At 44.9% G+C, this 60,948-nt stretch overlaps 1 protein-coding gene across 1 annotated transcript; it reads left to right on the top strand.

Moving 5' to 3' along the window:
* The first annotated feature begins 556 nt into the window (after positions 1-556).
* On the top strand, positions 557-27,680 carry QDPR (quinoid dihydropteridine reductase). The gene is made up of 7 exons (XM_033213840.1): positions 557-833; positions 3,426-3,518; positions 8,575-8,671; positions 11,153-11,293; positions 21,091-21,199; positions 22,705-22,788; positions 26,833-27,680. Exons 1-7 carry the CDS (start codon positions 732-734, stop codon positions 26,936-26,938), a joined length of 732 nt encoding a protein of 243 aa, XP_033069731.1. The 5' UTR covers positions 557-731; the 3' UTR covers positions 26,939-27,680.
* The last annotated feature ends 33,268 nt before the right edge of the window (positions 27,681-60,948 follow it).

Here is a 60,948-nt window from a genome sequence, read left to right as displayed (position 1 = left end):
CCACAATGCCCAGGGCAGCACCTGTCACAAATAATTATCTGGCCCAAAATGTCAGTAGTGTTGTAGTTCGGAGGCTCTGTGTTAGAGATACAGGCCATGGGCAGAAATAACGAATAAACATGGGAGAAAATGCCAGGATCTGTGTCTGACGATGAGTTTCATGTGGTAAAAGGGCCATTTGGATTAATGGGTATAAATGTACGGTCAGATAGAAGAAATAAGACAGTGTGGTTTGTCTCGTCTCCGCAGTGAACTTTCAGCTCCTTGAGCGTAGCGACCTCTTCCGTGTTTTTGGCAGGTGGGGATATTTAAATCTCTATTTTGATGCACAATTAAAAATAAAAAATTGCCAAAACAGTGGTCGAAAATTGTACTATACTATATTTCACGTGCTTACACTTCACAAATTAATGCTCGTAAAACACTCGCTCTCCATCCTCCTGGCCCTGAGCCCCACTTGCTGCACGCCCCGGGGCTCAGCACTTGCCCGCGGGTGGGAGGCGGGGCTTCGCCAAATCTCCGTCCCCGGGGGCAGGGCCTGACCGAGGTTACAGTCACTCCGGGTGGCGGGGCGCCCCGAGCGTGGCAGCGCGCTAGGCGGCAGCAGCGGGCGCGGAGCGGGACGCGGCCGCCGCGCGTTCCCTCTTGGCGGGGTTGGCCGGCCGGGGCGGGGCGCGGCGCTCGGGCTCGAGGCAGTCGGAGCTGTGGTAGCCAGGCCCGCCAGGAGCAGGATGGCTGCGGCGGCTGCAGGCGAGGCGCACCGGGTGCTGGTATACGGCGGCAGGGGCGCGCTGGGTTCTCGATGCGTGGAGGCGTTTCGGGCCCGCAACTGGGTAATGGCTGCGGGCTGGGAGCTGCTGGGTCTCCGCGGGGGTGGCCGGGGCTTTCGTGTGGAGCCCGACGGGGGGCAGTTTAGAGGAAGCTGGGTGGCCCCGTGCACCGCTTGACGCGTGTTTCTTGCACGTGCGCGCACAGGTCTCGCGTCTATTCCTGTTTCTGAGTGCGTGCACACGCCAGTCCCAGGGCGCTGGGCCTTTGCTCTCCAAGGAGGTGCTCCGTGGGCCTCCACCAGACCCAAAAAGTCCGGCGTGACTCGGAAGAGAATTCCGAAGGAGAGGAACGGGAGCGGGGGTGAGAGGACAGAGAGAGAGAGTAAAAGGGAGGCTTTGGAATGAGACAGCCCAGTCCCGGTTACTAGTCGTGAGACTGCGTATTGATTGCTTAACGCCCTAGGACCTCAGTTGCCCCATTTGTAAAATGGAGATTCTGATAGAGTTGTGAGGACTAGATGAGATAATTGGTGTCGTTGCACATAAATTACCTGACGCCTGGTAAAAACTGTTTAAATGCTGGTTATTAATGTTACTGTTACTACCCACCCCTGTTCTTTTAGCCCCCTTGGATCTGACAGTTTGAAGTCTCAGCACGGAAAAACGCTGACGGCTTCTTTGCTTTGCAAAGACTATTTCAACTACTTTGCATAGTCAGGTATCAGTTTCCAGGAGGCAGCAAGTCCGAGCAGAGCTGATCCATGGCCAAAGACCCTTGACGTCAGCCACTCAGCGGGCCTCAGCACTTTCCCGGTGGAGATCCTGCCAGGGGCAGCGTTCTGGGAGCTTAGCAGCAGCAGCAGCCTGGGCAAGAGTTCCCCTGGGACCAGAAAAAGGATCTCAGGATTTTCTTCAAAAAGAACAAACAAACAAAAACAAAAACCTATTTATCTATCTGATTTTTATAGATTTAGGGGCACAAGTACAATTTAGTTACATGGATATGTTGTGTAGTGGTGAAGTCTGGGCTTTTAGTGTAATCATCACCCAAATAGTGTACATTTATCAAGGCTTTCTCCTTGCTCAGAATCTGGTACAGGAATATGCTTCTAAATAATTCAGTCACACCACTCCCTTCCTGCCACCCATGTGCTCAGAGCCTGGGGACACTGATGAGGGCACTTTCCCAGGTCTTCAAGAGATGTATGGTGGTGACAGAGGCAGCACTTCTGCCAAGGGCCAGGCACTGTGCTCCCAGTACCGGAGTTCCCATAGACTCTTAATGCTCCCAATAACTTTAAGGTAGTAGATTCTGTTAGCGTCATGTGTTAGAGGGTGAAGGCTGTGCTTTCTCCTGTTGGTGGCACTTGGTCTTGGCAGAATCTGGAGAGCTGGTTTACCTCTGGCTCTTGGTCTTTCTACTCCAAATTCTTCCTGTCATCTTAGGGAGGGCTAGGATGATGGAGACTTTTCATTGTTTCAGAATCCCCCGTGGGATAACAAGTTAGTTAATAATATAACAAATGTCGATGAATAGATGCTATGTTTACAGCTTATGGTAGAGATAATTATCTCTGCGGACTTCAGACCAAGAGACCCTGAGTAAGGACTGAGCATCACCTGTGCCAGGACCTTTATCTTCTTCCATTTCATTTAATTCTTACACTGCCCCTGTTAATCATCAACAAACAACCTCTTTTGTTGGGAACCTCTGGCCAGCATCGGAGTGAGAAAGCCACTCTGGCAGAGCTGGGATTCAAACCTGATCTGTCTGATTTCCAATCCTAAAACCCATCCTTTTCTGCTCTAGGGCAGGGCTCCTCTGTGGGCTGAATCTGGTCTGCCACCTATTTTTGTACAGCCCAAGAGTTAAGAATGGTTTTACGTTTTCAGGTGGTTGAAAGTAAAATCAAATGAAGAAAGATATTTTGTTGTATGTGAAAATTATATGAAATTTACATTTCAGCTCTGAAGATTTATTGGAACACAGCTGCACTTATTTCTTCCCCCTATTTATTGCTGTGTTCTGTTACAATTGCAGACTTGGGTAACAACAGGGTTTGTGTTTTAGAGGTGAATGTGGAGGAGGAGGGGAATGTTTGGAGGTAGGAGGGGCTGGGATGGAGCCCAATATGGCGTAGGCTGGCGAAAGACAGGTGACCCTGGAACGTGTGAGAGAGGTTGGTTGCTAGTTTCTTTCTCTGGTGAGCTTTCATTTAACTTCTGACCTGTCTCCACTCTCCTCCTTTCTTTTTCTTTCTTTTTTTTTTTTTAAATGGAGATAAGGCCTCCTTTTGTCGCCCAGCCCGCAGTACGATCCTACTCCGGGCTGGAGTAGTGGTACATCTAGTGGTACGATCATAGCTTACTGCACTCTCCAACTCTCGCCTCAACCTCCTGGGTAGCTGGGACTACAGGCATGTGCCACCACACCTGGCTAATTTTAACATTTTTTGTAGAGACCGGGTCTTGCTGTGTTGCCCAGGCTGGTCTCAAACTCTTGGCCTCAAGAGATCCTCCCACTTCGGCTCCCAAAGTGCTGGCATTAACAGACGTGAACCACTACACCTGGCCAACTCCCCTCATTTCTGTGTGTGACCCTTTCATGGAATAACAACTCACTGCCTCTTAACCAAAGCTGTTTTCTCCTTCCAGTGGGTTGCCAGCATTGATGTGGTGGAGAATGAAGAGGCCAGCGCTAGCATCGTTGTTAAAATGACAGACTCGTTCACTGAGCAGGCTGACCAGGTAATTTCAAAAAGGCCCCTAAACATTGTGAGGGGAACCCTGGGGAGAGGTGATCACTGGCTATATGTTCTTCCTTTTTTTTTTTTCCCCCGAGACGGAGTCTTGCTCTGTCACCCAAGCTCTAGCGCAGTGGCGCAATCTCCGTTCACTGCAACCTCTGCTTCCCGGGTTGAAGCAATTCTCCTGCCTCAGCCTCCCGAGTAGCTGGGATTGCAGGTGCCCGCCGCCGTGCCCACCTTCACATCCGGCTAATTTTTTGTATTTTTAGTAGAGACAGTGTTTTACCATGTTGGCCAGGCTGGTCTTGAACTCCTGACCTTGTGATCAGCCTGCCTCGGCCTCCCGAAGTGCTCAGTTTACAGACATGAGCCGCTGTGCCTGGCCTGTTCTTCCTTTTTTTTAAAGCTGTTGTGTCTCTAATTAGGAAAGCCATTTGTGCTCATTGGAAAATTTGGAAAAAGTGAGAAATGATACAAAGATAAATTATATAATCATTTTGAATTAGTTCACTGTTAATGTTTTGGCCTATTTTCTTGTCTTTTTCTACGCATATTTTATGTTACTCCTTTTACAAGTTTAGGTAATTTTGTATTTTATAGTTTATGGTCAGCTTTGTGTTTTAGTTTTCTATACTTAAATACTTCCCCAGATTACTGAAAAAACCTCTTTGTAGATGTGTGATATTCCATTTTATGGAATGGCCACAGTTTACTTAGTTTCTGTTTATTGTACATTTGAGTTTTTTGCAGGATTTTTGGTTTACTATTATTAAGAATGTTGTGATGAACATCTTTGTCTACATATCTGATTATTATAATTATAATTATTTATTTATTTATTTATTTTTTGAGACGGAGTCTCGCTCTGTTGCCCAGGCTGAAGTGCAGTGGCACAATCTCGGCTCACTGCAAACTCCGCCTCCCGGGTTCATGCCATTCTCCTGCCTCAGCCTCCCGAGTAGCTGGGACTACAGGCGCCCGCCACCATGCCCGGCTAATTTTTTATATTTTTAGTAGAGACGTGGTTTCGCTGTGTTAGCCAGGATGGTCTTGATCTCCTGACGTCGTGATCTGCCTGCCTCGGCCTCCCGAAGTGCTGGGATTACAGGTGTGAGCCACCACGCCCAGCCTGTTTTTTTGTTTTAAGAGTCTTGCTCTGTTGTTGACACTGGAGTGTAGTGGCACAGTCTCAGCTCACTGCGACCTCTGCCTCCTGGGTTCAAATGATTCTTATGCCTCAGCCTCTTAAGTAGCTGGGATTACAGGCATGCACCCCAATGCCTGCCTAACGTTTTTGTATTTTTAGTAGAGACAGAGTTTTGCCATGCTGGCCAGGCTGGTCTTGAACTTCTGACCTCAAAGTTATCCACCTTCCTAGGCCTCCCAAAGTAATGTACGTGGCCCACATATCTGATTATTTAGGATACATTCTAAAAAGTGGAGTTACCCAGTTCACAGCATGAATGCTAACAAAACAGGCTATTTTTAATCATAAAATTATATGCATATTATAAAACAAAAGTCCAACAAAACTATGTAAATAGTTTTATAGAAATAAACTGTGAAACTGTCCCTTTTCTCCCCATCATAGTATCATTTCCCAGAAGGATGCACTATTAACAGTTTGATGGATATCCTGGTATAAATATTTTAGATGCTCTAGGCTGGGCGTGGTGGCTCACACCTGTAATCCTAGCACTTTGGAAGGCTGAGATGGGCAGATCATGAGGTCAGGAGATTGAGACCATCCTGGCCAACATGGTGAAACCACGTCTCTACTAAAAATACAAAAATTAGCTGGGCGTGGTGGCGCGCGCCTGTAGTCCTAGCTACTCAGGAGGCTGAGGCAGGAGAATCGCTTGAACCCGGGAGGTGGAGGTTGCAGTGAGCTGAGATTGTGCCACTGCACTCCAGCCTGGGTGACAGAGTGAGACTCTGTCTCAAAAAAAAAAAAAAATCTTAGATGCTCTTAAGCCATGCTTAGCTTATTTGAGAAGCCCTCCTGGTGAGCCGCCTGGATGACTTTTGAGTCAGGTTCTCACTGTGTTGCCCAGGCTGGACTGGAACTCCTGGGCTCAAAGGATCTTTCTGCTTCGCTCTCCCCAATAGCTGGGACCTCCTGAGTAGCCACTGTGCCAGACTGACTCTGTGTTTCATGGTTTTTAGTGCTGCAGCCCACATTCCCAAGGATAACTTCACATCACTGTGTGAGGTGCCATATTTTCCCAACCTCTCAGTGTGGCAGGCAGGCAGGCAAGCCATTTTACAGCTATGAAGATAAGTTTGCAGTGACTAAGTGACAAGGCCAACGAGCCGCTCGGTGTGGGGGTCAGGATCATAGGTCTCCAGATACGAACTTTAGTAAGTTCAGGTGCCGCTTGGTCTGCACGTGGGTCTGCTTTTCATTTATTTGCCCTCTCCCTGGTAATCTCAATACTGACGTTTTATGATGCTTATCTGTTTTTTATAACAAATTTTTAACATTTTAGAAGTGATGCATGCATGATATAGAAAATACAAATAAGCAAAAAGAAAAGGGAAATCATTGATAGTTCTAACATATAGTTAATCATTTATTTATATTTCCTTCCAATCTGTCTCTCCAAAATATACATGTATAAATCTACAAATTTTGAACATAAAACTGTGAGCACAACTGTGCTTCTCATTTGCTCTTTCTGAAGTGTCAGTTTGACATAGATTGGAATGTAAAAGCCAGATGACTTAGTTTAGCACTTCATTTTTGTTGTTCTTATATTTCTTAGTGTAGTCTCAATGTTCCCATACCTAAGTGATACAGATTGGCCTTAGTGAATTTAATAGTGAAAGTTAACATGGCATTGTTAGTTGCCAGGCAGCATTCTCAGTGCTTTATTTTCATTGACACATGTTGTCTTCATTACATCCCAAAACAAAGCTTCTAATTTTATCCCCCTTTTAAAAGGGGGTAACTGAGGCACAGAAAGGCCCTGGTATTTGTCCAAGGTCAAACAGATAAAAGGTTGCATAGCCAGTATTTGGACATGGGCAGTGGGGGTCTGACAGCTGTTCTCTTAACTGCTATGCTAAGATGCCTTAAAGCAAAATCGTTTCATGTGAATAAAGTAATAAAGCCTAAAATGGCTGGGTGCAGGGGCTCACACCTGTAATCCTAGCTCTTTAGGAATCCGAGGCAGGAGGATCACTTGAGCCCAGGAGTTTGAGACCAGCCTGTGCAACGTGACAAAACCCCATCTCTACAAAAAAATACAAAAATTAACTGAATGTGGTGGCACTGTAGTCCCAGCTACTCGGGAGGCTGAGGTGGGAGGGTGGCTTGAGCTTGGAAGGCAGAGGTTGCAGTGAGCCGAGATCATGCCACTGCCTTCCAGTCTGGGCAACATTGCCTAACCTTCTCTACAAAACAAACAAAAAATAAAGTAATAAAAGCCAAAACGAAATGGAAGGGCTGTGCCTGGGTTTGGAGAGCAGCAGCCCTGCCAGGTGCGGGTCTCTGTAATTGGTGTCTGTTCAGTGTCTCTTCTGCTCTAATTAACTACAGGTTTCTAATGTCCCTGTAGATTGAATGTGGAGGTTGTCCCCACCCAAGGCTTGACAGTAGAGTGCATCTCTAAGACAAAGATTGAGAGATGCTTTTGTGCTTATAAACTTAGCTTTGAAAGTCTTCCCTCTTCTGCTACTCCACCAAAGGAAGAGGAGTACCTTCTCCACCATACCCCCAACCTTAAGAATTTCTGAACAAACAGCATAACATTCAGTTTTGTCATGAAACTGGGGAAAGAGGTAATCAACTGAAATGTTCCTGCTGGGAGAGACACACGGTGTTGATTTAAGTCTTTTTTCTTTTTTTTTTTTAATTAAATGTAGGGATGAGATCTTGTTATGTTGCCCGGGCTGGTCTTGAACTCCTGGGCTCAAGTGATCCTTCTGCCTCTGCCTCCCAAAGTGCTGGGACTACAGGCATGAGCCATGTGCCCAGACTGACTTAAATCTTTAGAAGATTGGGCCAGGCGTGGTAGCTCAATTCTGTAATCCCAGCACTTTGAGAGGTCGAGGCAGGCGAATCATCTGAGGTTAGGAGTTTGAGACTAGCCTGGCCAACATGGTGAAACCCCATCTTTGCTAAAATACGAAAATTAGCTGGGCGTGGTGGCAGGCACCTGTAATCCCAGCTACTCAGGAAGCTGAGGCAGGAGAATCGCTTGAACCCAGGAGGTGGAGGTTGCAGTGAGCCGAGATTGCGCCATCGCATTCTGGCCTGGGAGACGAGCGAAACTCCATCTCAAAAAAGAAAAAAAAAAGAACTCTTAAGAAGATTGATCTTAATGAAGCAATTGGGATGTGTCGTCTCAGCCGTTCCAGAGAAATATGGAAGGGTCATGGTGGATGGCCAGAATTGCCTGTCCTGACAGACTGTTCTTTTAATAAATTATAACAAGAGGGCATCTATATTTTCAATGCTTTAAAATCTCAAACAAACAGAAGCAGAGAGATCATTAAAGTGAACCCCCATGTACTTAATATTACCAACATATTGCTATTGACTGTATTTTTTCTTTCTCTTGATTTTTCTTACAATTTTTCATTGGCATTTTTTTCAGAGTTGCAGTTAAAGGGATTTTTGGATGGGGGTGGGGAAAATAGGGTTGATCTTCTTTTTGGATTGTAATTCTGTGATTTGTGAAGAAAGTCTGGAAAGAAATATACCAGGATGTTAACTATGGGCAGTGAAGCTCTAGGTGCTTTTTTTTTTTTAACCTTTCCCTACTTTTATTTATTTATTGTTTTATTTCAAGGGATGCTTATGTCTCTACCTTTCAGAATGTATACAGAGAGACTCTAGATTGTTTTTTAAAAATTACACCGAAGTGTACTTGGGCTTCAAAGTCTGAAATGCTCATCAGAGCTTAGTCTTCCACCTAATTTTCAAAGTGTTAATTGCCAGGTACTGTAAACTGGCTTAAAAAGAAGACAAAAAGAAACAGAGTATCTGTAAAGATGCTAGCCTGTGTTGGCTTACCTTACAGTTTATACATTTTTTTGTTCCTGTGTTGAAGGTGACTGCTGAGGTTGGAAAGCTCTTGGGTGAAGAGAAGGTGGATGCAATTCTTTGCGTTGCTGGAGGATGGGCCGGGGGCAATGCCAAATCCAAGTGTGAGTCCTGTCCTGAGTCACTCATTCGTTCTGCTCTGTTCTTTGTCCAGCTGACAAGGATTGTGTATGGACTAGGTGACAGGCCAGCTGTGTTTCTGTATATATCCCAGAATCTTTACAGTTGCTCGGGGAGAGAGTGATTAATGCTCTTAATCCATTTTATGGATAAAAAAGAAACTCTCCCTGGAGGACGTGAGGGGACGGGGGCATTGAGTTTGAGTTTAAAGTCAAGGCAGAATGAAATCAGCGTGGCCTGTGCCCCAGTCATGTGCTATTCAGGCATTGGAGGATGTGTAGGAAGTGCAGGGATCATTTAGAAAGTCAGAATAAGTCAAACTTAAGTTTTTACTAAAGCTGATTCCTTTTTTCATCTTTCTTTTCTTTTCTTTTCTTTAAGACAGATTCTTGCTCTGTCGCCAGGCTGGAGTGCAATGGTGCAATCTCAGCTCACTGCAACCTCCGCCTCCCAGGTTCAAGCGATTCTCCTACCTCAGCCTCCCCAGTAGCTGAGATTACAGGTGCCCACCACCACGCCCAGCTGATTTTTTGTATTTTTGGTAGAGACGGGGTTTCACCATGTTGGCCAGGCTGGTCTTGAATTCTTGACCTCAGGTGATCCACCCCTGTCAGCCTCCCAAAGTGCTGGGGTTACAGGCGTGAGCCATTGCGCCTGGCCCATTTTTCCACTTTTCATTATGAACATTTCTAAACATACCAGAAAAGTTGAAAGAACAGTTCAGTGAACACCTTTATATGCTCCATGTAGATTCAGTAACTCTTAACATTTGCTGTACTTGAGTTGAGCTTGTTTTCTTGTGCCGTGTACTTTGTGCATTTTTTTTTTAACTGTTTGAAAGTAAGTTTATGCCTCACTATATTTCAGCGTGTTTCTCCAAAGAATAAGCCCGTCCTACATTATTATGGTATCATTGTACCTAAGAAAATTAACAGTAATTATCTAAGATTAATGATATTGAGCCCACATTAAAATTACCCCAGTTTATTCCATGTCTGTTATAATTCTTTTTCCCTAAACATATTCCACTCAAGGTTTATGTACTGCATTATGTTGTTTTTAGTCTCTTAATCTAGAAAATGTAGAATTAAAAAAAAATTCCCTGTGATAAGACTTTGTGTCAAGTCCTTGGGAGTTTTCATATAGCATGTCTCACATTCTGAACTTGTCTGAACTTTTCTTTAAGGTGCTGTTTGACTTGTTCCTCTATCCTTGGTATTCCCCATGAACTGGAATTTGCGTCTAGAAACTCAGTTAGATTTAGCATAAACATTCTTGAGGTGCGACTTCTTCCTGAGTGATGGTGTGTACCGTATATGCCATCACCTGGGAAGCTCAGCATGGCAGCTTGCCCTACCCTTAGGGATGCCAAATTTGATGCTTGGTTGAGATGGCAACTGCCAGACTTCCATTATGAAGGTACTTTTTTTCTGTTTGCAGAAGTAATTCATATGTGGGATGTATGGTACTGTAATATTGTGTGTCAATGTCGTGTTTCCCAAATATTATACTTTTCACCCAGTGGTTTTAGGCATTCGTTGATAATCTCTGCCTGAAGCACTTACTCTATCAGGGGTCAGAAAATGGTAGTTTTCTGATTCTGTCCTCCCTTCTACATTTATTAGCCAAAGCCATTTAAAAATACATTGACATTCTGCGACCCACATGTCAACGTGAGAGTAGTGCTTTGTGAGGTGATCAGGTTAGCAAAACAGCTTGATAACCTTTTTGTGTGTTTCGGGAGCAAGAAATGATACATGTGGATCCATCAGGTTTTTTCCTAGTCTTTTTTAGTGGGGAAATGCAATTCCTTGTTTATCACCTACCGACCCCTCCTATAGCAGGAGGACATTCTTTTTTGATCACCAGGTACCACATGTCCTTTGAGTTGCCCAGTTGGTGGTGTGACATATGTTACCATTTGTTCTTCCTTATGTCTCTGCCAAGGCCGGGGAGTTAAAACAAGTGTGAAATGGTTGTTATTTTAGCTTTCTTTTAAAGAGTCTTTAAAGCTAACATTAAACTTTCAGCCATAAAATATGTAGCTCAGTGAAAGCCCTCTTTATAGCTGTATAGTAACAGGCCCTTGGATTTTTATCACAGAGAAAACCTGACGTAGACATACAGGTTCTTATTACAAATCTGATACCATTCATAAAATAAAACAATCTTTGAATTAAAGCCAGTCCAGCAAATGAGTGAACTCCAGGTTTATTTGCTAAAATTTATTGGCCAACATTTTGCCAGTGTATAGGTAAGGAAGCTGAACCTTGGGCGATCTCATGGCCTGGGTTTGAACCCGTGTCTCTGACCACTGATCCCTGTGCTGTTTGTATTAGACCTTGCTGTAGACAGGGACCTGGGGACCAGGAGAGAGGGCTTCCCTGAGTGTGGGGCTGTGTGAGTTGAGCTCACCTTTTGGTTTCTTTTCTGGGAATGCTGAGCCCACATGTTTTTTCACTCAGCTCTCTTTAAGAACTGTGACCTGATGTGGAAGCAGAGCATATGGACCTCGACCATCGCCAGCCATCTGGCTACCAAGCATCTCAAGGAAGGAGGCCTCCTGACCTTGGCTGGTGCAAAAGCTGCCCTGGATGGGACTCCTGGTAAGCCTTTATTTCCCCATCTGTGAAGTGGGGGTGCTTACCTTGCTTGCTGGGGCTGCTGGGCACTTCATGGGATGAGGATTGTTAAAGCCTTTACCCTCTAAGGTGCTTCACAGATGGATGGATTTTGCCTTCTTTTGGGCCTGAATCATTTTAGGGAGAAGAGTTCCGATCTTTTGTTTGCCTGTCCTCATGTTTATGGTGGTAAGGAACACGGTGATCTGGCACCCCCCATTTAGTGTATATATCTGTGATCTACACTGGAATGAATGGTGTAGTGGAAATTAATCAACATGGATTATTAGTATCACATTGTATCCATGTGTTCCAGGGGAGCAGCTTAGCAGCTGGAAATAGCATAGGTTTTAGAATGAGAGAGATTCGTTTGACCAGTAAGGTGGCTCACACCTGTGATTCCAGCACTTTTGGGAGGCCAAAGCAGGAGGATTGCTTGAGCCCAGGAGTGCAAGACCAGCCTGGGCAACATAGTGAGCCCCTGTCTCTACATTAAAAAAAAAAAAGGGAATGAGAGGGTTGAGGGTGGATTCTTTACCCTAGATGTGTGACCCTGAACCAGTTCTTCGGTCTCTGACCAGATGTCTACTGTAGTTTCCTTAATTGTAAAATAGTGACAATGACATCTAACTTGAAGAGTGCTATAAAACTGTAGAGGTCTTATAAGTACCTCGCGCTAACCAATCGCGGTGGCTCAAGCCTGTAATCCCAGCACTTTGGGAGGCCGAGACGGGCGGATCACGAGGTCAGGAGATCAAGACCATCCTGGCTAACACGGTGAAACCCCATCTCTACTAAAAAATACAAAAAAAAAAAACTAGCCGGGCAAGGTGGCGGACGCCTGTAGTCCCAGCTACTCGGGAGGCTGAGGCAGGAGAATGGTGTAAACCCGGGAGACAGAGCCTGCAGTGAGCTGAGATCCGGTCACTGCACTCCAGCCTGGGAGACAGAGCCAGACTCCGTCTCAAAAAAAAAAAAAAAACTGTAGAGGTGTTGCTATGTAGAAAGTCCACATGGTAGGCACCCATAAATGGTAAGTCTTACTGTTATTCGCAATAAATGGTAGATCTTCACTCTTTTCACTTCACGTGTATTCTCACTTTAATCTCATCAATATTATCTTTTTCAGTTTACAGATTAGAAAACTAAAACTTGGAGAGTTAAGTAACTTGTCTGGGTTTGTGCAGTAAGTAAGTTGCAGACTTACTCGAACCAAAACCCTAATAATTTACCAACTGTGTGCTTTTTCCATTATGTCATTTCTTTTGCATTTTTTATGACTGGTATTAATTTGCTTGGGTGGCTTAAACAACAGAGATTTATTTTCTCGTAACTCTGGAGGCTGAAAGTCTGGAGATCAAGGTATCTGCACGGCTGGCTCCTTCTGAATCCCCTTATAGATGGCTGCCTTCTCCTTTTGTCTGCACGTGGTCTTCCCTCTGTGTGTCTGTGTTCTCGTTTCCTCCTCTTTTAAGGACACCAGACATGTTGGACTAGGGCCCACCTTAATGAGCTCATTTTAACTTTGTTGCCTTTTAAAGACCTTCGAATACAGTCACATTCTGAGGTACCGGGAATTAGGACTTCAATATATTAATGTTGAGGGGATGCATTTCAGCCCATAACACTCCCTGTGGGATAGGGCTAAAGGAATTTAAGCGGGCGTAGAAAGCAGCAGCATAGGGAGGCAGGAAGTGTCTACCTCAACTATCTAAGTTGAACTTTTTTTTTTTTTTTTTGAGACGGAGTCTCGCCCTGTCGTCCAGGCTGGAGTGCAGTGGCCAGATCTCAGCTCACTGCAAGCTCCGCCTCCCAGGTTTACGCCATTGTCCTGCCTCAGCCTCCCGAGTAGCTGGGACTACAGGCGCCCGCCACCTCGCCCGGCTAGTTTTTTGTATTTTTTAGTAGAGACGGGGTTTCACCGGGTTAGCCAGGATAGTCTCGATCTCCTGACCTCGTGATCCGCCCGTCTCGGCCTCCCAAAGTGCTGGGATTACAGGCTTGAGCCACCGCGCCCGGCTCTCTAAGTTGAACTCTTTAAGAAAAATGGGAGTTTTCTTTGACTCTCTAGTAAGTGGCAGAGACCTTGGGACCCTTCTCAGTTACTTATTTTCTTAGAGACAGGGTCTCGCACCCAGGCAGGAATGTAGTGGTACGATCCTAGCTCACTGCAGCTTGGAATGCCTGGGCTCAAGCAATGCTTTGCCTTGGCCTCCTGAGTGGCTGGGACTGCAGGCACACACTGCCATGCCTGGCTAATTTTTCTATTTTTGGTAGAAACAGGGTCTTGCTATGGTGCCCAGGCTGGTCTCAAATTCCTGGCTTCAGGTGATGCTCTTGCCTCGTCCTCCCAGAGCACTGAGTGTTACTGGCACGAGCCACTACACCAGGCCCCTTCTCAATTTTAATGTAACTCACCGAACTGTGAGGCCGTGACTACTAGCAATACCTTGCCTCTCATTTTCTTCTTCCGTTTCTTAGAGCGTGTGATGTTACAAGTCCGTGGCTATAGCAATCATTAAAGCTGTGTAAATGTTAGCTGTCTGGTTGGTTGAGATCTGATTTTTATTTAAGATGACATGGGCAGAGGCACTAGAAAGTAAACAGAGAAATGAGTCATAGTTTGACATTTAAAAAAAACAAAACCCTAGGATGGAAAGACTGGTTTTTCTTTTTTTCTTTTTTTCGATGAGGAGGAAGAGAGTTTTATTTTCTGCGGGGAGAAGGCCTGGAAATTATCACCAGACCAACTCAAAATTACAAAGTTTTCCAGAGCTTATCTAGCTTCTAAGCTATATGGAAAGACTGATTTTTCTAAATGACAGAAGAGTCTCCTACTTTCCTTTGGTTTGCAAGTATCCTTTGATTACATTTTGGGTAGTGGTTAAGACTGTAGGCCCTGGAACCATGCACATTGGTCTTCTGGTAAGGCTCTGCCACTTACTGACACATTTGGTGAGTTACTTCGCCTTTCTGAGCCTCCGTTGTGTTAATAAAATAAGGTTAAATAATGTCTCCTTTATATATGTGGTGGTTGTGCCTTGTAAATGTCTTAATGGATCTAAACGGATGAGAAAGGTATTACAGAGAGTCAACAGTAAGTGTGAGCCATTATTATTATTTACTCCAGGCTTATTTCTGCCCAGCTATTCCTGCCTCAGCATGTTAATGAATTTGTTCATCTTTAAGCTCTTCAGTTAGATTTTGTTAAGCTATTAATAATTTGAGTCATGAGATCTTTTAAGTATGCTGCAGACCTCAGAAAAATCAGGGGAAATTGATCAACAATTTGAAAGTAAATGATGAATCAGGATTAATAGTCCCTCAAACTCAAGAAGATTTGTTCACACATGAGAAGTTTTTCACTTGGAAGGATACAGAGAAAACCTCACCCTCCTATTTCCAGAGTTGTATTTCTAGACTGTCTAATGTAGGATAAATTGTATTAAAATGGTGGTCACTTTTGTTTACCATTAAAGGATCTGTGCTGTGATTGGAAATCACTTTTGGGGGACCTCATCAATTATTTAATAATTTGGAAGTGTTGACCTTCTTAGTGAAATGCCTTTTTTCCGTATCTTGCAAATAACTCCTTTTGTGTGCCCAAGGAAAGGTCATTCTGTAGAATTAGGCCATTATGGTTGCTTGTTTCTTTCCTTCGTCAGAGTCCCTGCTCTTGTGTTGTATTGTTTGAATGGAGTGAAGAGACAGCTCTGGGACTTTGAGGACCAGGACTGGATTAACGAGCGCTTATGCCCTGGTTTATTTTAATCACTGAAGAGTTTGTTATGTTTTTATACTGCCCCCTGATTAAACAGAGAAGCTAGGGATGGTGAACTATTCTTCTTGTGCTTCCAAATAGCTCTTTGAGACCTTGACCCTCTTTTGCAATTTGAGGTTGTTGTTGAAGCAGTTTTGTGATTGGTTCCTTGGCTGGGCTGTGATCCTCCCGCCTCCTGCTGGACCTGTGATGGCTCCACAGCGATTACATTTTAAACAGTGTGTGTGCTGAGGATTTTAGGGAGGCCTATGACCTCTAGAAGAAATAGTAGTTTTCAGAAGGTGGAGAGGTTTACAGTGATTCACCCTGCCTTCTGGTTGCTGTCATAGCAGCATTTAGCGAGCAGCTACAGTTGGGTGCAGTGGGGAAACATCAAGAGGAAAGAGACATCATTCCTGCCACATGCCTGCAGGGCAGAGGGAAACCTACCCTAATAAAAGGCAACCCTTGATTCAGTCAGCAAATAGTCACCAAATAGTGGGAGGAAAGGAAGACCAATCGGTAGCAGGTATACACCATGTCAAAATTTGCTCAAATGGTACACCCTAAACATGTTTAAGTTTGTTGTATTTCAGTTATACCTCCATAGACTTGGAGAAAAAGGAAGAAATCTTTTTAGGTATCTGTCTTCTGGGTGCTTGGCTTGTTGGGCTAAGCTTGATCTTATTTCATCACCATAGGTGTCTGTAAAGTAGGTGCTATTATTTTCCCTTGATTACAGAGGGAAAAAACCAACGTTCAGTGATTTTAGGTGCTTTCTGTAAGACAGCCTGGCTAGTTAGTAGCAGATGGGTCTGAGTAATAAATTGATCAGTAATTAATATATAATTATAATCAGTAATTATAACAATTACTGATAATATAATTATATTGAGATAATTTTATAGTTATATTGAGATGATATAATTATATTGAGAGCCTTCTCTGGGCAGCAGGCGTGCGGGGGGTGTGAGTGTGAGACTGGGCTCAATTACGGTCTAAGCAGAGTGCTTTTGGCGGGGTGATTCTACCTCTGAAAAGGTTTTGTTGAGGGAGCTGATTCAAATAGGGTCTTGGAAAAGGACTTGCTTTGACAAGTAGAGCTTATGGGAAAAGCTAGAAGGCACTGTCTTAGTTTTTATTTAAGTAATTTAATTAATCAATTTTTAAATTGGAAAACTAACCAATGCATGTAGTAAAAATTCACTTGGCACTAAAAGAAACACAATGAATAGGAAGACGCCCTCCTACTCACACCCCTGATCTCTATGGCACTCCCTCCCAGACCCAACTACAGTGGTGGCTCCTTGGGTGTCCTTCTGGAAGCATTCTGTGCCATTCTAGTGTGCGCCCATGCCACACTCATATACTTTTTAAAAAGCACCATAATTTGGCAGAGTGCGATGACTCATGCCTGTAATCGCAGCACTTTGGGAGGCCACGGTGGGCGGTTCACCTGAGTTCGAGACCAGCCTGGCCAACATGGTGAAACCCCGTCTCTACTAAGAAATACAAAAATAATCAGGCATCGTGGCAGGCACCTGTAATCCCAGCTACTCAGGAGGCTGAGGCAGGAGAATCGCTTGAACCTGGGAGGTGGTGCTTGCAGTGAGCCAAGATCGTACCACTGCACTCCAACCTGGGTGACAGAGTGAAACTCTGTCTCCAAACAAACAAAAAAAGAGGCTGAGGTGGAAGGATTGCTTGAGCCCTGGAGGTCAAGGATGCAGTGAGCTGAGATCGCACCATTGCACTCCAGCCTGGGCAACAGAGTAAGATTGTCTCAAAAAAAAAAAAAAAAAAGAAAAGCACCAAAATTTGATGACTCAGTAGAGGCTATTCTGTGCCTTATTCTTTTCACTTCATCATAGATTAAATAATTTAAAAGTTAGTTTGTCTGGAATATTGAGAAACTCATGAGTTACTGAGAATCACCTACCATAGTTTTAATGAACAGAGCTACTAGTTTGTTCGTTTTTTTGTTTGTTTGCTTTTTTGTGAGATGGAGTTTTGCCCTCGTTGCCCAGCTGGAGTGCAATGGCGCAATCTTGGCTCACCACAACCCCTGCCTCCTGGGTTCAAGCAATTCTGCTCCCTCAGCCTCCAGAGCAGCTGGGATTACAGGCACGCATTACCACCCCCAGCTAATTTTGTATTTTTAGTAGAGACGGGGTTTCCCCATGTTGGTCAGGCTGGTGTTGAGCTCCCAACCTGAGGTGATCCACCTGCCTTGGCCTCCCAAAGTGCTGGGATTCCAGGCGTGAGCCACCGTGCCCGGTCCCAGTTTGTTTTTCCATTCCCACCGTTTTGGAGTGCCCACCATTGATTAAGCCCCCTTATCCTCCTTTGAGAAACCCACCTATTGCTCTTTTCTGAAAGCAATGAATACAATATTTATTTATTTATTTTACCTTTTTTTTTTTTTGGAGACATGGTCTGGTTCTCTCACCCAGGCTGGAGTGCAGTGGCATGATCTTGGCTCACTGCAGCCTCGACCTCCTGGACTCCCGCTATCCTTCCACCTCAGCCTGCTGGGTAGCCGAGACTACAGGTGCGCGCCATCACACCTGGCTAATTTTTGTATTTTTTGTGGAGACAGGGTTTCGCCATGTTGCCCAGGCTGGTCTCAAACTCCTGGGCTCAAGAGATCCACTTGCCTCAGCCTCCTAAACTGCTGGGATTACAAGCCTGAACTGCCTCACCTGGCCAAATAAAGTATTTATTGAATGCCACCTTTTGATTTGGTAAACAAAACAATTAAAATCCCTGCCTCTGTGGAACTTACTTTCTTCTGGGAATGAAAGAGCCCTTTCGAGTTTATGAGGTGTGTCACGTTTCACATCATCTTCAGGAAAGCCTATGACCTGGGCATTAGATCCCACTTAGCAGGGAAGAACCAGAGGCTGAAAGAGCTGCTCGCCCAAGTCGCAGTGGTGAGGAATCACCTGGGTTCCAAGCCCTGGGCTTGAAGTCCAGATTCTGGGTTCTTTCTGGTGTGCCGTGCCTTTCCTGGGAGCCAGAGAGCTGCCTTATGCTTCTTAGTCTTTCTAACACTGAGCCTAGGGATTCCCACATGGAAGAGGCTCCATGACATGGGGTGTGGTAAGTGGGTTTTGATGCCCGGGAGCAGATGGTCCATGGCTGCCCCTTTCCAGGCTCTGGCTTTACAGGCAGCAGAGTGATGGCAGGTTGGTTTGATGGTGTTAAGGCCAGAGTTGTCACCTTCCCAATCATGTCACAGTCCTTCCATCGCTGATAAGGAAGGAAAGGCCCCTGATGGGCCGCAGATGACTGCTTGATCTGGAGAGGAATCATGTATTGTAATATGAATAATGATGAGCTGGGAGAGTGGGAGAAGCATCACCCCTCCCTGCTGCAGTCACTGGGAGAACATCTCCCTGGCAAGGTGCTGAGCAAAGCCATTCCTACACCAGGCTGGGCTCCCTCCGCACTGATCGGGTTCTGTGCATGCCCTCCATGGTTTCCAATGCCCTTCTTGGATGCAGTCTCCCTCCATCCTCAGCATGGCCTTGTGAATAAATTGTGATCTGAGTTACCGCTCCCATTTACAGATGGAAAAGCAGGCCTACAGAACCTGTGATTTTTTTTGGTGGCTGGAAAAGCAGGAGTTAGGGCTGCACTTTTTGAATTCCAAGTTGATGACCCTTTTTGCAACTCCTTATTGCTGTCCGTGGAAAAAGAGTTGCCAGTGACCTGCTGAGAGTCGTGAATGACAATAATGGCCAGGACTGAGTGTTCCTCTGTGCTCAGTACTGTACAAAGGGGATTTGTTAACCTGGAAAAAAAACAATCAGTGGAGCTTTATTACTTGACATAATTAAGGAGGCTGGAAGTATTCTCCAAAGCAGCGTCTCTCCCAGGAGGGTTTCCTGGGGTGATGGAGAGGGGAGAGGGTGTGTCACGGCATGTGGAGGAGGGGTCCCAGGGGCACAGAGGCAGTGAGTCATCACGCCAGCACATAGTCACATGTTCTGGTGATGAAGCTGTAGCATGGTAATGAGGAAAGTCCACTTGGGATCTTCTCTAAGTTGCTGGTTTCACCTGACTAGTTGACTGCATTCCATGCAAGTTGTGGGAAAAACCAGGCTGTGAAACAGGCTGATTGTTCAAGCTGTTGAAACTCCTATAGTCCCTGGAGACGCTCCCTGTCTGCTACATGGTATTTTATTTGATTGTTGTTAGGATTTGGGATTGTCATTCTCATTTCATGGAGTGGGAAACCGAGGATTCCAAGGTTTAGTAGCCTCTCCCAGTGTCAGTCACTAGCAAGCAGTGGAGCCTGGACACGAAGCCAGGTAGTCAGGTTCCAGCGGACATTACTTCTATTGATTTGATGGGAAACATTCATTGAGTGCCTGACCTGTGTGCTAAGGGTATGCTCGGAATTAAGTACTTGATTCCTGTGTGTCGTAATGAGCCCCCCTGGATCACACCTGAGTTTATACTGATAAGGTGATTAGTAGGTTGAGGCCCCTAGACAGCCTCAGGATGGAGCTACTTCCTAGAATGATCAAGCGATTAGGCGGTTAGAAATTTCAGCTCCACTTACCAACGTCCTGGAAGGGAGTGGGGCTGGAGATTAAGCTGTACAAAAACTTCCAGATGTGATGAGTGTCTGGGTTGAACACATGGAGGTGCTGGGAGGGTGACGTGGTTGGAGCAGGCATGGAAGTTCCATGCCCACCCCCTCTCCTACTCTGCCTCTGTGTCATTCCACCTGGCTGTTCCTGAGTTGTATCCTTTATAATAAACCGGTAACTATTAAAAAAAAAAAAAGTGTTTGCCTGAGTTCTTCCAGCCATTCTAGCAAATTATTGCACCTGAAGAGGTTGTTGTGCAAACCCCCGATTTAGCCTGTTGGTCAGAAGTCTAAGTGGTCCAGGACTTGTGACTGGCATCTGAAGTAGGGTAGGTCTTGTGAGACTGCGCCCTTAAATCAGACTGGAGTACAGTGACGTGATCATAGCTAATTGCAGCCTTGACCTCCCCCAGGCTCAAGTGAACCTCCCACCTCAGTTTCCCGAGTAGCTGGGACCACAGGCATGTACCACCAGGCATGGCTAATTTTTGTAGAGATGGGGTCCCACTATGTTGCCCAGGCTGGTCTTGAACTCTTGGGCCCAAAGGATTCTCTTGCCTCAGCTTCCCAAAATGCTGAGATTAAAGGCATGAGGTACCGCACCTAGCCGAGAGTTCTAAGTGAATTATCAGACACCCAGTTGGTGTCTGGAGACTTAGAGAATTGATTGTGTTGGTAAACACCTCCAACCCATTTTACAGATGCAGCAACTGAGGATTAGAGAGGTTTTGGGAACTTGCCCAGAATTTCTTTAGTGGTAAGTGGAGGAACTGGGACTTGAATATATCTGATTTGACTTCAAGGCCTGTGTTACAAATAACTGCTTGATTTTGCTGTCCCATTAAGTGCCTCTGTGTGCCAGGTGCTCACCAGCATTTAGTGATCAAAGGGTTCAGAACCCAGTTCTTGCCTGGGCTTTAACCTCTCCATCAGCTTTGGCACACGTTTGTGTGTGAGCCTGGCATGTACTCAACCTGTCTGAGTCTTGGTTTCCTAAGAATAAAAATAAGATCAACCTTTTGGCTTTTGTAATAAATGTTAAGTGTGAGATGCATAGTAGGTACACTTGAAATGTCATGTCCCCTTCACTTTCTCCCCATAAATGTTCATTTATCTTTTCTTCCTGGCCTCTTCCGGACCCTGGAATGCTGCACCTTGGATGTACCGGTGGCCTGTGTGAAGCCTGTGTTCTTGGAAACTGGCCAGAGGCCATAACTCCCAACCCACCTATTCCCATCCCCTCTTTCTCATGGCTCTTTGCCATTTTTTGGTGGGGGATGGTGAGGACGTCCGGCCTGGAGGAGGCCAGACACAGCTATTTATAAAGTTTTCAGGGACGAGAGATCTCAAGAGAAGATTGCATGTCCTTGCTGTCCCCCTGGCCGCTAGTGGTCACTGAGCCATCTTCTCCCCATTTCCCAGGTATGATCGGGTACGGCATGGCCAAGGGTGCTGTTCACCAGCTCTGCCAGAGCCTGGCTGGGAAGAACAGCGGCATGCCGCCCAGGGCAGCCGCCATCGCTGTGCTCCCGTAAGTGCTTGGGGTTCCCTGGCCGCTGCCCACCTCTGCCCCACTGCTGCAGGTGACTGTTTGTCTGACTGTAGCTTTCCACAAGTGACCTGTGTGTGTTCTCACCTCAGGCTCTGAAATGCACCAAAGTCTCTTAGGATACTTATTATCTTAATCTGTTTGAATTGCTCTAACAAAATACCTTAGACTGGGTGATGTATAAACAGCAGAAATGGATTGCTCACAGTTCTGGAGGCTGGGAGGTCCAAGATGAAGGCGCCAGCAGATTTGGTGCCTGGTGAGGGCTCATTCCTCACAGATGGCGACTTCTGAATGTGCTCACATGGTGGAAGGGGCAAGTGGGCTTCCTCCAGCTTCCTTTATAAGCACGCTAATCCCCTCCTAAAGGCCCCCAATTGTCTCCTGCAGACCCCACCTCTCAACACGATTATGTTGCAGATTGCATTTTGTATGTGAGTTTGAGGGGGATACATTCAGACCATAGCAATACTTCAAGTTTTGGGTTCTCCTGGGCTGTCCAGAATGTTTGATTGGCTGGTTGGATGGGTCTGTCTTTTTTGCCTCCTTTTTTCCTCTCTCTTTCTTTTCTTCCTTCATTATTTCGTCCTTTAAAATTAGACTACACATGTTTTTTTTTTATATGTAGCTCTGTCTTTCAAGTCATTACATGGCATATGGGTGTGTGTGTGAGAGAGAGAATACGGGAAACTGTTGGAGGTGTTTCTGTTGGCCATCAGGGGACAGTCCCCCATCAGCCGTCCCAGGCAGAGGCAGCTGCTTTGGAGGGAGGCTGTTTCTTCTCACTGGAAGGCTTCTAGCACTAGCAGGCTTGCCTCTTGCCTGTGGTCCTATTATAAAGGGATGCTGAGACTATAGGGACTGTACTGATTGACTTTCTGGTTCCCTTTTAGTTGTGAGGTTCTGTGATTCTGTGACATGATTCCCGCAGCTGTTGTGAATGATTCGAATGATTCCTGAGGCCCGAATGTTCTTGGGAGATTAATGCATATCTGAATTCTGTATTCTCTTGCCAAAAATCTTAAGGTTTTGTGGAAAATAGCCACATATTTAAAATTTTAGTATTTAAGTATTCTCATATTGAAAGGCATATTACTACCTTAAATCCTTAGAAATGAGTGTGCTACATGTTAGGCAGTGAATAAAGACACAGCAACAAAGCAGTTTAATTCAGTGAAGACTCTTTTTGAAAAAGACAAAATGTGGCTTCTTCTGTTTTGTTCTTGTCTGCCTAAGTGGTGAGCCACAGAGCACCTTATTGAATTATGCTCAGATCTGGCCTTTGCTAGCGGGGACAGCTTCCTGTTCTCTCTCTGCTTATCTTCCTGTCTGATCTTTCCATGTAAATAGCACCCTCGGTGCCAGAGGCTCTAGGTTGTCATGCTGTATGTTTGCGTTATGTTTGCGTTTTCCTGGCCAAGGAGGACTGGGCACCTGTTGTTATAAAGGGGCGACATGAGTGACGTGCTTATCTGTGTCCATTGCAGGGTTACCCTGGATACCCCGATGAACAGGAAATCAATGCCTGAGGCTGACTTCAGCTCCTGGACACCCTTAGAATTCCTAGTTGAGTGAGTATTACAGTCATGTCCATGACTGAGCAGCTTCCAGCCCCTATTCTCTGCCTTGCTGTGGTCCAGAGGACAAGTCTGTGTTCCCTGAGGTCATCAGGGTGGTCTTGGGAGGTCTCCGGGACTCATTGTCTGTCAGACGGAATCTCAGGGTAGCTGGACTTGGAGACAGGCAGCAGAGTAGTGGAATGGGTAGTGCCGATGTGAATCCTGGCTCCCTCCCTCCGCAACGGCCACGCTGAGCACATTATTGACCTGCTGAGGCCTCAGTTTCCCCACCTGGATCATGAGGTCCATCGTGCTTGTTAGGAGGATTAAATGTGATAGTGTGTGCCAAGCACTCGGCACAGTGTCTGGCCATAGCAAGTGTTCAGTGATCCCCAGCTGCAGTTTGTGTCGATACTGCTGTGACGAGGAGCCTCCATGGGGGAGGGGGACACCAGGTGGATGGCCTGGGGCACATGTCTGAATCAGTGTAGAGCCACAGACCCACAGAAAGAGCCCTTTATTTCCCAAATCCTTTTCGCCCATTTGTGAATATGGGTAGCATTTGAACGCTCATGAAACAGAGCTGAATTCCTCTTTTGTGTTTGTTTAGGTGTCAGTTCCCCAAGCCCCTCTAGTTAGTAAGCATGGGTTCATCGAGCACCCGCGATGGGCCAGGTGCTGCCCTTGGCTCTGGGGTCAGGACGAAGATGGGATCCCTGCCCTCATGGAGCAGGGGGGCCGCGAGGGTCACGGTGACAGCCTGACCCACCCGTGTCTCTGTGTAAACTGCTTTGACAACTGTTTGTCAGAGATGTTTGTGAATATACCAGTGTGCTTCTGGCCTGATGTTACAATCTCATTTAAATTCAATCGGGAGAAATTTGGGACTTGCATTTTGTGTTTGAAACATGTACTTACAGAGCACTTTTTATGTCCTGGCCACCATTCTAAGCACTTCATAACTCTGATTTAATGCTCATAGCAAACTCTGAGGGAGGAGCTGTCATTTTTGTTTAAGGCTTAGAGACTTGGAGGGATGGCAGGGGCTAAGTCACTTGCCTAATGTCACACAGCACTGCCAGGATCTGATGCAAGTGGTGTGGCTGTAGAGCCGATGGTCTTAACTGGTCTGCTGACAGTTATTTCTCTCTATGCCAGGAATCATGCTAATGCTTGATTTGCAGGAAAAAAATTGAAGTTGTAGAGGAAATCAAGCTTTGAATCGTGTTTGTGTTTGAATTTCTTTTTAAAGGCTGACACACCCAAGCACGCTTGAGGTATTGGTCTAAGACCTAGACTCTAGATGGAACATCTGGGGTCTTGTGTCTGAACTCGTGCTGAGCCACAGACCCACAGAGGACGGGCTGTCACAGGCCCCCTTGTTCTAGAGATCACATCCACCCATTTGTGGTATTTGAAAACTCTCAGAAAAGTTGGCATGAAGTTTGCTTTGAGATGTCGGCGAGCACATCCTTCTTCTACCATCCCTGGTTAGAATGGCGTTCTCTCTCACCTATCCACGCTGCAGATGAGGGTGAAGGAGAAGTAAGACCATTTAAAACATGCATTGCAGCAAACCAGCGTGGCACATGTATACCTGTGTAGCTAACCTGCATGCTGTGCACATGTACCCTAGAACTTAAAGAATAAAAAAAACAAACAACAAAAAAACATGCTTAACCAACAGACAAAACCCTACACATCAAAACAGCACTGGTCTCTGTCAGAGCCTTCCCTCACCAAGCCCTGCCCTGTCCCCAGAGATGAGACCGTGACACATGACAGTACTTTAGAGAGTTTTAGCAACGCTTTGTTTTTTGAGCCCATGTGTTCAAATGAGCTCATTCAAACCCCAGAGTGGGGGCCTGAATGACTGGACCTTCAGACATCAGCACTGGCCCAGAAGGTTCCAGATCGGCGCTGGGAGTTTCCCGGGAAGGAACTGCTGAGCACTTTCCAGTTAATGAAGGTCCAAAGTCTCAGCTGGTGCATTGTCAAAATGGATGATGTACTCAAATGTAAATATTTTATGTTAAAGAATTATCATGTACTTCTTGTTTCTTGTGAATTTCTTTTGCCCTTTTTCATTCCTGTCTTCTTACAGGGTGTTTTGACTGCCGCAAGTGGGGTCCGTCGCTCCTCTCCTCAGATTTGCGAAATGCCCCTGTTACTGTATTTAACATTTTATTGTAATAGTCTGTTTTTTTGTATCTCTTTTTCCATTGTTTGGTGCAGCGGTGGGTACTCTATAAATATTTGATTTAAAAATGCCAAATAAATGAATTCTGTCTGTTTCTCTCATAAATTTCTGAGAAGGTAATATGGCGAAGTATTGTGCATATGTCTCTCTCTTTGAATGAACTAATTAAAATCTTTAAAAATAATTTTTTTTTTTTTTGAGACAGGGTCTCACTCTGTCACCCAGGCTAGAGTGCAGTGTCATGATCACGACTCACCCCAGCCTTGATCTTTGGGGCTTAAGCAATTGTCCCACCACAGCCTCCTGAGTAGCTGGGACTACAGGCATGTGCCACCATGCCCAGCTATTTTTTGTATTTTTTTAGAGGTGGGGTTTCACCCGGTTGCCCAGGCTGGTCTCAAACTCCTGGGCTCAAGTGATCTACCTGCCTCAGCCTCCCAAATTGCTGCAATTACAAGTGTGAGCCACCACGCCTGGCCAAATTAAAATCTTTTAAAATCACAAAAGAATTCCAACAATGTAGAAAAATACCAAAATGAAAGTTAAACTCGGCCGGGCGCGGTGGCTCAAGCCTGTAATCCCAGCACTTTGGGAGGCCGAGACGGGCGGATCACGAGGTCAGGAGATCGAGACCATCCTGGCTAACACGGTGAAACCCCGTCTCTACTAAAAATACAAAAACTAGCCGGGCGAGATGGCGGGCGCCTGTAGTCCCAGCTACTGGGGAGGCTGAGGCAGGAGAATGGCGTGAACCCGGGAGGCGGAGCTTGCAGTGAGCTGAGATCCGGCCACTGCACTCCAGCCTGGGCGACAGAGCGAGACTCCGCCTCAAAAAAAAAAAAAAGTTAAACTCATGCCAGATCCTGCCACTCAGAGATTAGAATGAGTATACCACTGAACTCACTGGAGGCCTCAGTATGTGTCCATCATGCCTACTAGCTTTTTTTTTTTTTTTTTTTTTGAGATGGAGTCTCACTCTGTCACCCAGGCTGGAGTGCAGTGATGCAATCTCGGCTCACTGCAAGCTCTGCCTCCAGGGTTCACGCCATTCTCCTGCCTCAGCCTCCCGAGTAGCTGGGACTACAGGCGCCCGCCACTTTGCCCGGCTAGTTTTTTTTTTTTTTTTTGTATTTTTTAGTAGAGACGGGGTTTCACCTTGTCTGCCAGGATGGTCTCGATCTCCTGACCTCGTGATCCGCCCGTCTCGGCCTCCCAAAGTGCTGGGATTACAGGCTTGAGCCACCGCGCCCGGCCCCTACTAGCTTTTATTTATTTTTTATTATTTTTTTGGAGACAGGGTCTTGCCATTGTGTCCTGGCTGGTCTCAAACACTTGAGCTCAAGCGATCCTCCTGCCTTGGCCTCCCAAAGTGCTGGGATCACAGGTGTGAGCCATAATGCCTGACCTTTAGTGGCATTTATTTATTTATTTATTTATTATGTTTTGTGAGATGGAGTCTCACTGCGATGCCCAGGCTGGAGTGCGATGGTGCAATCTCAGCTCACTGCAACCTCTGCTTCCCAGGTTCAAGTGATTCTCCTTCCTTAGCCTCCCAGGTAGCTAGGATTACAGGCACATGCTGCCACGGCTAATGTTTCTATTTTTAGTAGAGATGGAGTTTCATCATATTGGCCAGGCTGGTCTCAAACTCCTGACCTCAAGCGATCTGCCCACCGCAGCCTCCCAAAGTGTTGGGATCACAGGTGTGAGCCATGGCGCCCAGCCCTTAGTGGCTTTTAAACAGTTGCCGCTGTGCCACCCCTTTCCCCCACCCCACAAGCTGTCGTTGTGAATGTCAGCATGTACCCAGATTTTTGCTTTGAGAATGTAAAAAAAAATTTTCTTTTTTGTTCCAGAACCTTCCATGACTGGATCACAGGGAAAAACCGACCAAGCTCAGGAAGCCTAATCCAGGTGGTAACTACGGAAGGAAGGACGGAACTCACCCCAGCGTATTTTTAGGCCTCATCTCAGTGCCTGTGAGGGGCCTGCCAGAAAAGTCACTAACCCATTTCAGGGTGGCCTTGTCCAGCCTTGTGTTTTCTGTAACCCCTGTTTGTGGAACGAGATAATGAGTCCTATTTTTCTCTCACGTAACGTGCATTTGCTCTCCTAGGACAGTGTAATAATACATTTATGTGAAGTGAAAACATGCAAGACTGGCGGCCTGCAAATAGCATCCGTCAATCTGTGTTAACTGCATAGGGAGGGCTCTGCATAGTCCCTGCTATAGCGGTGTCATGTTGGATCACTTTTGAGACTGTTTATCTGTCCTTGACAGTGGCTGTCATCTTGACTACTTTGTTGATTTGTTGGTATTGGGGACGTTTGAAAGGCTGAGTTATTTTTGAATGTCATGTTTATGTCATAGACGTAGTTTTCGCAGCCTTGAATTAAACTGCCTTAAAACTCCTTTTGTGGTATAAGCAAAACTCCATGGACCCTGTCCTGGTATCCTTTTCCTGTGTGGTTGCCCCGTGTCCTCTGGCCTAGGGTTAAGTGTGCAAGATAACTACTTGTGAGTATTCAGAATGTTGTTCCTAATACATGCACTTGTTGTCTGTCTGCCTTCTTTAATCAAATCACATCTTATATACAGCAGTCAGAGATGAGTACACTAGAATCATGGATTGCTGGAGGTCTTTTAATCTGGTGTTCTCAGAAGGGGGTGGATTTAAATCCTGAAATAAATGTTTCAACACAAGAACACAGGCCTGATTCTGCCTTGGACATGTCAAAATCTGGGGGTGATGGGATGGCCCTATGCATTTAGAAGCAACTCTCCACATATGGCCAATATAGGCTGTCCTGGTCAAGAAGTAGTAGTGATTTAATCCAACCTGATCATTTTACAGATGAGGAAACTGAAGCCCAGAGAGACAGTACTTTGTTGCCAGTAAGTGGCAGAGCTAAACCCAGATCTCTAGTCACCACACAGTTACTGTTTTTAAAGGCCTTTACCACGTATTTTCTTTCTTTTTTTAGTGAGGTGAAATTCACATAAAATTAGCCATTTTAAGGCTAAGTTTAAGTATTAAAAGTTAAATAGGTGAGCAGTTTAGTGGCATTTAGCACATTTACAGTAGGGCATAATCAGTACCTCTGTCTAGTTCCCATTTTCATCACCCCAAAAGAAAAACCAGCGCTGTTTAAGCAGTGCCTCCCCATTCCCACTCCCTAACCCCTACAACCCCCAATCTGTATTTTGTTTTTGTGAATTAATTCTGGGTATTATCATTTTTTTGAGACAGTCTTGCTCTTTCTTGCCCAGGCTGAAGTGCAGCGGCATGAATATGACTCACTGCAGCCTTGACTTCCTGGGCTCAAGCAATCCTCCCTCCTTGGCCTCTTGAGTAGCCGAGACTACAGGCACGTGCTGCCATGCCCAGATATTTTTAAAAGTTTTTTTGTAGAGATAGGGTCTTGCTATGTTGCCCGGGCTGGTCTCAAACTCCTGGACTCCAGCAATCCTCCTGCCTTGTCTTCCCAAAGTGTTGGTATTACAGGCGTGAGCCTTTGCACCCGGCCTGTTCTGGGTATTTTGTATAAATGAAATCGGTATGTGACTCCTTCCACTTAGCTTAATGTTTTCCATGGTCTTCCCCATTGCATCATGTGTCAGTTCTTTATTTCTTTTTGTGGCGTAATAATATTCCATTATGTGTATCCACTGCAATTTTGTTGATCTACTGATCTGTAGATAGACATTTGGGCTGTTTCCACCTTTTGGCTGTTGTGAGCATTGCTGCTGTGAACATTCATGTGTAAGTGTTCGTGTATCTGTTTTCAGTGATTTTGGATATACTTAGGAGCAGGATTGTTCCATCATGTGGTAACTTCTATGCTTAACTTTCTTTTTTTTTGAGATGCAGTCTTGCTCTATTGCCTAGGCTAGAGTGCAGTAGTGTGATCTCAGCACACTGTAACCTCTACCTCCCAGGTTCAAGCAGTTCTCTTGCCTCAGCCTCCTGAGTAAGTAGGACTACAGGTGTCCACTACCACACCTGGCTATTTTTTTTTTTTTTTTTTGTATTTTTAGTAGAGATGGGATTTCACCATGTTGGCCAGGCTGGTTTCAAACCCCTGACCTCAAGTGATCCACCTGTCTTGGCCTCCCAAAGTGCTTAGGATTATAGGTGTGAGCCACTGCGCCTGGCCTGTATGTTTCTTTTGAGAAGTCTCTTGATTCTTGCCACTATGAGGTGATTTTATCCAACTATTACAGGAAAGAAAATGGGAGCTCAGAAGGTCGGACTGGTTGTTCAAAGTCACCCAGCTGGAGAGCTGCGCAGCTGAGACTAGTACACAAGTCTAGCTGTTGAGAGCACCCTGAGCACATTACCTCATGCTGTACCTTGCATGTCTTGTTGTTTCCATTTTTCAGATGAAGAAACAGTTCCACACACTAAGAGACTTACCAAGGGTACAGTTAGTTTCAGGAGAGCTGGTAGTTTTCATTCATTATAGAACTGGACCTGATAATTATTGATTATCCTAATAAATGCACTTCATTTATTGTGCTGTCTTTTTTTTTTTTTTTTTTTTTGAGACAGAGTCTCACTCTGTTGCCCAGGCTGGAGTACAGTGGCACGATCTCGGCTCACTGCAACCTCCGCCTCCCTAGTTCAAGCGATTCTCCTGCCTCAGCCTTCCGAGTAGCTGGGGACTACAGGCATGTGCCACCACACCCAGCTAATTTTTGTATTTTTAGTAGAGACGGGGTTTCTTCACTTTGGCCAGGATGGTCTCAATCTCTTGACCTCGTGATCCGCCTGCCTCGGCCTCCCAAAGTGCTGGGATTTACAGGCGTGAGCCACCGCGCCTGGCCTGTCTTCTTTAATCAAATCACATCTCATATCCAGCAGTCATAGATGAGTATGCTAGAATCATGGACTGCTTGGAAGTCTTTTTATCTGGTGTTTACCAAGTGATCTGTTTTGTTGGTAGAAATTTGGGCTGCTTATTAAATATTAATTATTTTTAATTATTGAATATCAGATCTGGTTTCTACATGGAATGAAGACTACCAGCTCTCCTGAAACTAATTGATTATTGAGGTATGTTTCTTTTCCTTCCCTGGTGATGTGCAAAGAGAATGAAAAGGGAAAAGGGGCCAGGAAGGAGATGTTTTTTCTCCTTCATACATTCAACAGCTAATCTGAGTACCAGCTGTGTACAAGGCAGTAACCTACATTCCTGGGACACATAATGAACTAAGTAGACAAAGGCTTCTACCCTTAATCATTGAGTTTTATTCTAGTTGAGGGAGAGGGTGACAGATAATAAACAAGAGTCATAATATGATTTCATTGTAGAGTATGTGAGAAAGGCGAACTATGGGGAGAAGAGTGCAAGGTAAGGGAGTGAAGGAGTGTTGGGGAGAATGGGATTGCAATTTCAGAAATGGTAGTGGTATGAACTGAATGTTGGTGTCTCCCCCAAATTTGTATGTTCAAGTCCTCACTCTAATGTGGCTGTATATGGAGATGGGGCCTCTAAGGAGGTAACTAAGATGAAATGAGTTCGTAAGGATGGGCACTGATTCAACAGTATTAGTGTTCTTACAAGAAGAGACACGAGTTCTCCCTCTCACTTTCTTCCCACACGCATGCACTGAGGAAAGGCTGTATGAGGACACAGCAAGGAGGCTGCTGTTCACAAGCTGAGAAGAGAGCCCTCACAACAGATAGAATTGGCTGGAGCCTCAATCTTGGACTTTCAGCCTCCAGAACAGAGCAAATAAATGTGTGTTGTTAAGCCACCCAACTCCATGGTGTTTTGTTATGGCAGCCCACACTAATACGGGCAGTGATGGAATATCTCATGTGAGGAAGTGACATTTGAACACATTTGAAAGTGTAGAAGGCAGCCAAGGGCATCTGAGGTAAGGACATTTTAGACAGAGGAACCAGTCATTGCAAAGGACCTGAGGCAGGCGTGTACCAGGCGGGGTGAGGAGCACAGGGAGGCTGGGTTGGCTGGGGCAGAGTGAGTGGAGCAAACAGAGGGGCCGTTTTAGGAGATAAGGTCAGACAGATGATTGTGTAGGGTAGGGGTTCCCCAACTTTTTAGGCCCATAGTGCCCTTAGTGTCGTAGTAATTTTTTACGATGCCCCTACGTCAAAGAAAATAACTAATGGTTTGGATTTACAAGTAGTTGGGTTCTAACAATTTTATAGTAGTAATATGACTGATACTGCTGTATAACCTAGAACATAGAAAGTACCCTGTAGTGTCCCGGTGAATGCTGCCTTGGAGTGCCTTGGTGCACAGTTTGGGAATAGCAAATGTAAGGGGGTGTTGGGCATTTCAAGGATTTGGTTTTGGATTTTGGGAACTACTGCAAGGATTTTGAGCAAAGGAGTGACATGATATATTTTAAAAGATTGCTGTGGCTGTTGTGTTGAGGATAGTACTGAGGCTTTTGCTAGAATCCAGGCAAGAAATGACAGTGGTTAGGGCGGTAGCTGTGGAGGTGGTGAGAGGAGAACTGGGAAATGGTGGATATTTTGTTTGTTTTGTTTTTTCTTTCTTTAATGGTGGATATTTTGAAGATAGATTGAAGAGGATTTCCTGGTGGATTTAATGTGAGAGTAAGAGAGAAAAGAGTCAGTGGTATCTCCCAAAGCTTTTGACATGAGCAAATGGAAGTATTAAGTTAGCAGGTGTGATAGAGAAGGCTGTGGATAGAGCAAGTATTGGGAATATCTGGAGTGTTGTTTTGGACATACAGGTTTGCTCTATTAATACCCCAGTGGAGATGTCATGTGGGCAGTTAGTATTAAGTCTGGTGTTCGAGAGAGAGAGAGAGAGATCTAGGGGTCCTGAGAGATCTGGGGGTCCTAAGCAGTTAAAGCTATGAGACTAGGTGAGATCACTAAGGGAATGTGTTGGTCAGGGTCCAGAAGACAGAAGCCGCACAGTGTTGTGAATGAGGTAAGTGTAGTATAAAGAATTATTGAGTGGCAAAGATTAATTCTAAAAGGCTAATGAGAACGCTGAAGAATATTCTTGGGCTGAGGGACAGTACTTGAGGAACAAATTTGGAAGACAAGTCCCTCCCCAAGGCTGGAACCTGAGCTTCACTGGAGAAGGTATGGCTGTGGCTCACTGGACAGCAGAGTTTGCTGGGTTCCCTGGGCCTGTGTTGGTCTATAGCTACTGGGGAAGCAGAAAGCACCCTGCCGGGGTCCATGAAGTGCTGCTGGATGTCCCTCACGTGTACATGGTAGCCATGTGTCAAGAACCATATGGAAGCACACTAGAACCAGGAAGGGAAGCCCCCTCCTCCAACACTCTGTTAGCAAAACTGAACATTGTATCAGCTGTGCAGGAGAAATGCCTACAGAGTCCAGTTCCATTATTGCAGAACAGGCAATGAAGGGTGGCTTTGGAGCAGAGAGGAAATAAATTGGAAACTGGCAATATACTAAATATGTGAGAAGAGAAGAAGATAACTTCTCTGATAATAGGGAGAAAAAAAATCAACAAAAGGGCACCGATAGGGAACAACCAATAAAGTAGGAGAAAAAGTAAGAATGTGGTGTCCCAGGAGTAAAGTGAAGAAAGTATCAAGGAGGGAGGGAATGAAAGTATCAAGGAGGGAGGCAGTGTTGAATGCTGTGAGAAGTCAAGTAAGACAAAGGCTATAAAAACTGGCCATTGGACTCAGCTGTGGGGAGGTCCTTGTGATCCTGACAAACAGTTCCAGTAGAGTAATGGGGAGTAGGAAAGATTCGAGTGGGGTTATGAAAGCATGAGAGAAGAGGAAATAGTGTACAGACAGCTTTAACTTAGGTTAGGTACTTTGTTGGAACCTTCTAAACTTTATCCTTGAACAGAATCTGGAAAACTCTACTAGGCTTTTGAATCTGTTCTCACAGATAAGCTTTATAGCTGAAATCATTTCTTGGGGAATTGATCAGATACATGTAATTTGAAGCCTGGCTTATTGAATTTTAGCTTCCCTCAGCCCGAACTTGCCTGAAAGCTTGCCTCTAGCTGCTAATTTCCTGCTACATTCCAGATTGTGCCTTCTGCCCCCTTCCAAATGGGCTGTCACCAGCTTGGAGGTCAGCCTGCATGTTCCTGGAAGCCGAGAGCGAGTGTACACAGCTTCTAGGAATAGAGCAGCATGCCATGGGGCTCCAGAGTACTGGGAAGGAACCCACTGTGGTCTGTTCCATGAAACAATTGTGACTTTTTCTTTGGAACTTTCAGTGTGAGTATAACCTACACCTAGAAGCAATATAGAGTTACAGAGGGACCCTGAGTCAGGTCACATGCATTTGAACATAGTTCTTCCAATTACTTGCTGTAGAACCTTGAGAATATTTTTTATATCTCCATATCTCAGTCATATGAGAAATGGGAACATTCTCATGATCTCCAGGGATTAAACAAATGAATATATACAAAAGGACTGGCATATAGAAGCGCTCAGAAAGTATTGGTTGGTATTCTTATTATCGGTTTCTAATTTTACATGGAAGTATATGACAGGGAAATAAGGTTCACCCATGTTACACAGCATGTGGCAATACTTCAGTTTTTTATTGCCAAATAATATTCCATTGTATGGTTATGCAACATTGTATGGTTGCTAGATATGTGAATTGTTTCTGCTTTTTGGCCATAATGAATTATGATGCTGTGAACCTTTGCAAAACTCACCTTTTGTGTGAACATATATTTTCTTTTTTTTTTTTTGAGACGGAGTCTCGCTCTGTCACCCAGGCTGGAGTGCAGTGGCGCGATCTCGGCTCACTGCAAGCTCCCCCTCCCGGGTTTACGCCATTCTCCTGCCTCAGCCTCCCGAGTAGCTGGGACTACAGGCGCCCGCCATCTCGCCCGGCTAATTTTTTGTATTTTTTTAGTAGAGACGGGGTTTCACCGTGTTAGCCAGGATGGTCTCGATCTCCTGACCTCGTGATCCACCCGTCTCGGCCTCCCAAAGTGCTGGGATTACAGGCTTGAGCCACCGCGCCCGGCCGAACATATATTTTCATTTCTCTTGGTACATGCCTATAAGTAGAGTTGTTGAATATCAGATGGTGACTCTATATTCAACCATTTTAGCAATTACTAGACTGCTTCTCAAAGCAGCTGCACCATTTTACATTTCCACTGGTAGTGTATGGTGGTTTTAGTTTTTCCACATGTCCAGTCCAATCAGTCTTGATTTACATCTCTCCAGTCAGGTAAGTCCATCCTCTTCCTTGTACGGTAAGGAGCAAGTAAGGACCTCAAGGTCTCATGTGTCAAAGCGCCACAAGTATTACATCATTTTTAATTCAGTTAGTATCTTAGACTCTAAAACTTTGGTTTTCTTAAAACCAGCACTGGTTGCTTGATGATAGGTTATCTCTTTTCGATTATAGCCATCCTAGTGGGTGTGGAGTGGCATCTCATTGTGATTTTGATTTGTATTTCCCTCATAGCTGATGATGATGTTGAGCATCTTTTCATGTACTTCTTGGCCATTTGCATATGGTGAAATGTCTGTTCAGATCCTTTGCTCAATTTTTAATAATAATCCTTTTATTATTGAATTCTTATATTCTCTATTTACTCTAGATACAATTCCCTTATCAGATAAGTGATTTGCTACACATTTCTTTCATTCAGTGGGTTGTCTTTTCACTTTATTGATGGTGCCCTTTGAAGAACAGAACTTTTAACTTTGATGATTTTCAGTTGCACGTAAGCTTTTGTTTCTCACCGTTTTCTAGGGAACCTGGACTAAGTACCTGAGTGAGGTAGACATTAGTTCCGTATCTGGTGAGGGAACTAAGGATCATAGAGATTAGCTAATTTTCCCAAACCACATAGCCGGCATGGAAAGAAGCCAGAATTTGCACTGAAGTCTGTGAGATCCCTTATGGACAGGGTGCAGGACATACTAAGTGTGAGTTGAGCTTGCACATTGGAAGGTTGGGCATGGTGGCTCCCAGCCACCATGGGAGGCCGAGGTGGGGGATCACTTGAGCCCAGGAGTTCGAGATCAGCCTGGGCAACACAGTGACACCCCCTCTCTACAAAAAAATGCAAAATTAGCCCGGCATGGTGGCACATGCCTGTAGTCCCAGCTACTGGGGAGGCTAAGGTGGGAGGATTGCTTGAGCCTGGGAAGTTGAGGCTGCATTGAGCTGTGATCATGCCATTGTACTCCATCCATCATGGAGTGAGACCCTGATTTGGTTTGGCTGCGTCCCCACCCAGATATCAACTTGAATTGTGGCTTGCAGAATTCCCATGTGTTGTGGGAATGGAAGGGACCCAGGGAAGGTATTTGAATCATGGGGCCAGTCTTTCCCATGCTATTCTCATGATAGTGAATAAGTCTCACGAGACCTGATGGGCTTATCAGGGGTTTCTGCTTTTGTTTCTTTCTCATTTTTCTCTTGCCATTGCCATGTAAGAAGTGCCTTTTGCCTCCCGCCATGATTCTGAGGCCTCCCCAGCCATGTGAAACTGTAAGTCCAATTAAACCTCTTTTTCTTCCCAGTCTTGGGTGTATCGTAATCAGCAGCATGAAAATGGACTAATACAGACCCTATCTCCAAAAAAAAAAAAAAAAAAAGATTACATATTGGCACTTGGTCCCTGAATGTGCTAATGATATGTGGCATTCGTGGGCCATCTGCTGTGTGTGGGGTTCTACATTCTTCCTTGTATATTCTTAAGGCATTCACCTCTTCAGCCTCCAGGATGGGAAGGTTTTTGCAGGAATGTATCTTTTCCTCTCTTGAGGTCCTCACTTGCTCCTCACCATAGGAGGAAGGACGGATTTATCTGACTGGAGAGACTGTAAATAAAGACTGACTGGAACATATGGACCAGGGGCGGGTCTGCTGCATGGACTTTGGGCCGTGTGGGTTGCTCACTCTCCTGCCCTTTTCTTGCCCATGCAGAACTGATTTCTCACCTCTACCTTTTTGTCTGTTCCTGGTGGGTTAGGAATGTAGAGGAGAGAAGGGATGAAGATTAGTCTCTCTGACCCCCTGAAGCATAATTTTTCATATTGCCTCTCCAGCTGTTCAGTGTTGAGTAAGTGTTGAATGAGTGGATGGGGAAACAGCCTTGGAGAAATTTACAATCCTGCATATCCCTACTAAGTGGTGCAAGTGAGTCAGGGAGCCGGGGTCCACACCCAAGCGCCACTCTTGGTGGTTTGTATGATTCTCTGGTTAGGGAGGCATGACGGTAACATCTCCTCCCGCTTATTCCTGCCATCTGCCGCTTTGTCTGCTTCTCATCTCCCTGGCGGCTGCTTCCATGCAGCAGGGTGGTGGACTCAGGTGCACTTTGTTTACTGCCTGGCCCTGCCACCTCGTAGTTGCGGGACCACGAGCAATGGGCCAGCCCTTGGCTTCTTTTCTCACATTTATTCCTTGCCCTTCTCAGTCCCAGTCTGCATGTCAGGCACCACATTTTCCAGGCTTCCCTGCCACTGGCTTCCTGTAGGGTCAGGCAGTTGGGGGCCTGGTAGAGAAAGGGAGGATGGGGAGAGGAGAGAAGCACAGTGTCCCCATTACCCCTCCTGCCTCAGTGGCATCTCAGGGGCAGCGGTGTTTTCCCTGCTCCCACTGACTGGCTCCTTCCTTGGTGGAAACAGCTCCCCAGGGCCTGCCCATGGCTCTTCCTTTGAGTCTCAGCCCTTGAGTTGCAGTGGCTTCTCACTGTTGTTCATCTCTGGGTCACTTCATTGTCCCCTGTTTGGATTCTGGATTTTTCCGTCTCTGATATGAGCCATCCGCTTTATTAAATCTCCTCTGTTGGAGTAGTTCTGTTTTCTGGCTGGTCCCTGACCGATGCAGTGTCCTCATCAGTAAAATGGGAGTGTTACCATCTACCTTCTGGTGTGGCTGTGGGTATTCAATGAGATGACAGCTGGTTAGTATTTACTGTTTTGTTTTCTGTACTTCAGAGGGAAGAGTGGGCCTCTCTGGGAAACAGTGCCTCTGACTTCTGCATTTTTAATTTGCCCCAAAGCCATTAGTCCTTAATTTCAGTTTCTACATGTTGCAATGGTAGGGTGGTAGCAATATCGCCACTCACCCTTCTGGAATAGTCTGGGGCTCGGGGAGAGGTGCTCCCAGCGTGGCCACGTTCTGTAGCAGATCTTGTCTAGCCGGGGACTTGGGCAATATGCTGCTGTCAGCTAGGAGTGTTTTTAAGTCACAGCTACTTAAAATCCCAGAAAATGGAAAGCGTATAAGCGTATAAAGGTGCGCCGCATGCTGCCTTTCAAAGTGCAACGACAACCTCTCCTGGGGGCTTGGCAAGAGAATTGGGAGGGGTCAGTTTCAGGGGCTCTGTCCATGGGAGGAAACTGGTGCTGAGTCCAGGTTTTTCCCCCTTCAGGTCAATTTCTATTGTAATACTATCACTTAGATGTAAAAGAAAGGCCACTGGGGGGCATTTTAGAGACAGAGACGGGGGAAGCAAAGCCCCGTGGGGGATAAAGGAAGCACATTAGAGAGAAAATCCAACTGTGCCAGGGGCTTCTGCTGTCCTAGAACTCTGTGCAGGGGATTATTGGAAGAAACTTAATGTTTTCCTTCCTTCCTTTCCTTCCTTCCTTCCTTCCTTCTTTCCTTCCTTCCTTTTCTCTTTTCCTTTCTCTTCTCTTTCCCTCCCTCCCTCCTTTCTCTCTCTCTCTTTCTCTCTTTCTTTCTTTTTCTCTCTCTTTTCTTTTCTTTCTTTTCTTTTCTCTCTTTCTTTCTTTCTTGACAGAGTCTTGCTCTGTCACCCAGGCTGGAGTGCGGTGGCGTGATCTCGGCCCAATGCAACCTCCGCCTCCCAGGTTCAAGTGATTCTCCTGCCTCAGCCTCCCAAGTAGCTGGGATTACCGGCGCCCGCCACCGTGCCCAGCTAATTTTTGTGTTTTTAGTAGAGACACGGTTTCTCCATGTTGGCCAGGATGGTCTTGAACTCCTGACCTCAGGTGATCCACCTGCCTCGGCCTCCCAAAGTGCTGGGATTACAGGCGTGAGCCACCACACCAGGCCTGAAACTTAATGTTTTTCTAGAATGTTCTTAGCATTGAGCGAGCCTCTATATAGTCTGGAGATACTCCTGGACTAAGCAAGTCCCCTTCTGGCCTCTGCCTCAGTTTTCTGTTTCCTGGCAGAATTTCCTACTGCATTTTTGCAAATTAATTTTTAGCTCTGGATAAAGTAATTTGGACTGAAAATCTGAGTAACAGAAGAGTTAAGCTATCTCATCTCAATGGTTATACCTAAGGACTGCAAATGGAAACAGTGAGATAGCATTAATAATAGTTACCGGCCGGGCGCGGTGGTTCAAGCCTGTAATCCCAGCACTTTGGGAGGCCGAGACGGGCGGATCACGAGGTCAGGAGATCGAGACTATCCTGGCTAACCCGGTGAAACCCCGTCTCTACTAAAAAATACAAAAAACTAGCCGGGCGAGGTGGCGGGCGCCTGTAGTCCCAGCTACTTGGGAGGCTGAGGCAGGAGAAGGGCGTAAACCCGGGAAGCAGAGCAAGCAGTGAGCTGAGATCCGGCCACTGCACTCTAGCCTGGGTGACAGAGCAAGACTCCGTCTCAAAAAAAAAAAAAAAAAAAAAAATAGTTACCAAATTAGCAGTGATTTTTAATGCATGTGGTAATTGGTAAAGTGTAATTTCAAACCCTGCTGGTGGCCAGCTGAGTAGCGGAACTTTTCTGGCAAGTAATTTGAGGGTCTTAGAACTTTATACCATTTGATCTAGTAATTCCATATCTTAAGTGTTATGTAATAATCAGCAACAAGGACAAAAAATTATAGCAAATGAAATTCCTGCATCATTACTGAAATCTTGGAAACAATCCAAAAGACAAACAACACAGAACTGTTAAATAATCACCGTATGTTATGATATAATACGATTTGTGCCATAGAATAACTGCTGAATGGGAGGCATGCCCTGGGCAGGGAAGGAGGTCCAGGTCCTTTCTGGGGAGTATGTACTGCTGTGAACCCATGCGGGGTCTACTTGACATTGAGCTGTATCTGCTCTAACGGCCTAGGGGCTTCAGTCCCCTGCCCAGCTCCTCTTGCCATCTCTCTTCCTTAACATTGACTGAATGAATCCTTACTATGCTGTAGGCCTTGCTTTACAAGCATTGACCCAGCTTCACAACTTTAATGAGGACACCTCTATTATTATGTCCATTTTACAGTTGAGAAGAGTGCGGCATAGAGAGAAGTTACTTGCCCAATGTCACACAGTTAGGAAGCAGCAAATGTCAGGATTTGAGCAGGCATTCAGACCACTCTTAGCTACTATATTATACCAGACAGCAAATAAGCTGTACAGTTAATTAGCACAACCTAGTTATGCTAAGAATTATTAAAAAATCACATCTTCAAATGATTTTTAGTGATATGAGAAAATTCTCATGGTACAGCATCAAGCGAAAGACAGCATGCATGATATATGTTATGATATAGTGAGATGTGAGCCAGATGCGGCAGCTCACGCCTGTAATTCTAGCACCTTGGGAGGCCAAAGTGGGAGAATTGCTTGAGGCCAGGAGTTCGAGAGCAGTCCAGGCATCATGGCGAACCCCATTTCTACCCAAAATACAAAATTAGCTGGGCATGGTGGTGTGTGCATTTAATCCCAGCTACTTGGGAGGCTGAGGTGGGAGGATAGCTTGAGCTGTGATTATGCCCCTGCACTACAGCCTGGGTCACAGAGCAAGACCCTATCTCTAAAATAAAATAAAATAAATGCAAGTTTTGCTGTATGACTTAATGAAACAGGAAAGAGAAATAAGTTCCATGAGACAGGAGCAGTGCCATTTACTTGTCTGTTATTTATTTATATTTTGGAGATAGCATCTAGCTCTCTCCACCCAGGGTGGAATGCAGTAGCACGATCTCAGCTCACTGCAACCTCTGCCTCCTGGACTCAAGCGATTCTTGTGCCTCAGTCTCCCGAGTAGCTGGGACTACAAGTGTGTGCCACCACACCTGGCTAATGTTTTGTATTTTAGTGGAGATGGGGTTTCACCATGTTGCCCAGGGTTGTCTCGAACTCCTGAGCTCAGGCAATTCACCCACCTTGGTCTCCCAAAGTGCTAGGATTACAGGTGTGAGCCACTGCGCCTGACCAGTTTGCCTGATTTTTAAACTCATCCTTGCAACTCCCAGGATGTTGCTCAGTGCCAGGCACATAGTAAGGCCATAGAGTAACTGCTGAATAGGCGGACTTCTCTCTATGCGTCACTCTTCTCAGTTGTGAAATGAACATAATAATAGAAGTTTCCTCGTTAAAGTTGTAAAGATGAATCAATGCTTGTAAAGCAAGGCCTATGGCATAGTAAGTGTTCAGTCAATGTTAAAGAGCCCTGGGGAGGGAAGGAGGTCATGGTCTTCCCTGGGCAATAGGGGCTGCTGTGAACCTGTGTGGGGTCGGCTTGAACTGAATCCATTGTAATGGCCTGGGGGATTCAGTCCCCTGCCCAGCTCCTCTTGCCTTCTCTCTTTTTTGTGTGTTGTGCCAGAGCCATGTAAGGGACTGAAACTGGTGTGGCACAGGAATACAGGCACTCAGGCCAAGCAAGGATGGCCTTGCTGTTGAGTGAGTGGATTGCAGCTCATCTCTGTCGTGACCTTGTCCATTTCATGTGAAGCAACACTTACGGGTGGGCCCAGTGCCTGTTTGCTTTCAGGGAAACAGCACAGTAATCAGGATCAGTAAATTTGATGTTAAGTCTTTATCCCTTGGACTCTCCCATCCCCCACTCAGGTTCCCATCAGCACATTGTCACCTCATCCCTGCAATGGTCTGGCAGCTCTGTTTTGCCTCGAAGAGGCTCTGACAGGCCTCTCTGGGGTGTGCAAGCCACTGGGTAAGGCTAATAATTTGGTGATTCTTTGAATAAATTTTAAAAATATCTACTGTGGAGAAATGAAGTTTTGGTTAATAAAAATTTCATGCAGAATTCTTTTCTTTTCTTTCTTTCTTTCTTTCTTTTTTTTTTTTTTGAGACAGGCCCTCGCTCTGTCACCCAGGCTGGAGTGCAGTGGTGCAATCACAGCTCACTACAGCCTTGCCTTCCAGGCTCAAGTGATCCTCCCACCTCAGTCTCCCAAGTAGCTAGGACTATGGGCATGTGCCACCACACCTGGCTAATTTTTGTATTTTTTGTAGAGACAGAGTCTTATTATGTTGCTCAGGCTGGTCTTGAACCCCTGAGCTTAGGTGATCCTTTTGCCTCAGACTCCCAAAGTGCTGGGATTATAGGCAGGAGTCACTGCACCTTTCCTTTTTCTTTCTTTTCAAAAAACGGATTTATTTCCATGGGTAGAAGAAGACCCAACGTTTTGAAAATACATTTGTACCACGACTTTTTTTTTTTTTTTTTTTTTTTTTTTGAGATGGAGTCTCTCTCTGTCACCCAGGCTGGAGTGCAGTGGCGCAATCTTCGCTCACTGCAAGCTCCGCCTCCCGGGTTCAAGTGATTCTCCTGCCTCAGCCTCCCGAGTAGCTGGGACTACAGGCGCCCGCCACCACGCCCGGCTAATTTTTTTGTATATTTAGTAGAGATGGGGTTTCACCGTGTTAGCCAGGATGGTCTTGATCTCCTGACCTTGTGATCCTCCCAACTGAGCCTCCCAAAGTGCTGGGATTATAGGCATGAGCCACCGCGCCCTGCCTGTACCACGACTTTTTTTGTAGTGTTTGTTCTTTAGCTACTTTCACTCTCTTATCTTCTAAACTCGACTCCTTCGGAGGTGCATGAAAGGGCTTGCAATTTAGGTAGTCAACAGCTGGTAAGCGGCAAAGATGCAAACATGATCTGAATCAGCATCTTAGCTGATGGTGATTGTGGGCTTTCAGCTGCCACTGACTCCAAAATGTATAAAAGGAAAAAAAACTCAGATGAGAAAAGTTTTCAAAATGTCCACTGGGTGGAGCTGTCAGTTTAACCGGAAGTATGATTGGCTTACTTAGCTACAAGTTATACCAGTGATGTTTCAGTGACTCTTAAAATTGGTGCCCAAACCCTTTTCTACTTCCTTCAAACCCAGATCATAATTACAACCAAATAACATTGGTGGGATTATTGTCAGTTTTCACTCACCAGACTGTAAAGTTCATGGAAACCCTGAAGGTCAGGATTCCCAGAGATGCCACTTTGGTCTTCTTCCTCTAAATTTAGTTGGTTATCAAAGGAATCATTAAAAATGGATTCCTGGCATCTTTCCCAATCCTGATTTAGTAGTAGTGGGGTGGAGCCATGTGTTAGTTATCTATTGATGTGTAAACAAATCACCCCAAAACTTAGAAGCTTAAAAGAATAGTACTTATTATCTTTCAGTTTCTGTGGGTCAGGAATGTAGGAGTAACTTATTTTGGGGTTATGGCTCAGGGTCTCTTGTGAGGCTGCTGTCAGATGTCAGCTGGGGCTGTCTTCATCTGAAGGCTCGACTGGGGTTAAGGGATCCACTTCTGAGGGTTCTGGCAAGCTGGATCCAGGAACAGTATAGGACAGGGAGGATGTGCTGGACTGGCTCAGATATATCCAGACATAGGTGCTGTCTGGGCATGGCAGATGATTAAATGTTGGTTCTTTGGCTGGGTGCACCCTGTTGCATCCTCTGACCACAGCAACCCTGAAGCACACAGTCTTCTCCCCCAGCATGTCCCCTCAGCCTCTAGGCTTCCATGGTCTCCTCAGCCTCTAGGCTTCCATGGTCCCCTCAGCCTCTAGGCTTCCATGGTCCCCATCCCTGCAGGGTCACTTTGTCTTTCCAGGCTACACTCCTGGGGAGTGTTCCTTTCAACATGGCTTGAGGTTGGCTTCTTCCCATGTGGCCCACATCTGGCCTTGGGAAAACGTGAGCATTTGCCTGCCTTCTTCACTCCCCAGAAAAGGGCAGGGAAAGGAGAAGTGGCACAAGATTCCAACAGCTCTCCAGAGACATTGTCTCTCTACCTCTTCCACCTCTCCACCATCATAGGCTGGTGGCTGGTATGCGTGGGATCTGGAGCTGACAATGGCTTCCTAGTCTCTTGAAGGGTCCTGCACCAGTGACCTAACACTTTGCCTGGGAATGTGGGGACTTGGTAGCTGTTGGCTTCTTGGCCTTTGGGCATTAATGAAAACCTGATACAGCAAGTCCCTTTCAAGATCCTCTTCCATTTCTCCATACTCCAACTTTAAAGCCTCCCTAAGCATCCAGTTCCAGCACCCGGGAGCTTCTTGACCTTCTCCACTTGGGTATCGCAGAGTTAAGTTGAACATGGTGCATCAGAGCTCAGTATCCATCCTGGGAGCCATATTCTCCTCCTTCCCTTTCTGTCTTGAGTGGAGACACAGGGGTCAGAAACCACGTTATCCACAACCACTCTTATTCCCCACTCATCATCCTGTCATTCACCTTGCCCTGACAATTGTACCCCATAATTATTCCTTGAACCTGCCCTCCTCCTGCATCTGCACTCCACCTTCCTCCATTGCTTTAGCCCAGCCCTTTCTCTGCTCTTCTCCACCTTGATTCAGCTAACTCCTCCTAGAACTGCCATAGCCATCCATTCCAGGAACCTTTATCTGATAAAATCCCATCCCTTTGCCCAAAGGCTGGGCTGGGTCAGGTGCCCCTTGTACCCTCCCAGTTTCCTGTGTCATCATCGGCCACCTCTTATGCCTAGCCTTGCATCCTGTCTGTCCACATTTTATTCCAGTCATGGCTGGGGCCGCTAGCTTTGAGCAAGTGCAAGCTGACCGCATTTCCCTGGCTGTCCTGCCTACCTCGCTTTCTGCCTCTGGGCTTGCCTGACATTGAGGGATGGGATGTCTGTAGAAATGTGCTGGGCACTCACACATGAGCAAACCTGGGAGGGTGGAGAGTTAACGCTCCAAGGGGCAACACTTGACCACTGGGAGACAAGGGCTGGTGGACGAATGTTCCCGTCTTCTGTCCTTCTGGCAATGTGTCACGATGAGGCACATCACTCCTCACCCCTCCTTAGAGAGTCTCCAGTGGCATCATCCCCAGTTACTTAGAACGTAATGCAGCTTGGTATGAGGTTGGTGCAAAAGTCACTGTGGTTTTTACCACTGAAAGTAATGCAGGAAATTGCAATCACTTTTGCACCAACGTAATAAAATGTGTATTGCCTTTCCCTCCTGCCCTGTGTCACTCTTCCTATGCCCCTAGTCCCCGAGTCTGCTTCCTAGGACCACTTCCTTAAATAAATTAGTGCCCGTAATCCCTTATCTTAGGTTTTGCTTTATTTGAGAGGGACACAAGCTATATTTAACTCAACCACTGCCTTTGTCAAATTAAGAGTAGAATAGTTACTTGTCTATATTTCTGTCTCTTCACTCAACTACAAGTTCTTTAAAGCAGGGACTATGCCTCCTTTGTCATCCAAGTAATGCATAATAAGCGCTTGTTAAGTGAATGGCTCAGGGGTAGTAAGAACAGGCTGCATTTACCCATAGCAGCTAAAGCGCACGGGGTGTAAAGCAACCTTGGAAGATGATTGGCATGCGTTACCTCATTTAATTCTAATTTAATTCTAGAGCAACCCTAGGAGGTAGGTGCTGTTATTATTCCCATTTTACAGATGAGGAACAAGTTGAGAGAGTTAGATACCTTTTTATTTTTTTTTAAGTATGGAGTCTTTTTTTTTCATACTTCTCATACTTTTTTCATACTTTTTTTTAATACTTTTCAAAGTATAGAGTCTTACTCTGTTTTGCACAGGCTGGAGTGCACTGGCGTGATCCCGGCTTGCTGCAGCCTCTGCCTCCCAGGTTTAAGTGATTCTCCTGTCTCAGCCTCCCAAGTAGCTGGGACTACAGGCATGTGGCACCCCACCTGGCTAATTTTGTATTTTTAGTAGAGACAAGGTTTCACCATGTTGACCTGGCTGGTCTCAAACTCCTGACCTCAGGTGATCTACCTGCCTCGGCCTCCCAAAGTGCTGGGATTACAGGTGTGAGCCACTTGCCCGGCCGTGAGTTAGATAACTTACCCAGAGCCACACAGCTAGAGGAAAAAGCATCAGAATTTTGAACTCTGGTCTATTTCATTCCCAAGTTGGCCTCTTATCAACTCAATTAATTATTGGGGAACTATGGAGCTTGTTATTATTACAGGATAAAGTGCTGGCGGGGAGTGCACGGAGGGGAGGTGTCTTCGTGGGCAGGGGCTGCATCATGAAGGATCTCTGTCAGGTGGTTTTTATCTTTCAGGCAACAGGGAACCTCTGGAAGCTTAAAACATTTTCTCATTGTGAGCCTTTCCAAGTGTGTCCTGGCATTAAAAATAAATAAATAAATAAATAAATAAAATACAGGCAGTTTGAAGAACTTCCACAAGGGGGCAGGCATTGGCAGCTGATGAGAAAATTCATCTTGGAAAGCCAGCGTGGGAAACTTGGTTCAATTTTCTTTTCGTGGTGGGGCCTCTGCTCAGCTCTGTGAGTGGATCTGAGATCGGTAAGTCACCTCAAGCACTGGAGACCTGCTGCTGTTCACTTTGCCTTTCCCTCCTGCCCTGCCTTCCTGTCTTCTTCCCCTCACCCTTTCTCCTACTCATTCCTCTGGCTTACTTCACAGCAGTGGAAATAGGTTCAAAAATGTGTAGGTTGGTGCAAAAGTAATTGCGGTTTTCGCCATTAAAAGCAATAGCAAAAACGGCAATTACTTTTGCACCAGTGTAATAGTAGCTGCTTCCTAAACATCACCAAGTTTGCAACATCGTGAAAGCCCAATCCACCTTCAAACCACAACGCACACGAACAGCACAGTCACCGCAACAGCAGGGTAGACTACAGTGTGTCCACCAGCCACGGGAAAAGGTCTGTGCCCTGCCATCACATATCACGAGTCCCTGTAAAGTGTCCATCTCCTCTGCACACTTTGGAAATGGTTATCGATTCCAATTTAGGCTCAGGTGACATTTGCTGAATACCTACCACGTATCAGGCTTGGTGCTGTGAGATCAAGCCTAGGTTATTTCACTGAATCTTCATACTCATAGTTTGAGCTAAGTAAGGTCTTTCCTGTTTACAAAGGAGGAAACTGAGTATCAGAGAGGCTAAGATCACAGGATTGGCAGGTCATGAAGCCATATTTAAACCAGATTTTTAAACTTTTACTGTAGTGTTCCTGCCTTTAAACCACACTGGAGTGGTTGGCTGATCATCTCTCTATGTGAATGTGATTCAGAGTGACGGATGGGGGGTGGAGGGACATGTGAAGCAGCCTTTTTTCTTTGATGTCAACTAGGCTCAATGCATAGATGCTCTGGAGAGAAAAAGAGGAGTGGAGAGAGAGGTTGTCATTGTTCTAAACTTCAGCTTTCTGACTCCATGTACCCGGTGGGGTGGCGTGGGGGGCTGGTGTGCAAACTGGAGAACTCAGGTAAGAGGAATCGGTTTAAGGGCCCAGGGAGTGGAAACCCTTGGCCGACTCTCTGCTCAGCCACTGACTGTCCCGGCTAATCCTGGTGGACAGCAGAGGGCTGGGGTCTAGCAAGAAATTCTATGGAATCCCTGTACAGAGGAGAGTGCTAGGGAGCAGGAGTTTCAGAGTGACCCGTTCAAGGCCATCAGTGGAAGAGCCAGGCGTGGAACTCTGGTTTCCCGTCTTGAGGGCCTTGAGCGTCCCTTTGCACCAGAATTTTCCACAGTGATATCCACATTGTGCCCTTGGGGCAGGTGTACTGGAGGTATGGGGAGGGACTCAGGGGAATGCTTCTTATTTAACAATCATTTGTTTATTTCTATGTGTATTAGGAAAATACATAGCAACCACATCAAAACCATGAATACATGGATACTATTGTGAGGATGAGGCTAAAATAGTGCATAAAAAGTAAACATTACCTGAAGAACACACTACATAATGTAATGTACATAGTGTATTAGCTTCCTATTGCTGCTGTAACAAATTACCACCAATGTATTGGTTTAAAACAAAACAAATTTATCGTCTTATAGTTGCAGAGGCCAGAAGTCTTAAAATCTTGGTGGCTGGGCACAGTGGCTCACACCTGTAATTCCAGGACTTTAGGAGACTGAGGCGGGTGGATCACTTGAGCTCAGGAGTTCAAGACCAGCCTCGCCAACATGGTGAAATCCTGTCTCTACTGAAAATACAAAAAATTAGCCAGGCATAGTGGCTCATGCCTATAGTCCCAGCTATTTGGGAGGCTGAGGCAGGAGAATTGCATGGACCTGGGAAGTGGAGGTTGCAGTGAGCCAAGGTCGTGTCACTGCATTTCAGCCTAGGCAGCAGAGACTCCGTCTCAAAAAACTAAACCCCAAAAAACAAAAACAGAAGTCTTAAAATCAAGGTGTTGTCAGGGCTGCATTTCTCCTGGGGGCTCTAGGGAAGAATTTGAGTCCTTGCCTTCTCTAGCTTTTAGAAGCTGCCTGCCTGCCTTAGCTTAGGGCCCCATCCTTACATCACACCTGGTTTTTCTGAGTTTGACCCTCCTGCCTCCCTCTTATAAAGAGTCTTATAATTACATTGGGCCCCTCTAGGAAATCCAGAATAATCTCTCCTTTTCAAGATCCTTTTAATTGCATCTGCAAAGTCCCTTTTGCCACGTAAGGTACCATATTAACAGGTTCCGGGAATTAGGACCCAAGCATCTTTCGGGGGGTATGGTTCTAGTAGATATGGTATGAATGTGTGGTGCATGGGGAAACTCATGCAGCTCATGTTTGAATGATTGGAGACTGGGGAGTTCGGCTTTACACTCCAGCTGCCTCCTTATGGGCCATTTTTGGACTTGAAGTTGGCTTTCTTGGGATCTGTGTAGGTGCAGGCTTAGGCAGAGGAAAACTTTGCTACTTGAGAGCATACTTGCCTGTTAATGAGGGCTTCTATGGGAATGTCCTTTGGAGAGCTGGTAGACCTGGAATCAAATTCGGGGGTTGAGGCCAGAAAGAGCTGACTGGCTCCACATAAAAGTGTGAGGAGAGAGCAAAGGAGAATGCACAGCTTTGCTGAGGTGATGTGAGGCAGAGGAACTCTTAAAGAATACAGGGTGTCTGATATTTAATCTGGAGTTATTTTCATTCTTGCCATGTAACTGCTCCTTTTTTTCATCTCATGCTTGGAAAAAATCTATAAAAATGCTGTGTGTGTGTGTGTGTGTGCGCGCGTGTGCACGCATGTGCCTGTGCATGCATGGGTTGAAAAAATTACTGACCTCCATTGGTTAATTTTTCTTTTTTTTTTCCTGAGACTCAGCCTCTCTGTCACCAGGCTGGAGTGCAGTGACACGATCTTGGCTCACTGCAACCTCCGCCTCCCGGGTTCAAACAATTCTCATGCCTCAGCCTCCTGAGTAGCTGGGACTACATGCCCAGCTAATTTCTGTGTTTTTAGTAGAGACGAGGTTTCACCACGTTGGCCAGGCTGGTCTCAAACTTCTGAGTTCAAGTGATCTGCACGCCTCAGCCTTCTAAAGTGCTGGGATTATAGGTGTGAGCCACCGTGCCCGGCCTGGTTAATTTTTTTTTTTTTTTTTTGAGATAGTCTCACTCTGTTGTCCAGACTGGAGTGCAGTGGGGCAAACTGCAGCCTCGACCTTCTGGTCTCAAGTGATCCTCCTGCCTCGTACACCTAAGTAGCTGGGACCACAGGTATGCATCACCACACCCAGCTAATTTTCTTGATTTTTAGTAGAGAGGAGGTCTCACTATGTTGCCTAGGCTGATCTTGAACTCCTGAACTCAAGCGATCCTCCTGCCTCAGCCTCCCAAAGTGCTGAGATTATAGGTGTGAGCCACTGTGCCTGGCCCACTGATTAAAATTTTTATCCCTGCCTCCTTGCTCCCTCCTGTTAAAGGAAAGCCTGGTTTCCTTATCTGTGTCTTGAGGGACAGACTGTGATGCACAGGCTGAGTAGCTAGGCACAGGCAAAGACAACTGTGAGAGTAAAACATTTGCAAATATCTCAGGGGAGGCTTTGGTCTTCCTCAGCATTATCTCCGTTAATCCTCACTGGGACCTCTGAGACCCAGAGAAGTTGGTTTCACATGGACCAATTGGGATTTTAGTTACATCTGTGGGACTCTAAGGCCAGTTCTGGAATTTGTTGTCGTGGACAAACATACCTGTTTCCTGCTTTTTGGAAACAGGATAGTCTCAAATCTCACCTAGAACTCATTGCATTAACTAGATCCTCCTGCATCAATTTTAATGAGTCTTCCCTGAGGGCTTTTCATGTGTGGAGAACTAGGTGGAGTGGCAAAGATAAAGTCAGACACCAGTTAATGTGATATGGACAGATTTTAATCAGTAATACAGTGGTCTTCTCTTATCTGAGGGGATATCTTCCAAGACCTCCAGTGGATGCCTGAAACCACAGATAGTACCAAACCCTATTGTATTAGTTTTCATGCTGCTGATAATGACATACCAGAGGCTGGGCAATTTACAAAGGAAAGAGGTTTAATGAACTTACCATTCTATGTGACTGGGGAGGTCTCACAATCATGGTAGAAGGCAAGGAGGAGCAAGTCACGTCTTAAATGGATGGTGGCAGGTGAAGAGAGAAAAGAGCTTGTGCAGGGAAACTCTCCTTTTTAAAACCATCAGATCTCATGAGACTTATTCACTATCATGAGAACAGTACAGGAAAGACCTGCCCCCATGACTCAGTTACCTCCCACTGGGTCCCTCCCATAACATCTGGGAATTCAAGATGAGATTTAGGTGGGGACACAGCCAAACCATATCACCTATATACTATTTTTTTGATCTGATAACCCGGATTGCTACTGAGTGAGTAGTGGGCGGGTGGCACAGGCAACGTGCAATACCCTGGACAAAGACATGACTTACGTCCAGGTCAGGAAAGAGTGGGATGGTATGAGATTTCGTCATGATACCCAGAACAGACATGGAATGTACAACTTGTGAATTGTTTATTTCTGGAATTTTTCCTTTTATATTTTCAGATCACAGTTGCCGGTAACTGAAACCACAAAGCATAAAACCTCAGAAAGGGGTTAGCTACTGTATACTATTGAAATAGGGAAGAAGGTCAGGTATAAACTCAATTTTGATTTGTATGGAGGTGACTGGGCATTTTAAAGGGAGACTGGAGTAGGGAGGGGGCGACGGGGGGCTCAGTTGAGTCAGAGAAATGACAAATTACAAAAAGTGGGAAGAAGAGGTTGGTCCATGTGAAAACCATCTGGGTTTGTTGCCTGGCTCTTATTGGAGGTAGGCTCCTACCCTCCCACAGAGACTGGGAGACAGGCCCTGTCCTCAGGTGTTGCTGGAACAAACAGTACATTCTTTTGGCAACTGGAGTTTTCTCAGGCAGGCACTTTAAGGAAGCTGGAGTTGTCCTAGGGATATGGCTGAGCTGTTAGAAACTATGTTAGTGTTTGCCCAAGTCTTTCTAGGCCAAGCTTCAGGCCTAGTAGAGAAAGGGCTCAGAGGGCCTTGGCTAGAGTTTGGTCAAGGACAGAATCTTGGTCAGAAGTGTGCTACAGTGTGTCAGGTGTGGTCCTGCACTGTTCTCAAAGTGTGTTCCTGAGAACACCATTGTGCTGGGATGTTAATAGGTGTCCATGGTAAAAGGGTCCATAAGTAACGAAAATATTGAAAGTTAATCCATTATCTATCTATCTATCTATCTATCTAATCATCTATCATCTATCTATCCATCCTCTATTTGTCATATCTATCTATCTAATCTATCATCTATCTATCCATCTTCTATGTCATATCTATCTATCTAATCATCTATCATCTATCTATCCATCCTCTATTTGTCATATCTATCTAATCATCTATCATCTATCTAATTTGTCATATCTATCTACCCATCCATCCATCCATCCATCCATCCCTCCCTCCCTCCCTCCCTCCATCTATAGATAGATAAAACTTCTCAGAGCCTCTAATATATGCATTGGGGATCTCCAAGAGAGAGATTTCCTTGGGAATCAGTATCTAGAGAAAATGTGTGCCTGGCACAGAACAAGTGCTCTGTGACTGTGTGTGTGGCATGCATGAATGGAGTGAGTGGATATTAGAGATGATCGACTGCAGGAATCCAAGAGAGGAAAGAAAACTTACCACATCAATGCGTAGCTCGGGACTCGGGAAATGAATGATCAGATAAAAAAGTATGAATATTTACCTTTTTTTTTTTTTTTTTTACAGAGTTTTGCTTTTGTCACCCAAGCTGGAGTGCAATAGTGTGATCTTGGCTCACTGCAACCTCCGCCTCCCGGGTTCAAGCAATTCTCCTGCCTCAGCCTCCCGAGTAGCTGGGATTCCAGGCTCCCGTCTCCATGCCTGGCTAATTTTTGTATTTTTAGTACAGACATGGTTTCACCATGTTGGCCAGGCTGGTCTCAAACTCTTGACCTCAGATGATCTGCCCACCTTGGCCTCCCAAAGTGCTGGGATTATAGGCATGAGCCACTACGCCCAGCCGATTATTTGCTATGTTAACAGCCACTATTTATTAAGCAAATACTATGTGCTGGGCATGATGCTAGATGCTTTCTTCTATTATCTTTTTTAGTTAAAACAGATCAAGAAATATAATTAATCATTTAGGAGGGTTTTTGTAGGCTCACTTTATAGAAGTAATCACTAAAAGCAATGTGATAATCTGACAAAGACTTAAGCTAACTGGTGATCATAATAGGAAGGACTAAAGACCAGCTGACCCTTCAAGCCACTTGAAATATTAGTCATTAATAGCAGAGTGTTATGCATGATTAGCCACTACTAGTGTGCAGCTTTTTTTGAAATGCAGCATTTACATTGGACGTCAATCTTTGCTTTCGTCAGGAAACCACCAGTGTACGGTACATTGTTAAGTGAAAGCAAGCAGCCAGGTTAAATTCTAATTAAACATTACCATTGTTATTTGAAAAATAACAGCTTAGTGTTGGTGTCAAATTGACTTTTATCCACGAATGGAATTAGAACATTTTGTCATTTTCGGCTGTCTAATACATGTGAATAACACTTCCTGATAAGCCTTCTTTGACTTAAGTTGAAACAAAGAGAATTAATATGGTGAGAATGTAAATGAGGATGTCATTTAGCAAAAGAAAAGGATTATGTTGTATCTGTTTTCCTTTGAGCCTCTACCAATGCTTTGTAAGCAGGCTGGACATTTTTTCTGGGCTGTGAATTCCAAATGTAGCTCCTGTTCCTGCATGGCGGTTCAGTGGGCAAGCTGTTCCCTTTTGCTGCGTGCAACTTTCCCAAACCAGCTGTCTGAGCAGGGAAATGAGTGGCCTTTCCCAAGGGGCAGAAGGATAAGAGGACAGAAAACTTTGAGTTTTAAGAAAATGTGTACTGAGAATCAATGTATCAAGAACTTGTTAGGATAGAAAGTAAATTTAAGGCAGAGTTGCACATATATAAAGCTGGTAGGGAGGTGGCATGGTGGTGGGCATTGAAAACCAGACAGACTTATTGACTAGTTATTGATTAAGTTCGCCTATGTGCCAGACCCTGGCAGTCACTGCCTTTGAGGCTCTCAGATTTCAGAACTATGAGGAAGACCTACAATTGCCATGGGATTGTGGAGTGGACAGCACAGTCCAAATCTCCAGTCTTTTAGTTTCTACCTATGTGATCTTGGACAAATTATTTCACCCATCTGATTCTCATGTTTTTCATTTGTAAAATGGGGGCACTAGCCTTGACCTCACATTCACAGATTTTTATTGTGAGGATGAAGTGAAATACTACATTAGAAGATCTAGTGTAGTGTCCTGAATACACATAGCCCTCAGTAACCTGCTAATGTCCTTTGTCTTAATACTGAAACCACCTTTGCTTAATACTGAAATAACTGAGACAGAGAAAGAGATTTGACCTAACCAACTCCATCTTGCTTCTAACCTCTAAGCTGTCCTTGTTCATTCCAGGGTGGAGGCTGAACTGACTTTGGGAGGAACTTAGTTTATGGTTTAAAACAAAGACAATAACAGCCCTTTCCCAAAACAAAACTCCTTCTTGCCTGGGGACTAGACTGCCTTTATAGGACTGACAAGTTAGCCACAAGATTAGAAATTATAGTTTAGGGCCAGGCATGGTGGCTCATGCCTGCACTCCTAGCATTTTGGGAGGCTGAGGTGGGCGGATCACTTGAAGTCAGAAGTTTGAGACTAGCACAGCCAATGTAGGGAAACTCTGTCTCTACAAAACAAAACAAAACAAAACAAAAAAACAAATTTGACAGGCATAGTTGTGTGCCTATAATCCCAGCTACTCTGGAGGCTGAGGCAGGAGAATTGCTTGAACCTGGGAGGCCGAGGTTGCAGTGAGCCCAGATTTTGCCACTGTACTGCAGCCTGGGAAACGGAGACTCTCTCAAAAAAAAAAAAAAAAAAAAAAAAAAAAAAAAAAAAAGAAAAGAAATAGTTCAGGAGTCAGGCAGCTGGAGGCTACAAGATTCTGACCCTCCCTAAACTGCTCCTAAGATCAGTGCTTGAGACATTTTGCAGACCCTGCACTTGATGGATCAGCTGGCACCACCCAGATGGATAAACTGGCTCATCTGATCTTGTGGTCCCCATCCAGGAACTGACTCAGCTGCAAGAGGGCAGCTTCGATTCTCTATGAGTTCATCTGGGACCCAACCAATCAGAGCTCTTGATTCACTGGCTTCCCCCTACCCACCAAGTTGTCCTTAAAAACTCTGACCCCTGAATGATTGGGGAAACCAATCTGAGTAATAATAATACTCAGGTCACCCACACAGCTGGCTCTGTGTGAATCATGCTCTCTTGCAATTCCCCTGTCTTGATAAATTGGCTCTATCTAGGCAGCTGACAAGGTGAACCCTTTGGGTGGTTACAATACCTCCTTTAGTAGACTAAAGAACAACTTGGATACAACCAGCAAGAAATGGATTATATCAAGGGAAATAGTCATGCCCATCCCAGACCATGATAAGGAATGAGAAAGTAACAAAATGGAAGGATTTTGTCTCTTCTCATTGGGACTCACTCTAAGCACCTCTGGTTAGATGTCATTCTGTGTCTGGGATGATTTCAGGACTATGGTATTGTCCTCTTGTGCTATCAATTTTTTTTTTTTTTTTTTTTTTTTGAGACGGAGTCTCGCTCTGTCACCCAGGCTGGAGTGCAGTGGCCGGATCTCAGCTCACTGCAAGCTCCGCCTCCCGGGTTCCCGCCATTCTCCTGCCTCAGCCTTCCGAGGAGCTGGGACTACAGGCGCCCGCCACCTCGCCCGGCTAGTTTTTTGTATTTTTAGTAGAGACGGGGGTCTCACCGTATTAGCCAGGATGGTCTCGATCTCCTGACCTCGTGATCCGCCCGTCTCGGCCTCCCAAAGTGCTGGGATTACAGGCTTGAGCCACCGCGCCTGGCCCGTGCTATCAATGTTAACTCACAAATGGATGTTGATGTCATTTATTCTCTTATTCTACAGACCTTTATTGGCTAAATGGGTAGTATGGGCGAGAGACAGGTGGTCCTGACAGAGGAGTGGAATGGGGTTACTTTCTGGCTGCCTGCTCAGGAAAGTTGTTTCACCATTCTCAACCTCAGTTTCCACATCTGTAACATATGGAAATTAATTTCTACCTCATAGGATTGTTGTAATTATTAAGTGAGATATTATTATAATGCTTAAATGAGATAACATATTTAAAAATATAATTCCCCTAGATATAATACATATGCATATATAATATATAAAGGGATTGGTATCCAAATCTCTATAGAATATTATATCTCTGTTATGGAAGTGGGGTAGGGAAGTGCTGGATAGAGAAGGGCAGGGTTCTCGGCAAAAGCTCCAGCCTCAGGCCTGTGCCCACAGACCTAAGTGAACACAGGTGCTCCTGTTTTCAAGCCTGAATGTTGCATTTTCCAAGACCACTCTGGCCCGCCACACTCCCTATCCTGTGTCCATACAAACCTGAGACCTTAGAGGGCACACCCACAAGTGGCATTGAGATCAGCAGACCAGTGGACCAGCAGACTAGCTGACCAGCAGACCAGTGATGGTGGAACAATGCAGCAGAGAAAGAGAGAAGAGGAGAGATGTCTGGACACCGAGGGGGAGTTTGGCCGGGGGTGGTTGGAGAAGAGTCCGCTCACTGGACCCAACTCCAGGGGAAGACGACATTCCCACTCCATCTGCCTTTCTGGCTCCCCATCCATCTTGCTGAGAGCCACCTCCACCACTCAATAAAATCTTGCTCTCATCCTTCAAGCCCACGTGTGATCCAATTCTTTTGGGACACTAGGCAAGAGCTTGGGATACAGAAGGCTGTCACATTACCCCCTGCCCTTGCTATAAGGCAGAGAGTCCATTGAGCTGATTAATACACAAGCTGTCTGCAGATGGTAAAGCTAAAGGAGTATACTGTAACACATGCCCACTTGGGCTTTGGGAGTCTCAGACACCCACTCCTAGGTGCTGCTGTAGGGCCAGAGTCCAAAAGTGCTTACCCCAGTTGTTGCACCTGCCCGTCTGCATGCTCTCACTTCTGTAAAGTGTTTGAGGTGTGGGGTGACCAAACAAGTGAGTCACACCCCTGTTGCAAGTCCTGCAAGGGGAATCAGGGAACTCTCCCATTTCATTTGTTTGTTCATGCTGCCCTAAAAAAAATACCCGAGATTGGGTAATTTATAAACAGAAATTTATTCCTTGCAGTTCTGGAGGCTGGAAAGTCCAAGATCAAGGTGCCAGCAGATTCAATGTCTGGTGAGGCCTGCTCTTTGCTTCCAAGATGGCACCTTCTAGCTGTGTCCTCAGACGGCAGAGGGCAGAGGGGCAAAAAGGGCCTTGCTAGTTCCTTCCAGCCCTTTTATAAGTGTGCTAATCCAATTCAGGAGGGTGATGCTCATGGCCTGATCACCTCATAAAGGCCCCACCTATTAATACTATAGCACTGGGGAATAATTTTCAACATGAATTCTGGAGGGAACACAAACATTCATATTACAGCAATATCTTCCAAGCTGTAAACTCCTTACGCACAAGACTGTGTCTTATTTGGAAGCAATATGGTATCATGGTTAAGTGGGAGCTCTGGAGTCAAGTCTGGAGTTTAAACCTTAGCTCCAAGTTACCAACCTTACCAGCTGGTATTCTTGAGCAAAGGATGTATCTCTGGAACTCAGTTTCCTACATTAGAACATTAGGATAATAATACCACCCCACAAGGTTTTGTGAGAATTCAATAGTGTATAATGAACTTCTGCTTGAGGATGAGGGAGCAGTTGGTAATGGATTAATCCTTGACAGAAGTATACAAGGTAGAAAAATTATGAAAAACAGGCACTTGAAGGCCTCAGAGAACAGCCAAAGCAACAATGAATTTTGATAATATTTTATTTTTTGATCTGAGTAGTGATTAGATTTTTTCACCTTGTTTAGGTTGATTGAGCTGTACACTCATAAACTTTTCTGTGTGTATGTTTTACTTCAGTAAGAAAATTTACTAAAAAAAGAGAATTGGACATTATAACCACTGATTATAGCACTAGAATGAAGTACGTGCATCCAGACATTATCTGCCCCCCCCCACTTTTATTTTAAATGCTCTGGCCTAGTTCTGATCCCTATACATAGGAGATACTTAACAGCTATATGTAGAATCTAATTGATCTCTACTAAAAAATACAAAAAACTAGCCAGGCGAGGTGGCAGGTGCCTGTAGTCCCAGCTACTTGGGAGGCTGAGGCAGGAGAATGGCGTAAACCCGGGAGGCGGAGCTTGCAGTGAGCTGAGATCCGGCCACTGCACACTGCACTCCAGCCTGGGCAACAGAGCGAGACTCCGTCTCAAAAAAAAAAGAATCTAATTGAATGGAAAGTTCTGCTTTTTCATGGTACCTCTTGAAAATATATTTTCTCTTCTTTTATTCCCTTTCAGAGGCCCATTGCCATATCAATTCCTTCCTCTATTGTTTATACCAAGTTGATTATTTTGAAAGAAACCTTAATTGCACACCTTGTCCCTTAGAGGTATCCATATAATGTTTGCTTTTAAAGAGATGTCATTTCTCCAATATTGTGATTAAACTATCTGCGGAACTCGGGGTTGAGTTTCCAAACACTCCTTGAACACAATGTCAAATCCACGGATGATGTCCTAATGCTCACTCACTGCCACTTTAGTGGCTTCTTCAAGCAACATGCTCTTTACACCAAAATCAAAGGCAGCAGATTTCTATAAAGTGGAGAGAATCCTAAGCAGGTAACAGTTTTCTATATGTATATGATTTAATGAAGAAAAGAAAATTTTAATAAAGTTTAGCTATTTCCTTAAGATGAAGGCACTGCTCTACTTTGTAATCCTTGAACTAAAGCAATAAGTCAGGAAAAGCCTTATTTGAACTGAGAATTTGAAGGTGTTCTGGATAAATCTGAAAGTGAGGAGGCTTTATTGCCTAGTGGAAAGAGGGGGCTGAGAGCTTGGCTTCCCTCCACTCATCTTTTCCTCCCCTCTTTCAGACACTTTACTTCTGAACAACAAATTGGTGTCTAGTCCTCCTTTACAAATGAGTTATAGTTCCTTGAAGGTACCAGCTTTAAGTCTAGGTAAAGCTAATATAGGCATAGCTCAGATATATTGTGGGTTTGGTTCCAGACCACTGCAATAAAGCCAATTCACAATAAAGTGAGCCAACAACGTTTTGGTTTCCCATTACATATAAAAGTTACGTTCATAGTATACTGTAGTATATTAAGTATACAATAGCATTATATCTCAAAAACAAGTACTTTACTGCTAAAAATGCTAATGCTTATCTGAGCTTTCAGAGAGTCATAATCTTTTTGCTGGCAGAGGGTCTTGTCTTGATGTTGATGGCTGTTGACTGACAAGGGTGGTGGTTGCTGAAGGTTGGGGTTGCTGTGGCAGTTTCTTAGAATAAGACAACAATGAAGTTTGCTGCATCAATTGACTCCTTTTTACAAAATATTTCTCTATAGCATGTGATGCTGCCTGATAGCATTTTACCCACAGTCGAACTTCTTTCAGAATTGGAGTCAATCCTCTCAAACTCTGCCACTGCTTTGTCAATTAAGTTATTGTAATATTCTAAATCCTTTCTTGTCACTTCAACAATGTTCACAGCATCTTCCCTAGGAGTATATTCCATCTCAAGAAACCACGTTCTTTGCTCATCTATAAGAAGTACCTCCTCATATATTCAAGTTTTATCATGAGATTGCAGCAATTCAGTTACATATGCAGGTTCCATTTCGAATTGTAGTCTCTTGCTATTTCCACCGCTTTTGCAGTTACTTCCTGCACTGAAGTCTTGAATCCCTCAAAGTCATCCATAAGGGTTGGAATCAACTTCTTTCAAATTCCTGTTATTGTTGATATTTTGACCTCCTCCCATGTATTGTGAATGTTTTTTAATGCCATCTAGATAGATGAATCCTTTCCTGAAGGTTTTCAGTTTACTTTGCCCAGATCCATCAGAGGAATCACTATCGCTGGCAGCTATAGTCTTATGAAATGAATTCTTGATCCATGTGCTACAGAATGGATGTTGTGTCAGCAGGCATAAAAAGAGCATTAATCGCTTTGTACATCTCTATCAGGGCGCTTGGATGACCATGTGCATTGTTAATGAGCAGTAATATTTTGAAAGGAATATTTTCTTCTGAGCAGTAGATCTCAACAGTGGGCTTAAAATATTCAGTAAATTATGTGTAAACAGATGTGCTGTCATCCAGGCTTTTTCCCCCTACTGATAGAGCATAGGCAAAGTTGATTTAGCATAATTCTTAAGGACCCCAGGATTCTTGGAAACTTTCTCCATATTAGCAATAAGAGTGTTTCACTTTCTTACCATTCGTGTGTTCACTGGAGTAGCACTTTTAATTTCCTTCAAAAACTTTTCCTTTGCATTTACAACTTGATTAACTGTTTAGTGCAAGAGGTCTAGCTTTGGCCTATCTGGGCTTTTGACCTGCCTTCTTCCCTAAGCTTAATCATTTCTAGCCTTGGATTTAAAGTGAGAGACCTGTGACTCTTCCTTTCTTTTGAACACTTGGAGTCCATTGCAGGGTTATTAATTAGCACTGGTTTCAACTTAAAGTCACCAGCTGCATTAGCTCCTGGCAAGAGAGTCAGCCTGTCCTTTGAAACTTTGAAGACAGGCATTGACATCTCCTCTCTAGCTGTGAAAGTCCTATTTTGGCGTCTTCTTCCAAAATAAGATTGTTTTATTTGCACTGAAAAGCTGTTGTTTATGAGAACACATGGACACAGGCCGGGGAACATCACACACCGGGGCCTCTCAAGGGGTGGAGGGCTGGGGGAGGGACAGCATTAGGAGAAATACCTAACGTAAATGACGAGTTGATGGGTGCAGCAAACCAACATGGCACATGTATACCTATGTAACAAACCTGCACATTGTGCACATGTACCCTAGAACTTAAAGTATAATAATAAAAAAAAAAAGAAAATCTGTTGTTTAGTGTAATCACCTTCATCAGTGATCTTAGCTAGATCTTGTGAATAACTCGCTGCAGCTTCTTCATCAGCACTTGCTGCTTCATCTTGCATTTTTGTTGCAGAAGTTTTCTTTTCTTAAACTTCATGAACCAATCTTTGCTGGCCCCAGCTTTTCTTCTGCAACTTCCTCACTTCTCTCAGCCTTCATAGAATTGAAGAGAGTTAGGGCTTTGCTCTGTATTAGACTTTGGCTTAAGGGAATATTGTGGCTGACTTGATCTTCTATCCAGATCACTGAAACTTTCTCCGTATTAGCAATAAGAGTGTTTCACTTTCTTACCATTTGTCTGTTCACTGGAGTAGCACTTTTAATTTCCTTCAAAAACTTTTCCTTTGCATTTACAACTTGTTTAACTGTTTAATGCAAGAGGCCTAGCTTTGGCCTATCTGGGCTTTTGACCTGCCTTCCTCCCTAAGCTTAATCATTTCTAGCCTTTGAGTTAAAGTGAGAGACCTGTGACTCTTCCTTTCTTTTGAATATTTGGAGTCCATTGCAGGGTTATTAATTGTCCTAATTTCAATATTGTTGTGTCTCAGGAAATAGGGAGCCAAAAAGGGAAGTGGAGTAGTCAGAACACATACAACATTTATCACTTAAATTCACTATCTTATATGGGCATGGTTAGTGGTGCCCCAAAACAATTATAATAGTAGCATCGAAGACTGTGGGTCACAGATCACAATAACAGATATAATAATAATGAAAAAGTTTGAAATATTTTAAGAACTACTGAAATGTGACACAGAGACATGAAGCGAACATATGCTATTGAAAACATGTTGATGACAACAGACTTAGTTGACACAGGATTGCTGCAAACCTTCAATTTCAAAAATATGCAACAAAGCCAAGTGCAATAAAAGGAGGTATGCCTTCAGTAAAAATTGGAAGTCAAGCTTATAAAGGAGTAAAAATAAGAAGGGTTTGATCACTTTGTGCAGACCTTACTGCAATCCATGACCCAGCAAATTTCAGGGTCTCTAGGGTGCAGCAGAAAACTTCAGAGTCAAAGTTAGTTTTAGAGTTTGGTGACCTAATTCTTTTGTCTTTGTTTTTGTCTCTGCACATTCCTTAAATTTGTGCCAGCTTACTTAGTGATGCATTTCAAAGATAGTTTTAAAAAAGATTTCATTTAGTATTTTAGTGATTTTGCATTAGAACGGTAGTTCGAAGTATCTGGTCTTCCATCCTGCTGGAAATAAAAATCTCTTTAATGCCTGTACTAGGCAGGGTTCTCCAGCGAAACAGAACAGTATATAAAACTACATATTTATATATGTATTTAAAGAAAGAGATTTGTTATAAGGAATTGGTTCGTGTGACTATAGAGGATTAAAAGTCCTGAGATGTGCAATCAGTAAGCTGGAGGCCTAGGAGAGCCAATGGTGCAGTTTCAGTATGAGAGCCGACAGGTTCAAGACCCTAGAAGAGCTGAGGTCTGATACAATCCCATTTTTAAAATTTTTGTTTTTGTTATA

Source organism: Trachypithecus francoisi, unplaced genomic scaffold (assembly GCF_009764315.1).
Source record: "Trachypithecus francoisi isolate TF-2019V2 unplaced genomic scaffold, Tfra_2.0 Lachesis_group1, whole genome shotgun sequence".
Taxonomy (NCBI): Eukaryota; Metazoa; Chordata; class Mammalia; order Primates; family Cercopithecidae; genus Trachypithecus; species Trachypithecus francoisi.
This window is presented reverse-complemented; position numbering and strand designations above follow the sequence as displayed.

Excerpts from the sequence above, each read along its gene's own strand:
- QDPR (XM_033213840.1), top strand. The coding sequence starts at position 732 with ATGGCTGCGGCGGCTGCAGGCGAGGCGCACCGGGTGCTGGTATACGGC. Across the intron at positions 834-3,425 it reads CGTTTCGGGCCCGCAACTGG|TGGGTTGCCAGCATTGATGT; the intron begins GTAATGGCTGCG and ends TTCTCCTTCCAG. Across the intron at positions 22,789-26,832 it reads CCCTTAGAATTCCTAGTTGA|AACCTTCCATGACTGGATCA; the intron begins GTGAGTATTACA and ends TTTTTGTTCCAG.